This window comes from Cucurbita pepo, chromosome 6, assembly GCF_057944985.1.
Source record: "Cucurbita pepo subsp. pepo isolate OVF chromosome 6, ASM5794498v1, whole genome shotgun sequence".
NCBI classification, from domain to species: domain Eukaryota; kingdom Viridiplantae; phylum Streptophyta; class Magnoliopsida; order Cucurbitales; family Cucurbitaceae; genus Cucurbita; species Cucurbita pepo.
This window is the reverse complement of record NC_141803.1, coordinates 14,568,062-14,639,297: the sequence shown is the minus strand read 5'-3', so window position 1 is coordinate 14,639,297 and position 71,236 is coordinate 14,568,062. Positions and strand designations below refer to the sequence as shown.

Sequence of the window (71,236 nt, the reverse complement as noted above, 5' to 3'; positions counted from 1 at the left end):
GTCGTCAACCATAGTATGTGGTTTGAGTATTTAAAGAAATACTCAGTAATTGACCCCACTATTGGGGTTAAATGCAATGACGAGACCTATCATATCAGTCTATTTTCCTACGGCACTATCCTCACAGCAGCTTGGATGTGTACCATATACCCTACACACAGCCCATACGTGCGAGTATGGACTCACCAGTCAGTTCGCATACCGTTGGGCCTCTTTCCTTGTCGGACGAGCATGCTTGGTAGCTATTTGTGCCAGACACCCGTTAGAATTAGTAACTATCATGACAACATTATGTAAAACATAATGATAGTTCTCCTACCTATTGGTGTACGAGTCCGTACTATGGGGAAGGAATAGGGGTATCCCCAATGCATGAGCACATAACAATGCATAAGGTCCCAATATTTTTTCGTTTTCATTATTGTTTAATACAATCCCGCTAGCGTTTCGTACATATCATATCGTCTTTCATATCATTTCACATATCGTTTATCATATCATTTACCATATCTTTCATGCATACGTCAGGGTTGTATTTCATGCCACTTCGTCATTTTGCATGTCAATCATATCATATCATTCAAATTACATAAATATATCATATCATAACGCTTCATGCTTCCACACAACAATTTTCATCATATATATATATATATATATATATATATATATATATATATATATATATATATATATATATATATATATATATCATACCAAAATATAACGCATCACAATATAGCATATCATAAACATGTCAATTTATCACATACCTCATACCATAACATATTTCATATCATATCACAATATATATATATCTCCGTCATTCACATGTCGTATCATAATCATATCATATCGTAAACACTTCGTGGTCATATCATTCCCTAACTTATCATAGCATTAACATTTTTATACATATCACAGCCATATCGTTACATGAACGTATCTTAGTCATATCGTTACAGGAATGTATCTTAATGCTATCGTTCTATCAATCTATCATAATCTTATCCCTTTCTACCCATAACCTAACCGTATTCTTTTATCAATCGATCGTGATCATATCGTTTTTATCAATCTCTCATATCCATAGCACTTTGATACATAACTTAACCTTAACGTTTCATGACCATATCTTACTCCTATCGTTACATTATGTTTAATTCATCATTCTCGTATCTTATCTCAACATATCATTGAACACATCATACCGTAAGTATTATCATACAATTCACATATTATAACATATACATATCATATCATAAGCATATCAATCCATAAACAATTCACACATATCAATATATATGACACGTGCAGAACTACGGGGCACGTGTCAATATCAAATATAACCATGCGGATAGTAAGGCCACTTACTTGGATGGCCTTAGCCGAAGTTCTACCTAACTCCAAATTAGCTTGCTTTCATCCTTTGAATTCATTCCCATGGCACTTCACCCTATTAAAGATCACACACATGCTTGACGTCTTCAAACTAACTATTCCTAATACACAACAAATATGCATGTAAAACTATCCCGTTCATCATAAATATCGAACATGTAACACAAATCACAATAATTCACACATATCTTACCTAACCCTAAGATTCACCCGGAGAATCATTTACCTTGAAACGACCTCAATTCTACGTTCCACTTGCCGATACCTTGAAACGAGGACAATGAGAGGAAAACGTTCCACTTGCTGATACTACAAGGACAGAAATCGAAAATGTTTGAGTCGAGTTCTAACAACAACCTCAATAGAGTGTCGAATTGACTTAAGCTATGACAAATTCAGAGATCGCAGTTCTCCTTCAAACGCTCTACAACTAATAACTTCTCCTATAAATATTCCACTGTTAGTAACGAACACTCGACCATCACTAAATCGAGTAAAGACTAACTACAAGTCAAAATTATTAATTCACAACAAGGACAGTGAGAGAAAGTGAACGTTCCACTTACCGATACTGCAAGGACAAACATCAAAAATGTTTAAGTCGAGCGCTAGCAACAGCCTCAATAAAGTGGCAGACGAAACCGTGACGACGATCGAACCGACTTAAGCAACGAAAAATTTAGAGATCGACCATTGGACGACCGATATGAACAAAGATCTTGAAGTGGTTAACGTAATTTATTATTATATATTTGTATTCTATTATTCTATTATTTGATTGTTATTAGCATTAAAATTAGAGGAATGGTGGAGTGGTCAAAGGACACGGGGTTGACCACTATATATATATATATTTATTTATTTATTTATTTGTATTACCGATATTATAAAAAAAAATAGGATAATTTTTAATTGGTCCTATTTAGTTTGCGAGTCAAAAATAATAATAATTAAAGGTAAGATAATTATTTTTCCTTTTTACTTTTATTTACTAAAAATGTGCTTTCCTTTTTACCATTTCAAAACTTATTCATTAAACCTTTTAATTATTAACTAAATTTTAAAAATAAAAAATAATTTTTTTTTTTAAAACACGTAGATAAAAACAAAAATCACGAGTCTGTCTTTAAAAGTTTAATTTAAAAAAAAAAATTAAAAAATCAAATAATTATCATTTATTTCACAAAATAATAAAAAAAAAACTTTATTCGAGAATTTAAAAACAATCGAAAACCTAAAAATTTACTTTATTCGAGAATCATTCAAGCTCAACATGATCGATCTTATTAGTGGAATGATTCGAATTTCAAACAAGTGTTCTTGTCTTGAGATATTTGATCAACGAGAATCATTCAAGGTAGACATGATCGATCTTGCTTATGGAGTAATTCGAATCTCAAACAAGTGTTCTTGCCTTGAGATATTCGATCGACAAGGTAATTTGAATCTTACTACCCTTGTAGTGATTCCTTATCATTTGGTATCAGAGCTTTCTCTTGGGTTTTTTCCTTATCATTGGTTGACTAGTTATCTCCGAAGACTTCTATCCTACCTAATAAGCCAACGGGGATTGTTAGCCCCAACCTTGGAAACGAGAAGGTTAAGCTCGCTCTCCTTAATGAAAGAGTTGGTTGGTCAAGGATGGAAACAAGCGAGGAACGAGTGACTGGACCCCACATTGGGAGAGGGAGTCAACGGAACATCTCAGGCATTAGTGGAAAGAAAGATAACTCCAAAAAAAGGAACGTCAATTAATAAATAAAGGTTCCATAGCCGTCACCGCGACATCGTCATTTATTCAGGGTGCCTTACTTTTACCTGAAAAATAAGAGTAGCACGTGACTTAAGCATTTTAAGAAATACTCGATAAGTAACCCCTCTGTTGGGGTCGAAAAATGCAATCACATGGAATATGGTGGAACCTATCATTTCATAAAAATATCATGATATGGAAGTCCGAACAAAATTGGATATGTAGTACTTCACTACACACAAACCACACACAGGCACATGGATCCACCAAGTGAGCTCGTATACAAACCTTATGGGCATTGCTCATCGGGCTAGCGTACACTCACGCACTAGATACTTCAGAGGGAAAGAACCTGGATAAATCATGGCGAGTATAAATGTCGTAAGGTACGCACCCCTAATCATAAAAGAGAAGTATTCCAATACATGTGACATATATAAATCATGATCATGACACGTGCACGGGCCACGAGGCATGCACATCGTACATCATACAATTTGTCCAACCAAACTGTAACGACCTAGACCCACTGCTAGCAGATATTGTCATCTTTGGGCTTTTCCTTTCGGGCTTCCCTTCAAAGCTTTAAAACGCATTTGTTAGGGAGAGGTTTCCACACCCTTATAAAAGATGTTTCGTTCTCCTCCCCAACCGATGTGGGACATCACAATCCACCCCCCTTCAGGGCCTAACGTCCTCACTGGCACTCGTTCCTTTCTCATATCGATGTGGGAACCCCACCAAATCCACCTCCTTTTAGGGCCCAGCATTCTTACAGGCACACCGCCTCGTGTCTACCTCCATTCGGGGAACAACCTCCTCATTGACATATTGTCCGGTGTCTGGCTCTCCTCTTTGGGCTTTCCCTTTCAAGCTTCTCCTCAAGACTTAAAAACGCGTATGCTAGGGAGAGGTTTCCACACCCTTATAAAAGGTGTTTCGTTCTCCTATCCGACCAATGAGGAACATCACACAAACAATAGTGAAGTTATTTACCTAATTAGTTTAGGCCGAAATTACTAATTACTCTTGATAATAGTCTAAACTGTTTATGGCACCGTAACACTAATAATATTACGACGAATGGGTCTAAGCATGGACCCTTCCAATTGATTCCAAGGACTATTTTGATATCCATCCCACAGCTTAGCATCCATTGATTATGGTCTCTGGACATTTCCACGAGGAAGTCAGTGCTATAAACTGATGTGCCCAAGTCACTGCCATATTTAACTTCAACCTCACCAAATGAGCCTTCACAATTTCCTATACCCTCATCCAAACCATTTCTTCTCGGCCCGGTAATCCATATGCTTACTCGAACCATTTATCGGGCACAAAGTCACCCTTTGTCACACCTATCGCATAGAAGCATCACTTCACCGTGCAATCCACTTTTACATGCTCACAGCTACCCGATATTGTACTCTTTAGACTTTTTCTCAAAGTTTTTGAATCGCGTCTGCTTGGGAAAAGTTTCGACACCTTTATAAAGAATGTTTTGTTCTCCTCTTCAACCAATGTGGAATCTTACAATAAAATACAAGGGAAGCAGATGAACGTATAATCAAATTTTTCCCTATGACCCTGTTTTCCATAGCTCTTGATCTTCCTTTTTCCCATTAAAACTAACCGTACTTGTTGCAAAAGTTTTCGTGAGGGATTTGGTTGAGGTCGAGGGGTTAGAGATTTGGGGCACTGGGAGGCCGATTCACGGTCGTTACTTATATGGAGGAAAAAAAAAGATAGATTTCTCGTGCATATTTCAACAATGTTGTGGGTTTTGAAATTTGTAATGTCGTGGATTTTGTGATTTCTCTTCCGGTCTATTTTATATATGGGACCCGTTCTAAAAAGGGAGGAATTCTCAATCTAGACAGGCAGCGAGAGAGTGAAGAACATTTTTTTCTTAGGGATGGGCGATAAAGACCCACCCAATTTACTGTCACACCGCTTAATATAAATATATTTTTAACATATATTAATACGTATATATATATATATATATATATATATATATTAATATTTTGAGATTTTAATTATAATATTTAAATTAAAAACTATGATGGAAATTCTAAAAAACTGTGTCCCGAATTTAATCTCCATAGAAATAAATTAATAGTTTAGTGAAAATAAGAAATGAAATAGGTGGCAAGGATGGGGACGAGACGAACCGCCCCACCTCGTGGAAATCTCTACCTATCACCCTTTCTCGTTAAAATTATTTTAATGAGTTGATTGAATTAAATAAATAAATTATTTAAAATTAATTAATACTTTTAAAATTGTTGGAGGTAATTGAGACATTCAACTAAATATTATTTATTTATTTATATTAAATTTTAATAGCATTTATATAACATCAAACATTATTATTTAATAATAAGATACTTTATTTGTAGACATCTTATTTTAACCTATGGTTTGAATATCTATTAAGATTTGAATTTAAATAAAAATATATATTTTAAAAATTAAATTTTAAAGATGGTTGGGAGGGAGTCCACATTAGCTAATTTAGGAAATGAGTAACGAATACATCTTAGCCTTTTGAGAAAGGTCAAAGCAAAGTTACGAGAGTTTAAGCTCAAAGTGGACAATATCATACTATTGTGGAGAGTTGTGATTCCTAAGCTTTTGGTTAAAAGTGAATGTTCCTACAAATATATCATGTCGATTGCTCAACTGTACTTTGGCTATCTTACGTGGAGCTGAATTAGGTTTTTTCGGTGTTCTCGTTGAAAGACGCGAGCGTACTTCTTGCTTCTGGGGATATTGATCTGAAGCTCGAGTACAGTCCGTGCGCCGTTTTTGTACTTTGGCTATCTTACATGGAGCTGAATTAGGTTTTTTCTGTGTTTTCATTGAAAGACTCGAGCGTACTCCTTGTTTCTAGAGATATTGATCCAAAGCTCGAGTAAGGTCTGTGCGCCGTTTTCGTACTTTGGCTATCTTGCACGGAGCTAAATTAGGTTTTTTTTCAGTGTTCTCATTGAAAGACGCGAGCGTACTCCTTGATTCTGGGGATATTGATCAGAAGCTCGAGTACAGTCCATGCGTCGTTTTCGTACTTTGGCTATCTTATGTAGAGCTGAATTAGGTTTTTTTCGGTGTTCTGGTTGAAAGACTCGGGCGTACTCCTTGCTTCTGGGGATATTGATCTGAACCTCGAGTACGTTCTGTGCGCCGTTTTCATACTTTGGCTATCGTATGTGGAGCTGAATTAGGTTTTTTTGGTGTTATCGTTGAAAGATTGGGCGTACTCCTTGCTTCTGGGGATATTGATATGAAGCTCGAGTATGGTCCGTGCACTGTTTTCGTACTTTGGCTATCTTTACGTGGAGCTGAATTAGGTTTTTTCGGTGTTCTCGTTGAAAGACGCGGGCGTACTCCTTGCTTCTGGGGACATTGATCCGAAGCTCGAGTACGATCCGTGCGCCATTTTCGCACTTTGTCTATCTTACGTAGAGCTGAATTAGGGTTTTTCAGTGTTCTCATTGAAAGACGCGAGCGTACTCCTTACTTTTGGATACATTGATCCAAAGCTCGAGTACGGTCCATGCACCGTTTTTCTTCTCTACCATGACGAAACAATTGATTTAATATAGGCATCCCTCTTTCCTTTTTATTTATTACAATGGTTTTCTTTTATTTTTATTTTTTTACTTTCATAAAATTACCTTATAATAAATTAAGTTATTTTATTTAGGAAGGGTAGGTTCGAATCTTCTTTATTTCATTTATAATATATAATGTTGCGTTTAAAAAAAAAAAAAAACAAATAATAATAATAATAATAATTATAATGGTTGGAGCTTGTCACGTCACTTTCCACGATGTAGCGCGAAGGCGTTTTTGACTGCGTTTGGTCAGCTCGGTCAGCATCGTTCGGGCAGCTCCCTACCCTCACAAACAAAATACGTCTCTCTCTCTCTCTCTCTCTCTCCTCTTTCAAGTTTCAATCTCTTTCTCTCTCTTTCTGCATCCATTCCTCAAAAGTAGAGAGCAAAAAAAAAAACACTAATCCCACTCCAAAAACACTTTCAGAGAGAGAGAGAGAGAATCCAAAAGCGAACTATCTTCGATGAACAAAGCTGTGCCCGTGAAAGGGGAAAACAAATAATGTCTGAAATTTTCTGATTTTTTTTCTCTCTTCTGTGTTCAGCTCTCGCCAGATCGGCTTTGCGTGCTGCTTGTTTTTCACGATTCTGTGTTCGAGCTTAAATGTTGAAGTTCTTCATGGATTTTTGAACTGGTTTTCGAGTTCTTGAGTTTTCGCGGAGTTTTTTGGGGTTTAGATTTTGTTACCCAACTGGGGTTTTGGTGATTCTGTGGTTTTTGGGTTTGTTTGTGAGTTTTACCATTTGGATCTGATGTTGATGATCACTTAATCAAGATGGAGCACTACAAGGTTTTGGTCTCTTTGATCTTGCTGCTTCGTTCACTATGGCTTGTTTCTGCTAACATGGAAGGTTTGTTCTGCTTGGAATTGCTTTCTTCTTTGTTGAATTCGTTCTTTTTGTGTTAAATCACTTCTGAATGTGGAAATGCCTCTGTTCTTCTCTATCTCCTTTCAATAACTGGAATTGTTCTTGGAGGTTTAATAGTTCATTATTTTGTGTGTTTTTGTCTCCTTGTTGGCTTGGTTGTAAGATTAGGATGATATTCAAGCTGCCAATGGTGTTTGTTGGAGATTTATGCATAAGACTGAAATATGTAATCTAATATCTATTGTAGAAGTGGGAAGACACCTTAATGGGTTCTCCATTGAGGGGAATTCAAAGTTTATAGGCCTTAACAAGGATAATACAAAAGGGTCTGTTGATTGCTGGGTCAAGGGATGTAATTCGTGTTCTTTTGTACCTGTTTCGAATGTTTATGTTAAATGAAATCAGGGAACTTCCAATGACTCGTTTATAAATCTTGAACTATGGACTTGATGGTCGTTGTGGCAGCTAAGACCTTCTTAGCTGTGAGATCCCGCATCGGTTGGGGAGGAGAATGAAATACCCTTTGTAAGGGTGTGGAAACCTCCCCCTAGTAGACGCGTTTTAAAAACCTTTAGGGGAAGCCTGAAAGGGAAAGCTCAAAGACGACAATATTTGCTAGTGGTGAGTTTGGGCCATTACAAATGGTATCAGAGCTAGACATCGGGCGATGTACTAGGGAGAAGGCTGAGCCTCGAAGGGGGGTGGACATGATGTGGTGTGCTAGCAAGGACGCTGGACCTAGAACGGGGGTGGATTTGGTGGGGGTCTCACATTGATTGGAGAAAGGAATGAGTGCTAGCGAGGACGCTGGGCTCCGAAGGGGGGTGGACTGTGAGATCCCACATCGGTTGGGGAGGAAAACGAAACACCCTTTATAAGGGTGTGGAAACCTCTCCCTAGTAGATGCGTTTTAAAAACCTTGAAGGAAAGCCCCAAAGGGAAAGCCCAAAGAGGACAATATCTGCTAGCGGTAGGCCTGGACTATTAGATTAGCGTTTTCAAAAAACTTTAGTCTCTTGGAACTCTTTTTTCTTTGTGCAGGCATGTTATTCTTATCCCTTTGTTAATAAGTTCACTTTTATTTTTGAACAGGTGATGCTTTGCATAGCCTAAGAACCAGCTTGCAGGATCCTAACAATGTCTTGCAGAGTTGGGATCCCACTCTTGTCAATCCCTGTACATGGTTTCATGTTACTTGCAACAATGATAATAGTGTCATACGAGTGTAAGCTATTCGCTCATACATGGTCTCGTCTAGAGACGCGTATGATAAGTAATAATTCACAGGTCTACAAATAATCTCGCTCTTGTTTTACATTTTCTTCAGTGATCTTGGAAACGCAGCTTTATCGGGCACGCTTGTTCCACAGCTTGGCTTGCTAAAAAATTTGCAGTATCTGTAAGTACCATTCGGTCTCTTTCAAGCTGTCATGGTCTTGTAATATATTCCATCAGTACAATGGCAGCAATCATATCGAATTTTGTTGAGTGAAAATCTGTTTTAACTCATTATGCGTCGGGATGATATAATTTATTCCAAGACTATGAACCTTAGGCATGGGATCTTGATCATAATCTTCTGTTTCTGTTTCCGTGTATAGTTTCTTCCTAACGTGTCGTTTATAGTGGTCAACCAAAATCTCTTGTACATAATATCCTCAACGTCCTAGAAGGCTCGAATCCGACGTGTTGTTGATCGCACATAATAATACCGACGATAGTTTTTCCATTTTCATCATCAATCTTTTATTTGACTAAAAATCTTTGTTTCCCCCTTTCTTGATGACAGAGAGCTCTACAGTAACAACATAAGTGGAGTAATCCCAAGTGATCTGGGAAATCTGACTAGTTTGGTGAGCTTAGATCTTTATTTGAACAGATTTTCGGGTCCAATTCCCGACACGTTAGGCAAGCTGTCAAAACTACGATTCCTGTGAGTTGCAGTTCTAATTAGTCTATTCTTCTGTAAATCAGCTTCTGATTGAGTTGTTTTGTTTAGTTCTTACATTGTTTTTTCTTGGAATGTTTTAATATGCATAGCCGGCTGAACAACAACAGCTTATCAGGTCCTATTCCTATGTCATTGACTAATATCTCATCCCTTCAAGTGTTGTGAGTATTCCTCTCTCGCCTTCAAAAGTTCGCCAAATTGTATCGATATTGTACAAATTATGAGGATAGCGTTTCTTTTCTAGGGATCTATCGAATAACCATCTCTCGGGCGTGGTTCCAGATAACGGTTCCTTCTCCTTGTTCACCCCCATCAGGTTTTTCTTTGATGATTGTTACGAGTCCGTGATTTCTAACTTTGATTTGTACGACATAGCTGAACAACTTGGTTCGTTTATCCCCCGACAGTTTTGCCAACAACTTGGATCTTTGTGGCCCTGTTACCGGACGTCCTTGCCCGGGATCACCTCCGTTTTCTCCTCCTCCACCCTTTGTCCCGCCACCTCCTATATCTTCACCAGGTGACTTATTTTCGGGTTGATAGTGTATTCTTGCCATGAACTGCAGCATACATTCCTGGAATTTTGTTTTTGCTATATTACCTCCTTACTGGGTTTTTGTTGTCTTGCAGTTTCAGAGTTGATATTTGATAAAATTCTATATAGAAGTTTGAAATTTCTCACTTGTTTTTCCTTTGATATTCCATGATTTGTGCTCGAAGGGCTCGTGTCTTTAGAAGGAAGTAGCAACGACAAAAGGAAGGAAAACTGTGAATCCTAAAACGTAACAATTGTGTGGTTCGATTAAAACCGAACGGTTGGTTTGGTTCAGTTTGAATAGCTGTAGGAAGTAAACTGAACCAAACTGAGCCGGTTCATGTCCGTTCCTTTCACACCTACCGTAGAAGGTCTAGTTTTCCCCATTTTTTCTTGTTTTCTCTTCCGAGATACGTAACAACTTTCAAGAGACATTTTTTCGAACCAGAAGTTTAAAGCAACATTGAAGTGAACCATGTTCCAAATATCCTCTATACATAAAATCCTCGTGTCGAGTACTCCAAACAATAGAATATAATCCCTGTCCATTACAGCATTTAGCTAATGGGGAAAAATCCCTCCCTGCTACCTCCCGTTCTTCGTTTAAACGAGGATTCATGATTCCCCATCTCGTTTGGAGTAGGTCCCCTAGGGCTCGACTCCGTGGGTTAAATGGATATCTTTAGTTCCCAATATATTTCTTACGAGTGCCCTCACATCTCCTTGCACTTTGAACACACCTTGTCCTTATGGTTGGTTAACCAAACACAATCCCAAAGTTGGGTAACAATCAACATTTTTTTTTTGTTGGGAAAGAAATCTGATAACCTTCCAATATTGGAATGAAGGATTCTTTAATATGAAATCCAGCTAGTCGATGCTTCGAAAGTATCGGCCATGTGCGACAAACAAGCCCTCTTGGGAGAGAGGTTTCCACACCCTTATAAAGAATGTTTTGTTCCCCTCTCCAACCGATGTGGGATCTCACAATCCACCTCCCTTGGAGTCCCAACGTCCTCGTTGGTACACCGGTCGATGTCTGGCTCGGATACCATTTTTAATAGTCCAAGCCCACTGTTAGCGGATATTGTCCTCTTTGGACTTTCCCTTCTGGACTTCCCCTCAAGATTTTAAAACGCATATGTTAGGGAGAGATTTTCACACCCTTATAAGAAATGTTTTATTTCCCTCTCCCACCGATGTCGGATCTCACACCAATTCTATCAAAAACATTCTATTTACCGTGTTCGAAATTGACTATCAAACATGGCATGGTCATTTTTAGCCCAATTTCAAATTCTACCATTCAAACATGCTCAAATTCAAGAAATACATCAATTATAACCATGTTTTCTACTGTTTGCCTTGTTTTTGGGTTATGAATCAAGGGCTAAGCTTCTTGTGGTCGTCTCTTATGAAGTTTTTTGTTTATACCCTTGCCTTATTATCTTGTCTCTTCTATATTCTTTTGCTGTGAATAGAAATCGATTCTTAAGAAAAATAATAACCATAACGATACTTACCAGGTGGGAACAGTGCAACCGGAGCGATTGCTGGTGGCGTTGCTGCAGGCGCTGCATTACTTTTTGCAGCTCCAGCAATCGCATTTGCGTGGTGGCGTCGTAGGAAACCCCAAGAAGTTTTCTTCGACGTTCCTGGTCGGTGTTTTTTCCTTGAAAATTTTTTCGATGAACTTGGTTTGTCTGATTGATTCGTTCGTTATTATATCGCTATGCAGCCGAAGAGGATCCAGAAGTGCATCTGGGACAGCTTAAAAGATTTTCACTGAGAGAGCTACAAGTAGCTACTGATAGTTTTAGTAACAAGAACATACTTGGTCGGGGTGGATTTGGTAAGGTCTACAAAGGTCGATTGGCAGACGGTTCGTTAGTCGCCGTAAAAAGACTCAAGGAAGAACGTACGCCTGGTGGAGAGCTGCAGTTTCAAACAGAAGTAGAGATGATCAGCATGGCTGTACATCGGAACCTGCTACGACTACGTGGATTTTGCATGACGCCAACCGAACGACTTCTTGTTTATCCGTACATGGCCAATGGAAGTGTTGCGTCTTGCTTAAGAGGTACCTTCTTTTACGTTTGGATCGCCTATTCCGATCGTCGTAAATCTAAATAAGATTCATATATGTTGTTTTCTTATCGGTTTAGAACGACCACCATCCCAACCACCTCTTGATTGGAGAACGAGAAAGCGAATAGCATTGGGATCAGCAAGAGGGTTGTCTTATTTACACGATCACTGTGATCCAAAAATCATTCACCGTGACGTAAAAGCTGCAAATATTTTGCTAGATGAGGAGTTCGAAGCTGTCGTAGGTGACTTCGGGCTGGCCAAACTCATGGATTACAAAGATACTCATGTCACCACCGCGGTACGTGGTACAATTGGACATATAGCTCCCGAGTATCTTTCCACTGGTAAGTCCTCTGAGAAAACAGATGTTTTCGGGTACGGTATCATGCTTCTAGAGCTTATAACTGGTCAAAGAGCTTTCGATTTGGCTCGACTCGCCAATGACGATGATGTCATGCTACTCGATTGGGTAAGTGTTTATTAGTAATTACTTGGGGTGGGGGGATAGTGAAAGTGAAGGGAGTGTAAATATATATACATATGTTTTGGATGTATAATAGGTGAAAGGACTCCTGAAAGAGAAGAAGCTAGAAATGCTGGTTGACCCTGACCTTCAGAATAACTATGTCGAATCCGAGGTCGAACAGTTGATTCAAGTAGCGCTACTCTGCACACAAGGCTCCCCGATGGACCGACCGAAGATGTCGGAGGTGGTTCGAATGCTGGAAGGAGACGGGTTGGCAGAAAGATGGGATGAGTGGCAAAAGGTGGAGATTCTTCGACAAGAAATCGACCTATCGCCCCATCCGAATTCGGATTGGATTGTGGATTCAACTGAAAATCTACATGCAGTCGAGCTTTCTGGTCCGAGATGACCTCGCCCGAACGGGTCAGTAAAGAAAAGGAATGATTGGTGACTTAAATTTCTTTTTCTAAGTAACCATGCCTGCCCTGATTATTCTGTAACACTGCATATTGTGAAATTCATTTGTGCATCAGTCAGTCATCAGCCTTTGTCCATTTGCAAATTGTACCATTTTATAGGCCTCTCTTCCCTATGTCATGCTGTTTTTTAGTATCTATTTCCAATTTTGATATCAATTTTAAGGCTCCAACAAAATTATAAGGCTCGAGGCACGATAATCCTAGTTCTTGCGCTTACCGAGTCTGTTTTGCCACATGGTGTAAGTACAATCATGTTTCTAGGGCGCAAAAGATTGTAAAGATGGATTCAACAATCCCACAAACAAACGAGTATATGTGGACAGTTTGGGCGATGAAAAACTATGATGAAAGTGATAAAATCGTGTAAACGAGTATATCTAAAGAATCTACCTTAAGTTCTACGTCGGCTAATTTAGGGAATGATCATGAGTTTATAAGCAAGGAATACTATCTCCATTGGTTTGAGGCATTTTGGGGAAGTTCAAAGCAAAGCCACGAGAGTTTATGCTCGAAGTGGACAATATCATACCATTGTAGAGAGTCGTGTTCGTCTAACATGGTATCAGAGCCATGCCCTAAACTTAGTCATGTCAATAGAATCTTCAAATGTCGAACAATTGACTCCAAGAATCTTCAAATGTCGAACAAAGGACTCCAAAAGAAAAGGAGTCGAGCCTCGATTAAGGGGGGCGTACTTTGTTCGAGGGGAGGTGTTGGATGAAAGTCCCACATACGGCTAATTTAACAATCTCGATTAAGGGGGGACATACGTCGTTCGAGGGGAGGTGTTGGATGAAAGTCCCACATCGACTAATTTAACAACGGGCAATGTGAATTGAGGGTCGAGAATTGAATGGTTGCAATCCCAACTCTAAGGCTAAAAGTAAATAGGGTATCATTAATGAGGCTTTAAGTATTTGTTGAATTTATCAAAATAATTTGATGATTAATATCACCTCACCACATGAAAAAAGTTGAATAATTGAGCAATAACTCTAAATCTAACAATTTATTCAAATTCAATTTATAGTGTTACATAAATATAGTTTTACCAAATAATAAAATAACAATTAATATTATTGTATTATTGTTTTTTTTTTTTTAATTTCAAAATAAAATATAACAATAATATTCTTTAGTGATGTCTACCGAGAGAAACCTTTTTGTTCAACGTTCGTACTTTCAAAATTCTTCATTTATTTTTAAGGTATGTTGTGACTGTTGGATGAAAGTCCCACATCCGCTAATTTAGGGAATGATCATGGGTTTATAATTAAAGAATGTTATCACCATGGGTGTGAGACCTTTACCACTTGTCACAATCGCACTTTAATGGCAGCGGACTTGCAATTGTGTGACACTCACTTCTCAGCAACAAGTGGGTTAAGCTTATTCGTTCTCGTGTCGCCTACGACCAAGCAACGTATGCTCGAGTCTCTAGCCCCGTTCAAGAAGAAAGTTTTAGAAAATGGGGACAAAGAGAGCTTTGGAAGCAAGATTCGAGAAATTGAACGTTCAAGAAGAAAGTTTTAGAAAATGGGGACAAAGAGAGCTTTGGAAGCAAGATTCGAGAAATTGAAATTGGTGTTATATGGAAATGTAAGCAGAAGGCAACAACAACCACTGCTTACTGCATATAACTTAGCTATGAGAGATTATGCTCAAAGTGGATAAAATCATACCATTGTGAAGAGTCGTGTTCGACTAACAGTGGCTAGGATTCATTGAGGAAAATTCTTGGGGATCGGGTTCCTTAAAAAAAATTAAAATTCAATAATTACAGCGTAGTCTTCCACACTTAAAAACAAATGTTATATAACCGTATTTTTTTTATTAAAAAAACAAGGTCGTCACTGCATGCATGACATGTCTATTATGTGTAAAAAAATTCATTTAAATTCTTTTATAAACGATGTCATGTTCTTAAACGTTCGTAAATTTCATTTCAAATAAAAGTAAACGTCAATGAAATAGTAGAAACGAAATAACAATAAGTTCAAAGTGATAAAAATGCTATGATCTAACCTAACGGCTACAAAAACTTAACTCTGGATCTTCTTTGTTGCTTGACGGTTTTGGACGATACCAAAAGTCCAGAATACTTCTCCTCAAAGTTCTGAGAAAGTTTTTTAAAGGAAGCTCGACCGGAACTAGACTCCTCGTTGCCATGACGAAGTTGGTGATGGTTATTTACCTCCTCCCTTTCTCTAAAACTTTCTTCTCTCCACGAGTTCTCTTTCCCTCTTTCTTTCTTTTTCCGCAAAAATGACCAAAACACTCCTCGATGGCCAATTTTTCGAACTTTTCACTATTTTATTATATATTTTTTCTAAGTTCGTGGGATGTTCTAGATATTTCTTTCTTCTACACCATCTTCAAATTCTGTCGTGGCAGTTACTAATTCTAATGGGGTGTCCGGCATAAGGAGCTACCAGAGTAGGCTCACTCGACAAGAAAAGGGGCTCTGCGGTGTGCAAACTGACTGGTGAGCCCATACTTGCACATATGGGTTGTGTATAGAGTATATGGTACACATCCAAGTTACGCGTTAGGATAGTGCCGTAGGAAAATAGACTGATATGATAGGTCCCGTCATTGCATTCACATGTCCTTGCATTTGACCCCCAATAGTGGGGTCATTTAGTATTTCTTCAAACACTCAAGCCACGCGCTACCTCTATAGACACTCATGTACGGTCTGACGATGACATCGCAACTCGAAACCATGACACATGTATAGGTTAGTCATATTTATTTTCTTAGACTTAGGCTAGAATAGGATGTTTTTAATTTAAACGTTTATTTATTTTATTTAGTCTTTTGTTGTATCGTTTTTTAAAGGTGTTTTCAAAACACGCAAGTCCATGGCTATGTTTTAAGATGAAGATGACGTTTTATGAAAGTTTAAATGAAATATTTCCGCATTCAATGTTCATGATATGCATTCAGTGATGACCTTAAATTAAGTAGAAAATTTTGAGTCGTTACAAGAGGCCCTATTCAAAGACCCATGACCATTTTCATTCACGATAAGGGCACTAACATGAATTAGTCTCGATATACACTAGTCTATCTAACCAATATGGATCAAGCTTGATCGTACTAAAACTTGAACTTATCGATCGGGGTAGGGACACTATTATGCCTAAATCTATGTCCCTAGTAGCACAATAATTTACCCGTGTGAATAAGAACTAGTCTCCGTTCTGGTGATGCCGTTCACGACCATTAATAGACATGGTAAACTATCACAAGTTCTCTTGAATGTCGTGATGGTAAACTAAGTACTTAACCGCACCTTGAAGGTTTATAACTCAAATTATTACTTCTTAGACTTTTTGGACTAGCTCTTGAGGCTAATCATAATCGGGAAGCACTAAAGTTCAGTTCTTTGATCATAACTCATAATTCATGGGTGCACGGATTATTAGAAACATCTATAATTAGCGATCACTGGATCTACTTAGAATTACTAGTGTTTCATTCTACTTCAATTATTTGTTTCGGTGTGCTTCGATCGACCTACGGAAACTTCGAGAGTATTGATGTAATTTAACTTTAAAAGTAATCAAACAATAGAATAGCTTCAATCGAACTACGAACACTTATAACAAATACAAGAATCGAAAAGAACAATAGGATCTATCTCAAAGAAAGAACATATTAGCCATGATAGTGATGAAGAGAAGCAAGGGGAAGATATCAATTTTGAGTGCCATATTGGGCGTTGTTGTTGCTTTGGGTAAGACATCAATGGAAAATTTCATGCCATTGTTGCAATGGTTACCATCGGTGCACACAAAATAGCGACGACGAGGAGGATTGTGTAGGGTTAAAATAATGGTGGAATCAAACACTATTCCTTGTTCTATGCATCCATCATAATCCTTTTGTGATTCGGCTTCGGCGTATGTGTGTGTCTCGTTGGCTCGTGGTATGAATTCTACATAATAAAACAAATATACATTTCTAGTTAAGATAAACCGACAAATAGTAATGATGTTCGAGATGTTTAAGAGTTCTGTTTCTCGTTTCGTTTATGTTGATATTACCTATAATCTGACTAAATTGGATTATCCAATTGAGATCGTAATAGTTAAGTTGGATTTGGTTTTATCGGTTTGGACAGGGTTGAATTTTTGAAAAATTGAAAATTAGGGTCCAGGCTGATTTTTTTTTTTGTCGGGTCAACTTGATCAACCCAAAAATAGGGTAACAGCCCAACCCAATCCTACCCTACTTTTGATTTGGGTAGGGTTGAGTTTTTAAAAAATTGAAATTTGGGTCCGTTGTAGGTTGACATTTTTTTAGTTTGGGTCAACTTGACCAACCCAAAACAATCTTACCCTATTACGTACCGCCATCGGGTAGGGTTGAGTTTTTGAAAATTTTAAAATTTGGGTCAGTAAGTAGGTTCACAACCCGAAAACAGGGGGACAACTCAACCCAATCGTACTTTACTTCTGATTTGGGTAGGGTTGAGTTTTTTATTCGGATAAGTTCACAGGTTGACATTTTTTTGGTCGGGTCAACTTGACCAACCCAAACTCAATCTTACCCTATTACGTACCGCCATCAACTCAATCAACCCAACTCAACTTGACCCATCCACCCATCCACCATTAGCATATATTTGTCCGTTTTCGCCTATTACTTTTCACACCCTTATAAGGAATGTTTCGTTCTCCTCTCTAACCAATGTAGGATCTCACAATCCACCTCCCTTGGGAGCCCAGGACTATCTCACAATCCACCTCCCTTGGGAGCCCAGAGTCCTTGTTGTCACACCGTCAGGTGTCTGCCTCTTATATCATTTGTAACAGCCCAAACCCACCACTAACAAATATTGTCCGCTAAGGAATGTTTCATTCTTCTCTCTAACCGACGTGGGATCTCACAATTTGATGCTTTAACCAATGTTAGTGATCCATTGCTACTTATGAATATTTGATATTTGAGTTTTATAGATTTAAATAATTAAGGAAAAATAACAACCCAATCCGAAAATAGAAGGGGTTGGATTGGGTTAGAACTCTATGCAGGTTGTTCAGAGTCACCAACCTAACCAACACAAATTGGATTGATTCAAAAGATTTTTAACCCATGTACATCCCTATCTAAAAAATATATATTACATCAAAATTTTAGAGATTATAGAGCAAGAACTAAGAAATGATGATCAAATATGTTTTGTTTACTTTTCCAATAAAAAAGTAAGAACAATCAACAAAAAAAAAAACGAAGAAACAAAAATAGGTATCAATAGTTATTACTTAGCCTGTCACCGACAAAGAACGTGGTATTACGAGCCCATTCAGAGAAGAAGGTGCGCGTCGGAGGCAAGTTCCAACCAAAATCACCTCCAACCTCGTGGTCAACAGCAACAATGACGAGTAAGAGAGTTCCAATAAACAAGAGGCAAGCAATCGAACCAACCGAACCCGTAATTCTACTCATTTGAATGAATTATATTTCGAATTGAGAAGAAAAACAAAAGAAAAGGAGGGTTTTATAGAAGTTACAAAATTTGAATTTGAAACTAAGTTGAATATTGAATTAGATAGCCGTCACAAAACGCCAATGTAATTAACACGTGATTAACAAATCATTAATTACTCTCTACGGCCACCTTTTGACCACAACCAAACCGATTAATGCTGACGAGGTCTAATCAAAATTAAAATACTTGAAAATATTAATAGCCTCCTTATCATGTTTTTTAAGGATGTTTTTGGAATTGTAAGAAACTACTTAAATGTAATATTGTATGTAGAATAAAACATGTTTACTTGCTCTTAGTGAAATACCCGAGCCCCACCGAAAAATTATCTAATATAGACTTCATGCATATTTTATGTCACGGGCATTGAGATACTTTCTCAGTATGATTAGTACAGATGCATACATCATGATGATACACACTCCTTTCCCTTTGTGGCTTCCAACAACGTGAATGTGCGCTAGACCGTAGTTAGACTCCGGTGTATGCATACGAGCCCATCTAGTGAGTTTATGTATACGTGTGTGGTTTGTGTACTTCATGCATATTTTATGTCACAGGCATTGAGATACTTTCTCAGTATGATTAGTACAGATGCATACATCATGATGATACACACTCCTTTCCCTTTGTGGCTTCCAACAACGTGAATGTGCGCTAGACCGTAGTTAGACTCCGGTGTATGCATAAGAGCTCATCTAGTGAGTTTATGTATACGTGTGTGGTTTGTGTATTTAGATACAATAACAAATTTGTCTTGTGAAAGAATGCCTGGCATAAAACTCATACCTCCTGAAGATCAAGAACCATCAGCTGATGAATGATCAAATCCTGGATTTGGTTTCTGTGATGTAAACAAATTTGGGTATGAGAAGTATGGGTCGTCGTCCATAGATGGCAGCCTCTGGGGCTGATGGGGGATTGTTATGTGTTCGGATGGTGAATCACCGGGAGAGGAGTCGAAACCCGATTTCTGTGACTCGAACCGGTGGTGGTCGGAAATATCTGAACCGGGGCTTTCTTTGTGATGTTCTTGGAAAGAATCTTGTGAATAATATGGCATAGAGCTAGAATGATAATGCCCTATAGAATCTTGTTGGTTTAGGTGGAATGTTTGTTCATGATCTGGTGGACTTGTAGTAGCTCCATGGAACGGATTCTCGCAACAAATTTCAGGGTCCTGATCGTTCGTTTTCATTGTGAGCGTGTCGATTCTAACCTTTGTTAAACTAGCTGCTGAGCGAGCTGCAGCTGCAGCACGCTCAGCGGTTTCAACAGCAGCCTGAGCAGCTGCCAACACGTCCTGCAAATCCAAACTCACATCACTCTTTGTCCTTGAACCAGAGGGTGGGGGTGAAATTATCTCCTGTTCATACTTCAAACCATATTTCTCATCAGGTGTCCTTGAAACCGAGGGTGGTGGTGAATTTATCTCGGGTTCGAACTGTGGTTTGAAACTAAACTTCTCCTCACGGGTCCTTGACGGGGGAGCTATAAAAGGCAAAAACTGTTTATCTTCACCAACCGAAATATTCATTTGATCCTTGCTGGGTGAAACAGATCGTACCGGTGTCACCTCCCCACGTCTCAAGTGTAAATCTTCTGGTGGGGTTTCAGGAATACAAGAATACTTCGATGAATCACGAGTAGTTTCAGGCGGTGGCGACGTTGACGGAGGAGGGATCATCGATGAAGCAGAACCAGGATCTATAGTAGAATGTGGAGAAACTGATATCTTTGGAACTTCAGGGAAGTCTAACATGTCCAATTCAGAATCAGAATCAGGTTGTGGTGCATTGTATGCTTCGTTGTGTTTCTCTTGAGGAAGGGGTAATTTTGATGCGCTGACAAACTGTGCCGATCCATTCTGCAAAGAAAGAGCAGAAACTAAGGCATAAAGAGTCACCACAAGTTGAAACAAACAAAAAGAAGCAACACTTACAAGCAAATCTTCTGGTGATTTGTTAAACTCGGCTTCAGTTCCAGCAGGATCCCAATCTACGTCGTGTTCTTCGGCGATTTCCTTTAAGAGCTTCAGTTTCTTCTCGGGTGAAGGAGCACGAACAGAAAGCAGTTCTATCAGCTGCAATCAAAATTAAGAGGAAATATATAATTCTATAGACTGCAGCAAAGCGCTTTCCTTCTATCCCTCCACCCGATAGTTATATGCAGTAAGCTGTTGTTATTGTCTTTTGCTTACATTCTCATATAACACCAATTTCAATTTCTCAACTCTTGCTTTCAAAACTCTCTTTTGAAATCTCCCTGCCCCCGTTTTCTAAAACTTTCTTCTTGAATAGGGGCCAAAGGCTCGAGCATACGTTGCTTGGCCGTAGGCGACGCAAGAACGAATAGGCTTAACTCACTTGCGGCTGAGAAGTGAGTGCCGCACAATCGCAAGTCCGCTGCCATCAAAGTGCGATTGTGACTAATCAAACGTAAACAAGAAATTTTACGAACCTGACGATTAACGCCACAGTTAGTCATGAGCTCTGTTGCAGCTGATACAAATTCCTTCCCATATTTAACAGCAAAAAGCAACTGAACCTGGAGAAGCTCTGTAAGATCAGCACACCTTGGAGCAGCAAAACACACGCTCGAGATTGCTTCTTTCAAGTCTAGAGGACATTCCCTGAAAATTTTGACAGTTCACGATGACATTCAAGACAAAAATAAAGTACAATGGGGCATACGTTTCGATAAAATAACCATAAGAAACAAAGTGAAATTGGAATGAAAAGGCATAGAAAGACATAGCATTTATGAATACAGATACCAAAATCACATTGAACTTGATGAAATAAAAATGAGACAATATGGAATATCGAGTAAGACTTAAAATTTACAGTTCAGATTGTTGAGGATTGTTGGGAGGAGTCCCACATCGGGTAATTAAGGGGTTGATCATGGGTTTAAAGTAAGGAATACATCTCCATTGGTACGAGGCCTTTTGGAGAACCAAAAGCAAAGTCATGAGAGTTTATGCTCAAAGTGGACAATATCATACCATTGTGGAGGTTCGTGATTCCTAACATGTTATCAGAGTCATGCTCTTAACTTAGTCATGTCAATAGAATCCTCAAATGTCGAACAAAAAGTTGTGAGTCTCGAAGGTGTAGTCAAAAGTGACTCAAGTGTCAAACAAAAGGTATACTTTGTTCGAGAGATCCAGAGAAGGAGTCAAGCCAATTAAGGGGAGGTTGTTCGAGGGCTCCATGGGTCTCAAGGGAGGCTCTATGATGTACTTTGTTCGAGGGGAGGATTGTTGGGAGAGGAGTCCCACATCGGCTAATTAAGGGATTGATCATGGGTTTATACGTAAAGAATACATTTCCACTGGTACAAGGCCTTCTGGGAAACCAAAAGCAAAGCCATAAGAGTTTATGCTCAAAGTGGACAGTATCATACTGTTGTGGAGGTTCGTGATTCCTAACAAAGATACGACTTTGGAGATGTATTTTTGCGTTTAAAGTAACTTAGGACAAATCTATTATCCGAATGACCACAAGGGTTTTCACCAGGAAAGGAGAGCTTGATGGTTAACCAAGAAGTTTTGTGAATTGGGAAACGCAAACTAATCAGTTTCTTGTGGGTTTAGCAATCACCCTCAAAGAACTAAATTTCCACTTTGCAAGGCTTGGTGTTTTAAATCATCCACAGGCGAAGAAATTGGATGATCGGGTTGGACAACTAGCTCGTTAACAATGAATACTATTCTAAGACTTAACTTCCATCATTGTAGGATGGATCTCCATTAGTCCAAACTCATATGGAAGAATATTCTTTACGTAATTCACTTAAGTTCTTCATATGCAAATATCTGTTCAAACTTTAATGTGAAGGACACCATATTTCTAATCTGCATTTGTATCAATCAAAAGAGCAGTAGAGCACATATAGGGATAATACTCATAGTTATACAAAGACGACAATAACCCGAGAAAAAGGGCCACAAGCCATTTTCAATTAGACAAGAAACACAGTTGAGAAAAATTCACTTCGTTCAACAACCATAAAGGACTGTAGGTACAACATCGGTGAGAAGGATTTTTTTCCTCTTTTCTTTTTTACATTAAGTACATGTTTCTTAATGATGCATCTGCTCAGTCACAAATTATAAACGAAATCCTCAACCAAATATTTTAAAATTTATTTATAAATGAAAAACATTAACAACTATACTCATTTAGTCATTTTTTCAGCACAACAAATGTGAGGATGGGGATTTTGTAACGGTCCAAGCCCACTACCAGCAGATATTATCCTCTTTGGACTTTCCCTTCCGGGCTTCCTCTCAAGGTTTTTAAAACGCGTCTGCTAGGGAGAGGTTTCCACACCCTTATAAAGAATCTTTCGTTCTTCTCCCCAACCGATGTGGGATCTCACAATCCATAGGGAGAGGTTTCCACACCATTATAAGAATCCTTCGTTCTTCTCCCCAACCGATGTGGGATCTCACAATCCACCCCCCTTCAGAGCTCAGAGTCCTCGCTGGCACACCGCTCGGAATTTGACTCTGATACCATTTGTAACAACCCAAGCCCACCACTAGCAGATATTGTCCTCTTTGGGCTTTCCCTCAAGGTTTTTAAAACACGTTTACTAGGGAGAGGTTTCCACACCCATATAAAGAATGCTCCGTTCTCCTCCTCAACCGATGTGGGATCTCACAGATTTGAACCTTGAACCTCAAAGGAAGGAGTGTGTTCCTTAACCCCTAAGCTACATTCATTTAGTCATCTTTATTTAAAATAAAAGGAAGAAGAAGAAGAAGAATAAATAGGCAGTAAACAACCATAGCATTTCCTATTCGTATCATTTTCCCATTATAATCTTTTTATAAGTACCCTAACTTTTATAATTATGATCCAACTTTTCTTACTTCCTATTGCAAAAGTTTTACGTAAATCCTATGGATAGAACTTCCTCATCTTTTGTAATTTCACATTATCAATGAAACTAAAGAGAGAAAAGGGTTTCATTGATTAAAGTTCACATATATTAGATATAGTGGAAAGCTTTTAAAGGTCGAGCTATCTGCTTCAAACCGAATTCTACAGGTTGAAGGGCAAGAATCCATGAAAGCACTGTAACATAGTTCACTCAGTTTCATTTAGAATCCATGAAAGCACTGAAAATTTACCTTTGTGTTTCAATAATTGGAAGACGAACAACAATAAGCTCACAAAACAATTCGAGAATTTCCTGAGCAGCCATCATATTCTCTTCTCTGATTATATGCTCTACCTGAATGCAGGAGCAGATCTAATTAAGACAACAAAAATATCTATTCAATTATGATTTACCATATGTAGCATATTTGACCGTTTATTATAGGCAAATATCTTGTATCCATTTATTAGTCTTTCCATTTATTGCTCTTTCCATATTATTTGTAATTTATTTGATTCGGTAAATGATTATAAACAGAGAACTTTCACCACCATTTAGGTGTGGTGGTTTCAGCAAATATTCTCATGATATCAGAACCCCGTTCTGTTTAACAATCCTAATCCTTTTTTTTTTCTATGACTTCTGAATCCTCTTCTCATCTTCTTCCTTTCAACACTCTAATCCATATGATTACCATCAAACTTTCTTCCTCCAATTATCTTTGGAAAAGCCAACTTGTCCCTCTTCTTGAGAGTCAAGACATGCTAGACTAGATTACGTTGATGGAACTATGGTTTCACCACCTCGCTTTCAACCAGAAACCACTATACCCGATATTAAACAATTCCCCTTTTGCCTTATTCTCCCCCTTTAGATATTAAATTAACCTAAAGCATTTCAGAAAGTAACACATACCCGAATGCGAGCAGTCGCTTCTTGACCTGTCTCAAGAAGCTTAGCTATGTCTCGGCGCATCTGCTTAAGCTGAATCTCCCTCCGGTTCCTCAGCAGCTTTATCCGTGGAATTGTCAATTTAAGCAGCGTTTTACTGCATACAGACGGGAAAATTAAACAAACAACCAAAGAAGGCGATCGTCTCTATCAAAAACAGACATTCTGAAATCTCAAACGAATCAATCAAAGCAGTGACCGAGACAATTCAAAGAACAGAAAAGAGAATCAAGATAAACAGTAGGGATACCATTGGGCAGCCTTGAAGCCCTTGTAGAAGAAGGAGGCGAGCATGGACATGGAGATGAAGATCGGATGAAGATCAAAACAAAGACGCTTTCCGGCACCGATTTACAGGATACGAAGAAATCGAATGGAAGAATCAACAAGTGTGGAAGCTATGATCGAGTTGAAAATTCGAGAAGAAATGGCGAGACTAAGATGAAGAAACCGAACCTGATCAATGTAATCAAGATGGAAAGAAATGGAGAGAAACCAAGGGGCCCAACCAGAGAGATGAACTGATACGACGCCGTATGCTCTTGCTTTGGGACACCAAACGCATCGTTCCGTTCCAAACGTTTCCTTGTGCTAGAAGAAATTTTCATGGTTATTTATTTAATTAAATCAAATTAATTCGAATTTATTTTTAATTTTAAAATACAAATATTAATTTTACTTTTATATAATTTCATAATTTTTTTTAATACTATTTATTCTCTAATAATTTTTTAATTATTTGGAAACTAATTTAAGTTTTAATCATTAGAAGTCTAAGATATTTGATTCATACTCGTTTAGATCTTTCATATGCTATCGGAATGGTGAGTAGGTACACGGAGAAGCTTACTATGATACACCATCAAGCGGCCAGACACATTCTTCGCTATGTGAAAGGAACCACAAGCAACAACCTAAAGTATCAAGAGGATGAGGACCTGAAGAGCTAGTCGGTTTTACTGATAGTTGTTTAATTAAAGACATTGACGATAGATACGAGAGGAATGGTGTTTTGTCTCAACAAAAATTTAATCACTTGGCAATCTCAGAAGAAGCGAACTGTGGCACTATCCTTCCTGTGATGCCGAGTTCATGACAGCAACTGTAACACTGTGTCAAGCATTTTGGCTGAGAAACTTGTTCAGTGAAGTGTCCGAAAGTGAGTTAAAGACGGTAATCCTCTACATTGAGTTAAAGACGGTAATCCTCTACATTGACGGCAAATTTTTGATTCGATTGATGAAGAATCCGGTATTTCATGGATGAAGCAAACACATGACTCTCGATTCCACTTCATTCATGAGTGTGTCTAGAAGTGATAGATTGTTGTGGAAGTCATATGCACTGGAGAGCAATGTGCAGATATTCTCACCAAGGTCTAAACAAGAGTTATATTTGAAAAGACGTGGGAGTTACTCGAAATGAAGGATCTCGAGCAAAGTCAAGCTTACGAGTTAATTGTTTTGAGAGATTACTCATTTGACAATTTGACACAATTTGTCGAAGGGCTCGTCATTGATTAGCATCATTCATCCTAAATTTGGACTACTACTCCTGGGATAGACTTAAATCGTCTTCCTCTGTGCTTGGTAATATTACTCGATATCAGTGTCAAAGGCTTTTTAAGATACTGACGGTTGTAAGATTAGACAAGTCCGGTCTCACTGTTTCTCTCCTCTCCTCTTTTCGTTTCATTGCTTGTTTCAGTTCATACAAGTTCCTATTGAGCTTGTGTGATGTCCCACATTGGTTGGGAAGGAGAACAAACCGTCATTTATAAGGGTGTGGAAACCTTCCCCTAGCATACGCGTTTTAAAGCGTTAAGGGGAAGCCCGAAAGGGAAAGCCCAAAGAGGACAATATCTGCTAGCGGTGGATCTGGACCGTTACAAATGGTATCAGAGCCAGACACCGGACGATGTGCCAGCCTTCTCGTTGTTCCCCGAAGGGGGGTAGACACGAGGCGGTGTGCCAGTAAGGACGCTGGACCCCAAAGGGGGGTGGATTTGGGGGCGGACCCACATTGATTAGAGGAAAGACAGAGTGTCAGCGAGGACGCTGGGCCCCGAAGGGGGGTGGATTGTGATGTCCTACATTGGTTGGGGAGGAGAACAACCACCATTTATAAGAGTGTGGAAACCTTCCCCTAGCAGACGCGTTTTAAAGCCTTGAGGGAAATCCCGAAAGGGAAAGCCCAAAGAGGACAATATCTACTAGCGGTGGACCTGGGTCGTTACAATTTCCAACCATACTTTCTTCTGTTTTTTGGTAGCTTTTGTGAAACTAACTCATTTTTGTTTGCTCATAACGCTGCTCTGACTCATATCAATAGAGTTCATACCTTCTAAAACTTCTTTGGCAGCTAAAATCTTCATTCCTTTCATGCTCATTTGTCCAAGTCTATTGTGTCATAAACTTGAACGGGAAGCACTCTCAGCAACAACAACCATGTTTATATACCCTACAATGGTGTATAAAGTTCTGGGTTTTATGACACGTGCTACCACTATAGCACCGTTCACAATCTTCCATGCACTAAGTTAAAACTCTGTTGCATAACTTATGTTATCCAATTGACTAATAGATATTAGATTCTTCTTGAGACTAAGAATATATCTGACATCCTTCACTGTCCACTGATTTCCTATTGGAGTTTGTATGCAGACATCTCTATTTTTCTTCAATCTCCCAGACTTTTCTTGTCTGCGAATACTTTAGTTAAGAACTAGTATCTCGGATTTGATCAACCTTCGATTTCTTAGATCCCTGAAAACTGTTGATCACAACAATAATAGTATCGTAAGACTTGGGTAAAAATGACATCTAAAACAATACTTTAATTTCATCTTCAAAATTCAATTGATTTATAATCATATTGAATTCATTTACATGATCCACAACATATCTACTTTCAGACATCTATAAATTGAACAATCTACATATCAAATATACCTTGTTCATAGCCGACGATTTTTCGTACATATTTAACAGCACCTTCAACAGATATGACGTTGTCTTCTTCTTGATAATATTGAACACCATATTTTTGTAGAGCGCCAATTGGATCAACCCAAGAGAGTAACATGTGGATATTCAACAAAAGTTAAATTTGCAGACATGCGGGAGTCTGATGCAAGCAGAGCATGGGTTGGGTATTGAGGGACTATCATGAAGAATCAGTAATGACGTTGACCTATGTCCCTGCTCGTTCAGAGTCTAGTGCAAGGAGAGCATGGTTGGGTATTGAGGGACTATCATGAAGAATCAGTAATGACGTTGACCTATGTCACTGCTCGTTCAGAGTTCGACGCAAGGAGCGCATGGTTGGGTATTGAGGGACTATCATGAAGAATCAGTAATGACGTTGACCTATGTCGCGGCTCGTTCAGAGTCCGATGCAAGGAGAGCATAGTTGGGTATTGAGTGACTATCATGAAGAATCAGTAATGACGTTAACCTATGTCACTGCTCGTTTAGAGTCCAATGCAAGGAGAGCATAGTTGGGTATTGAGGGACTATCATGAAGAATCAGTAATGACGTTGACCTATGTCCCTACTCGTTTAGAGTCTGGTGCAAGGAGAGCATGGTTGGGTATTGAGGGACTATCATGAAGAATTAGTAATGACGTTGACCTATGTCACTGCTCGTTTAGAGTCCAATGCAAGGAGAGCATAGTTGGGTATTGAGGGACTATCATGAAGAATCAGTAATGATGTTGACCTATGTCCCTACTCGTTCAGAGTCTGGTGCAAGGAGAGCATGGTTGAATATTGAGGGACTATCATGAAGAATCAGTAATGACGTTGACCTATGTCCCTACTCGTTCAGAGTCAGGTGCAAGGAGAGCATGGTTGTGTATTGAGGGACTATCATGAAGAATCAGTAATGACGTTGACCTATGTCACTGCTCATTCAGAGTTCGACGCAAGGAGCGCATGGTTGGGTATTGAGGGACTATCATGAAGAATCAGTAATGATGTTGACCTATGTCACTGCTCGTTCAGAGTTCGACGCAAGGAGAGCATGGTTGGGTATTGAGGGACTATCATGAAGAATCAGTAATGACGTTGACCTATGTCACTGCTCGTTCAGAGTTCGACGCAAGGAGCGCATGATTGGGTATTGAGGGACTATCATGAAGAATCAGTAATGACGTTGACCTATGTCGCGGCTCGTTCAGAGTCCGATGCAAGGAGAGCATAGTTGGGTATTGAGTGACTATCATGAAGAATCAGTAATGACGTTAACCTATGTCACTGCTCGTTTAGAGTCCAATGCAAGGAGAGCATAGTTGGGTATTGAGGGACTATCATGAAGAATCAGTAATGACGTTAACCTATGTCGCTGCTCGTTTAGAGTCCAATGCAAGGAGAGCATAGTTGGGTATTGAGGGACTATCATGAAGAATCAGTAATGACGTTAACCTATGTCGCTGCTCGTTTCGAGTCCAATGCAAGGAGAGCATGGTTGGGTATTGATGGACTATCATGAAGAATCAGTAATGACGTTGACCTATGTCGCTGTCGTTCAGAGTCCAATGCAAGGAGAGGATGGCTAGGTATTGAGGGACTATCATGAAGAATCAGTAATGACGTTAACCTATGTCGCTGCTCGTTTAGAGTCCAATGCAAGGAGAGCATAGTTGGGTATTGAGGGACTATCATGAAGAATCAGTAATGACGTTAACCTATGTCGCTGCTCGTTTAGAGTCCAATGCAAGGAGAGCATGGTTGGGTATTGATGGACTATCATGAAGAATCAGTAATGACGTTGACCTATGTCGCTGCTCGTTCAGAGTCCAATGCAAGGAGAGGATGGCTAGGTATTGAGGGACTATCATGAAGAATCAGTAATGACGTTAACCTATGTCGCTGCTCGTTTAGAGTCCAATGCAAGGAGAGCATAGTTGGGTATTGAGGGACTATCATGAAGAATCAGTAATGACGTTAACCTATGTCGCTGCTCGTTTAGAGTCCAATGCAAGGAGAGCATGGTTGGGTATTGATGGACTATCATGAAGAATCAGTAATGACGTTGACCTATGTCGCTGTCGTTCAGAGTCCAATGCAAGGAGAGGATGGCTAGGTATTGAGGGACTATCATGAAGAATCAGTAATGACATTAACCTATGTCGCTGCTCGTTTAGAGTCCAATGCAAGGAGAGCATAGTTGGGTATTGAGGGACTATCATGAAGAATCAGTAATGACGTTAACCTATGTCGCTGCTCGTTTAGAGTCCAATGCAAGGAGAGCATGGTTGGGTATTGATGGACTATCATGAAGAATCAGTAATGACGTTGACCTATGTCGCTGCTCGTTCAGAGTCCAATGCAAGGAGAGGATGGCTAGGTATTGAGGGACTATCATGAAGAATCAGTAATGACGTTAACCTATGTCGCTGCTCGTTTAGAGTCCAATGCAAGGAGAGCATAGTTGGGTATTGAGGGACTATCATGAAGAATCAGTAATGACGTTAACCTATGTCGCTGCTCGTTTAGAGTCCAATGCAAGGAGAGCATGGTTGGGTATTGATGGACTATCATGAAGAATCAGTAATGACGTTGACCTATGTCGCTGCTTGTTCAGAGTCCAATGCAAGGAGAGGATGGCTAGGTATTGAGGGACTATCATGCAGAATCAGTAATGACGTTAACCTATGTCGCTGCTCGTTTAGAATCTGATGCAAGGAGAGTCTAGTTGGGTATTGAGGGACTATCACGACAATACCGTTCGGGTAGGACTGTAATTCAATTACTGGAATTTCACCATTCTCCTACTGAAAACGACAGTGATTGAGTCGAGGTCGCAATTGATTACTACCATTGATTCCACTCTTTTCATTGAATCTAATTATCCAGAGGTTATTCAACTTCCAAACTCGGTTGTCGAAAACCACACTCCAGTGATGCGAAGGGAGATGACTTGGACTTATTCTATTGGTTGGTTGACGAACGTCTCTAATTGGCTTCCTCAACTTATTAGTAATACCGATACTACCCTCGTTAATTATTCATTTAAAAACTCTCCCACATGTTGATTAAAGAATTAAATCCACTTGATGCCCAAAGTTTACATTATACAATAAGCCTTATGCTAAAGCAAACAAAAGCAAGCTTTCCTTTTCTAAATTAAATTTATTAAATTATCAAACAAATTAAAAATACATTGCTTTTAATAAAAGTGAATGACCAAAATTAAATATATTTTCTTTAAATTAAAACAATTAAAAATTAAAAAAATTAAAAAAATTAAAAAAAGTGGGACCCACCGCTATCATGCGCCTCCATGGACAAACAAAGCCATTCGTCTCTATTACCCCTTTCTGGCTTTAATATAATTTGCGGCAAAAATCCGTTTCAACTTTTTTTTTTTTTTTTTCCTTTCTCTAACTTGGCGATTGATTAATGATGCTTCAGCCATGGCGCCGTCGATTTAAACTTCAGTGATCTCTTTCGCTTTCAACTCTGTCGGGTCCTGTACGTTCTATTCTTTCCTGATTTGATCTGATTATGTTGTTCTTTTTTGGTAAATTGCTGAAGTGGAATTAGAATGTTGGAATTTTTTTTGTTTTTGAAGTCAATTTGTTAGTTGATTCGAGCTTGCTGTGACTGGTATACTTGTTTCCAGTTTGGAAATGAAGATGAAGTGTATCTAAGATTCCGAATTTTGATTTTAGTTCTTTTTTTTTTTTTTTTCTCTACATAATTGCTTTGCGAACTACAAGTGCATCTCAGGAAGTGCGATTGGGCGTTTCCGGTTTGTTTTTGTGATGGATCTTTCGAGTTACTACTGCCTGTTTTATTCGATCTTCCATCACTCCTTTGAAGTCAGAAGCTCTCTGAAATTTTGAATTGCTTGCTTTTTAGATGGTTATATCACGTCTACACGTGGTGGGTTATGGTGGTTTTTGTTTTAGTGGCGTTTATGAGATTTATTGTTTTACTTTAGTTGATATTTAATGATTTTTATGAGTGGTATTCTTCGATGCAACTTGGAGGGAAGGTCGATTGAGGCATCCTTCTGGTGTGCATGGACGGGTTACTGAATTATGATGTAATGACTTAAATTTTAGTTGCATCAGTGATTCAATTTTATGATGGACTTAAATGTATGCGTCTTATTGTCACAGTTTTTGGCTTCCAAAATTCTGTCAATTACCATAGAATCTTTGCATTCCAAATGCGTGAAGGCCCTTGTCAGCTCTATGGATTCTTATTTAAGCTTTAAATTATTACGCTCTACAATTTTTTTTTTTCAATCTTAGCTTACATTGTGGATTAAAAACCAAGAAATAGTTGTGTTTGAGTGAATGTTTGCTTGGTGTTATTCCCCCTCTGTTTTCCTTAATTTTACCGTTGCTTTATGCATGGTAACTTTGACTATCTCTGTGAGATCCCACATCGGTTGGAGAGGGTACAAAGCATTCTTTATAAAAGTGTGGAAACCTCTCCCAAGTAGATGCGTTTTAAAACCTTGAGGAAAACCTGGAAGGAAAAGTTCAAAGAGGACAATATCTGTTAGCGGTGGGCTTGTGCTATTACAAATGGTATCAGAGCCAAACACTGGGTGGTGTGCTGACGAGGAAGGGGTGGATTGTGAGATCTCACCTCAGTTGGAAAGGGTAACAGAGCATTCTTTATAAGAGTGTGGAAACCTCTCCCAAGCAGACGCGTTTTAAAACCTTGAGGGGAAGCTCGGAAGGGAAAGCCCAAAGAGGATAATATCGGTTAGCCGTGGGCTTGAGCTGTTACACTCTCTTTCTTCTCTCTAAGATTTTGCTTCACTGATATTGAGTTTTATTATGTGCAGTATCATCTGTAAATGAATACGTTATATATTTGTGAGAACTGTTGTAGCTCGGTTTTGTTTTCTGATACTTTTATGTAGACTGTTCTGATTATCAATCAATTGTGGTGGACAGGTGTGTTTGATTGCTTGAGGGGTGGAAGCCTTCCAAGAAATAAATTTTGAGCACCCCAGATGAGGTATAACTAATGTTATTGGCAGTAGAAGGAGGAGGGTTCTTTTCTGCTTCAGCTTCTGGGTATAGCAAGGGTTTGACCCTTCTCCTTTTGGGTCAAAAGGACGAAGATAAACCCATGAGAGTTTCTCCGTGGAATCATTACCAGTTGGTGGACCAAGAATCCGAATCTGACCTCCAGCTGGCTTCCACAAAGAACCGCATTTCCCGCGGCTGTGCCTCCTTTGTTTGCTTTGGTCGCACTTCCGCAGGGCTCGACAGTTCCCCTTCTCCTCTTAAAGTAGGCCCAACCTTACCACATGATTCCTTGCCTGGGTCTAAAAGTATCGATAAGGTCAAAGATGAAACTCCAAATGTGGAAGATGGTAGCATTTTAAGAAATATAGCCCTTAAAAGTAGCTTGAAAAGGCCAAGTAATGTTGTTTCAATTTCTCATCAGAATGCTGATGTAAGTGAAACAATGAGTAAAAAGGATGGTGATATACGTTGTCTTACTGATAGAAGGAAAGTTCAGTGGACCGATGCTTGTGGGAGTGAACTTGTAGAGATCAGGGAATTTGAGCCCAGGTATTGATGTTTACTTGCATTGTTTTTTCTAAAGCACAAAACTTATTTATGTCTGTTGATTTCCTTCACCATGTTCTTTCTCTGAACTATGGATATTGCTAGCAGCATCTATTTAGAGCCTCAACTTTAACTTTATCCTTCATCATCCTCTACGTCACCTTGTTTATGCTGTTTTATGCTAATTACCTTTTATTTAAGTAAAAAAACGAACTTCACTTAGAAAAAATGAAGGAAGACACGGACATCTAAAAGACCAAGTCCACAAAAGGAAACCCGGCTAAAGAAAGGAGCTTAAATCAAGTAGGAAAAGGCCTAGAGCATAACTACAAAACAACCTCATCACCAATGCCCAAAGAGAAACATAGTACTTTAAAGGGACCACACATCACTAGATTCCTACTCCTCTAAAGGTCCTATTATTTCTCTCACTCCAGAAGCCTCACAACACAGCACGGACCTCCACCTGCCACAAAAACTTCCACTTTTCTCTCAAAATTGCTGATGGAGAAGGAACTCCTTGATCATCTCCTTAAGAACTTTGTGTGTATCAAACTAAAAGTCAAACACCTCAAAAAAGAGGATTCAAGCAATTCGAGTAAAGTTGCAGCTCCAAAGAATATAATCAAGGTCTTCCTTCACCCTCCAACAAAGAATGTAACAAAACAAACCAATCAAAGTTGGAATTTTTCTCGAAAACTAGTCTGAAGTGTTAAGTATTCCATGGATGATCCGTCAAACAAAGAATTGAACTTTCTTTGGATCTTTCATCTTCCAAAGAGAAGAGAAAAACAGGCTCGCTAACAGGGGAGGTATTCAATAAGCATTGGAAGAAGAACGAACTGCAAGAAAAACCCTTAGTGGGGTTGGACTGGCAAAACAAATTCCCCTTCTAACCCCGGTCTAAGAACAAGCTCCCCAATCAAAGATAAGAAAGCCAAGACGTCCATTATTTTCCTATTGACTCTGCAGTTTTATGCCAATTACCTTGTTTACTTTGGAGCTGATTTTTGTTTTCATGCTGGCATATCTCTATATCTTCTTCGACATTTCTTTATTTAATGTTTGCTGATTTGCTTGCTACCATGGTATCATGTTTTAGGTATCTTTTACCACTTCAGATGTTTTTTTTTTTTTGTTTTCTTTTTAATAAGAAAACACATGACAAACCTAACAAAGGTGTTCCTGAAAAGAACAATCAATAAAGATTGTGTTCTCTCATGGTTGTGAGAAAAATAAAGGAATATCTCATAAAATCTTTGACTCACTTGTAACTCCTGGAGGCATTGAGGCCAGCGATGAATTCTGTGACGAAATGAAAGGTTTTCTTGTCTTGGAGTGAATGATGAATCATGTGATCATTTTGTTTTGGATAGGAAACAATTTCATCGATTAAATGAAATGAACAAAAAGGAGCTCATCCAATAGAGATTACACATGGATATAAGAGTGTTTTTTACTATTATTGCTAAAAGGTAAAACAATTTTACACCAATACAGAGCCAAGAAAAGAGATGAATCAAGCATTCCATCAAAGCTCTATCCTTGTTTTGAAAGATACTTGAGTTCCTTTCATTCCAAATGGGCCAAACTGTAGAACGAACAAAACAAAATGTTGCCAAATAATCTTTCTGTGTTGCTTGAAAGGGTGATCTATGAGTAATAAGCACAACCAATGCAACACTCCTCTAGGAGGCACCACATTCCAACCAAAGCCTTCAATAGACAAGCCCAAATCTCAGAAGTGAAAGGACAGTGAATAAATATGATTCTGTGATTCCCCATCAGATTTGCATTAACAGCACCAGTTGGGAGAGTTAGCAAACTATGGAAATCTTCTCTGAAGCCAGTCATATATGTTGAAGCATCTATGACTTAATTCCTAGCGATGGAACTTTATCAATTTTTGGTATTTCTCCTTCCAATATTCTTGTATAGACCACAAGCTTGTGTGGGAGTTCCCGCTGATCGAAGGGCAAGCAAGGACTTTGATGAGAAAGAGCCATCTTTTTCATGTTTCCATAACCATCTATCTTGTTCTGTGGAGGGTTGGTATGTGGGACTTGCGGGAAAAAATGATCCACTCTTGGATTTCAGTATCTTTGAGGTTTCTCCTTAAACTTAACACCCATGACAACTTCTCTGTTGTAAAATTCAGCCACAGTAGCGAATTTTAAATTGCATTAGTTGTATAATAGGAGAAACCTGGAGCAAAGCAGATCGTTTCCAACTCATAAATCATGCCTAAAAAGCGTAGAACCACCAATTCCAACCTTGCAAGTAATATATTTTTTTTATCAATAAGCTCTTGATTCTGTATAATGAATTTCTAGGGGCTTTTATGAGAGACTTTAGTCGGAGCATTTGATTTAAGATTGAAATGTGAAGTGCCAAACTTTAGACTAACTTCCATAAGGCATTCTTTTCCTAATCTCCAAGACCATTTGGCTAGAGGAGCTTTATTTTGCTGTTTGATATCAGTTATACTCAAGCCCCTCTGAAAATTGCTTCTCACTTTGGCCCATTTGATGAGGTGCAACAGCTTTCTCCCTCTATTTCAAGACCATAGGAAATCCCTGAAGGATTTTTTGATGCTTGCAGCTTCTTTTTTTGGAATCTGGAATATGGATAAGTACTAGATTGGGGTGTTTGTGAGGGTGGCATTGATTAGAGTGAGCCTATCTCCCTTCGTTAAATGATTACTCTGCCAAGATTGGAGTTGTCTGCTGATTTTATCCATGATAGGCTGCCAAAAGGAAAAGGACGATGGGTTACCTATAGTGGGAAACCCAAGTATGTAGACGGCCACGAGCTAACCTTGCAGCCAAATCGGTTAGCTAAGAGGGAAATCCAGCTTTCATCACAATTAATACCCAAAAAATCAGATTTTTGCCTATTGATATTCAGTCCTGATGTTTTTTTCAAAAATATGGATAAAAGAGATTTTCCACCTCTAATTCTTCTTGGGAGGAGAAAAGAATTGTATCATTCACAAATAATAAATGATTAATAGACTTACTATCTCCAACATGAAAGCCTTTGATGATGCCCCTCTTTCATGTATAATCCAGAAAACGGCTAAGGCTATCCATCACTAAATTGAAGAGAAAAGGCGACAAGGGATCACCTTGTTGAATACCCTGGGTGGCTCTAGTTTTGCCTCTCGATTTACCATTAATAATGATTGAGTAGTTGGCCGATGAGATACAACCATAAATCCACCGCCTTCATGTGTTTATGAAGTCTTTAACCACCAAAATCCTGTCAAGGTATTGCCAATCCACTTTGTCAAAAGCCTTTTGAGTATTGAGTTTGATAACCACTCCCATGTTTTTCTAATCATGCGATCATGCTCCACGTAGGTGACTTTGAGCAATCTTCTCACTTCAGACTTCTTTAATACGTTGATCTTTCACTGAAATGTTTGGAAGTCCTTGATTTGTGTATTTCCTAAATGTAACTACTGCTGGAAACTTTGTCCGTCAAAGTAAGTCAATCATTATAATGCACGGACCTGATATTTACAATTAGAAACTTTGAATGGCCCTGGAAAAAATACAGCCCTGGCTTGCACAACTCAACCCTTCAAAGTTATTTGAAAAGGGGTGAAGCACTTTAAGCACAACTTTCTAGAAATGTTCTACAACTTATCTCAAATAGAAAACATTGTTCCAGTGAACGAAGCACTAAGTTTTTAAAGTGTGTCTGTACTGAACTTGTCAGCCTAGCCGCAGGTGTGTACGAATCATCTAGAGGTAGACTCAAGGTATGAGGTGGTAGGTGCTTCCTAATATCATTGACTCGCCAGTTTTCCTTTGTTATTGGAGGAAAGCTTTTGGACCTCATCCTTCTTGCCAAACTAGGTGGCTGGTTATAATTTATTACATTTTAGGTTAGGCTTAATGCACTTACGCATGGGCCGCCGGGGGGGTTGTATATATATCTAAGGCATGTTCAAGGCTTCTGAAATTATAAAAAAAAAAAAAAGTTTTTGGTGGTAAAAACATGTGTCTGGATGATTTCGTATCCATGGTTCATAGGTGGGCAATGATAGTAACCAAATTTTGCATCTTTAATTGGTTATTGTCACATTTTCCTTTATCTTTAAATTTGATAAGTTGAGAAATCTTTTCAACCTAATCAAAGTCTTAAGTCTGCTGAGGCCACAAAATGCATATATTTAATTCTATGACTGCTGGTGGTACAAGCATAAGCATACTTAAATGTGGGCCTTATAGCAGAGATGTAGAATTGTGGAATTGGTAACCTCCCTATGGTCTACCATGGAATGACATCTTGGATATAACTTATAGGCCACTCCTGGCTGGAATCCTGTTGAGAAAAATTAAGAAAATCAACAGAGGAAATCACAACATTTCAAGATTCCATGAGTTGACTCTTGTTCAACGAGTTCTCTTTATCATCGCATAGGTATCATATTCACTTAAAAATGAGTAAGAACAAGTGTAGTGAGCTACAATCTTGAGTACAAAGTATTAGGTCAATTCTAAGAGGGCCAGCTTTTCTCCTACTGTTCCCTAATCAAATTTCTGTTTGTCTCACTCATAGCGTCTCCTCATAACATATACGTTCAACCCATACAACTTCCTGACCAACTCTCCATGCATTCCTATTTCTACTCTTCTAACATTTGCATTTAATATGGGGTGGGGGATAACGGATTTCAATCTATGTTTTCCTTTTATTCTACATCCCAAAGCCCACTTGCAAAATGGTGGATAGAATCTCCATGAACATATGGAAGCTGCTATCCAAGTAACATGCACAACCCAGTCACTCTTTCAAAAGATCCTGGAGGCTTTGGAATTGCATTAACGAAGGAAAGAAGGAGGCTAATCTTATGGAACATTTTGATTTCAATCCTATTTTGGTTCTTAAACTTTTATGCTTGTTCATTTTCACCTATAAACTCATTTTGTTTTAGTTCCTGAACTTTGAAAAATAGTCATTTAATCCTTTAGATAATTTTTTATATAAATTATTTACCCTATGTTAGACTTGGGTTCGTCTTTTGTTCATTTATTAAGTAATATCTGCATGAACGACGGGTAGAAACCACATATATGCCAAGTGTTGAGTTTCTAAACAAATTCAAAATTTTGTTAAATGAACAACAAAAAAATTAATAACTACTGAAGTAGTTTTTATGCCTACTTTAGGAACTAAAAAGTAGACATCTGAGTTGAGGGATCAAAATAGAACTGGCAGACTATTTTGGGATAAGAAACAACTGATAGAACTCTAGTTCTTACCAAAATGGTATCTGCCAACTTACAATTTACAAGCCTAATAGAAAACTAAATACCAACAACAATACTAAGGGCCCAACAAAACCCAGGCCCAAATACAGCCAACACCCAACATAAGTCCAGTAAAAATTAACACCCCAAAATATAAAAGCTTGTAGATAATATGGATGTACGCAGTTAACAAAGAAATACTAATTAGTTCCTTTTCGACTTCTCCTGATGTAAGTAAAATTAACTGGAGGCCTAACACAAATTTCTGCCCTTTGGTAGATTCCTAGATAATGTTTTTATGATGACATTGGGTTGGTCTAAATATTTTGTCTTTCCATTCACATAGTGCATCTTAATTTATCTTATGACAGACTGGATGGACTTTTCGTAATCCATTTGTTTGGGAGTACCTCCCCTTTTGTATGTTTTATTTTATCAATGAAATATTTGTTTCTTCTGTGTGTATGTATAGTGAGTCTAAACTGAAGAGGATGACAATTTGAATACTAAACTGTCTTAAACCACATCACTTTTATAGAGATTATATACTGGTTCTGGGTGATCTAGATTCTGATTACTTCTGGTTTGCATGAAGCTCTAGCTTTAGGACACTGATAGGGAGGAAGAGTTGAGGGTAGGGGCGAGAGATGTTGAGGATTATTGGGAGTAAGTCCCACATTGGTTAATTTAGTGGAAGATCATGGGTGTATAAGTGAGGAATACTATCTCCATTGGTACGAGACCTTTTGGGGAAGCCCAAAGCAAAGCCACGAGAGATTATGCTCAAAGTGGACAATATCATATCATTGTGGAGAGTCGTGATTCCTAACATGGTATCAGAGTCATGCCCTAAACTTAGTCATGACAATAGTATCCTCAAATATCGAACAAAGATTGTGAGCCTCGTAGGTGTAGTCAAAAAGTGACTAAAGTGTCGAACAAAGGGTGTACTTTGTTTGAGGGCTCCCGAGAAAGGAGTCGAGCCTCGATTAAGGAGAGGCTGTTCGAGAGCTCTATAAGCCTCAGGGGAGAGGCTTATAGTGTACTTTGTTCGAGGGGAGGATTGTTGAGGATTATTGGGAGTGAGTCCCACATTGGTTAATTTAGTGGAAGATCATGGGTTTATAAGTGAGAAATACTATCTCCATTGGTATGAGGCCTTTTGGGGAAACTCAAAGCAAAGCCACGAGAGCTTATGCTCAAAGTGGACAATATCATATACCATTGTGGAGATTCGTGATTTCTAACGAGAGATTGCATGGGGTTGGAAGATTACATAAATAGAAGAAGTTAGATAGTGATGTAAGAATGTGCAATATGTCAGCAAGCTTTCATGGTTTACACGGACTCTTAGTCTGTGATACTTTTAGATAGCTAGCTACAAGTGTAGCATAGGGAGGGGTGATGGAAGGATAGGAAGTTGCTAAAGGGTCAGGTTTACAACTAAAAAGCTTAAGTTGATAGGTTACGGTAAATTTAATTTTATATTCATGCTTCTTTTCAGAAATATGTATATATACACACACATCAATTTTGAAGTTTATAAAAACCATACTGATGGACACCAATTAACCAAATAGATCAACTTAACTTATATATTAGTTTCCTCTATTTTTCTTCATACGGTTTGCATATAAGGTCATGGAGTTGTCCAATTGATGGGTTGTATTAGGAATTCGGCAATTAGAAGTAAATCTTTGTATACTTTTCTAGTCTTTGCATTTATCTCTAACAATGTTCTGAAACCTATACTTCTTGTTTTCTTGTTTTGCTAATGGTTCCATGTAATGAATGTTTGAGAATGATTTAATTATGATTAAAAGTGTGTTTATGATGTTTTAATCAATTACAACGCATATTTTCTTTCATCATTTACTTCTATTTACTCTTAATTCTCATTAACTCTGCCCATGTGCTGTCTTTTCTCCGCAAATAGTTCTCTCACTAATCTCTTAGCACACACTCTCGTTATCATCATAATACATCCATCTTTTACGAGTTAAAGAGACACTTTCCAATATGATTTATTAGTAAATACTCTTTTAGTTCTACACACATTTCACTGAGAAGTATCCTTTATAAAAACTAATGCATGTTTCCAATGGTATAGAAGTCATCGACGCTGCATTGCTCCTTGTTAAAAACCACGACCCTTCATAATAGTATGATATTGTCCACTTTGAGCATTAGCTTTCATGACTTTGCTTTTAGTTTACTAAAAGGCCTCATGTCAATGGAGATGTATGCCTTACTTGTAAACCCATGATCAACCCCTTAATTAGCCGATGTGGGTCTCTCCTTTCCCAATGATCCTCAACAATCCTCACTCATAAACGCGCCTTAAAAAACTCCCGGTGTATAAAGGAAGGTTCGGGTCCCCCAGGCGTCGTAGGGGTCCCTCACTCAGGTATCAGGACGAGAAAGGATATAACGGTGCATTGAAAGATTTCTAATCTCTAGTGAACCTCTCAATAGGATTCGAACCCATATTCAGTTCTTACCATCTATCAGAGAAAAAAGAACGAATGGATCTTGTAGGATTCCCGAGAAATTCTTCGATTTCTTCCCAAGATTAATTCATTAGTTTCATTTATTAAAGTTGAGGAGTTAAATCATTCCAGTACTCAAAGTTAAAAAACTTGGAATTTTAACTTTGAAGTGATTTTGCTCGTTCACATTTACATTTACGCATGTTCATGGTGAACACATTTGATGAATTCTCTCAGTTGTACTGTGATATCCCTCTTTTGTTTGATTGCCATTGTCTGAAAAGTTCTTGCTGCTGAATGATGTCCTATTACATCTCAAGTTTTGAAGTTAGAACGTAGTTTTCTTTCTCGAATCGGTTGAGTCTGTTTGAAGTAAATTTTCTCAGGGTTGAAGATTTATTTGCACATTGAAACTATGCTTCTCTCATTTCGTATTTGTCCTGTTTTTGTTTCATCTCTCTTCTCCCTGGAATGTGTTCTTGTGATTCAGTCCTTCATTCTAATTGTTACCTGGTTCAATTACCAGTGAAGCAGATCTTTCGGACGACGAGTTCGATAGTGAAAACAAGCGAAGCTGTTCTTGTGCAATTATGTAGCTTGTCTCATGTCCAAAATTCTTTAGGATGCTTCAAGAAACAGGGCAACTTTCTAAAACAAAGGAACATACTTGTCTGTCTCCTTTGCTCAACATTCTTTGTCGATACTCGTAATCCAGATAAGTCACGACCATGACGACAACTTCATTCAATGGTGTTACATCTCCCACTCGATCGATCGCCCACCGTTCATCAACCATTCCAGTTTTCAGTTTTGTTCCTACGTGTGCTCTCTGTTTATTATTATTGTCATTTGTAAGACTTCATCCATTGTACACTATCTTCAGTATATTCCTTCTGTTGTCGTTTGCTGTATAATGAATATTCATTTGTTGTCCCAAGTTCCCCAAATGGTACCATCCTGATGGAATTATATAGTACTCTACTCTCTTGTGCTCTCTTCAAGATCAAATGTTTTCAATTTCTTGATATTTCAGATAGGATGCTAGAAGTTTAAAAGTGAAGTTTAAATCCCTTTTTTTGCATAAATTCAGGTAGGTGGGACGGACATCAACCTAAAACGGTGAAGTTCTTCCTTTGGGAAATAGCGCATAAAGCTATCGGCACGAGTGAAAATCTTTGAAAAAGAATGCCTTACATCAATCTCTCTCCAATCTGGTGTCCACTATGCAAGAAAGAAAACGAAGGACAAAGTCACTTGTTTACGCAATGCACATACACTCAAAATTTTTGGACAACGATTCTTAGGGAGGTAAATGATTTTTTGGATATGGCCTTAACGTACCACCCTTTCAAAAACATTCAAGAACACAAAAGCCCTATTATGGAAAAACTTCAACATGGGTTTCTTTTGGAATTTGTCGAAAGAAATAAATCATAGAATATTTGCAGGAACGACACAAATCTATACAAAACTTTTCGATAATGTTGTTTACCAAGCTATATCTTGGTATAAACTGTCTAATATTTTTACTTCCTACAGTTATACTTCCCTCATGCAAATTGGGAAGGTCTTTCGGTCTTTCGTAAACATCATGGATTGTACATCCCTCTTATAAATTTCACTTATCAATGAAATTGTCTTCTATATAAAAAAAAATAATAAATAAATTCCGGTAGGTGATTTTTAAGAACACCGTCAAAAATGCTATTCTAAATTTCTAATATAAAAGATTAGGAATTTGGAGTTGATGGCTAAAATTCCCGTGTATATTTTAAAAATATAGCTGATCACATTGATTTTTTTTTAAATATAGAGTGCTTCACTCGTTCATTTTTTTCCCTTTATTTTATATTAGTTCATTTATTCTTAACCATATTAGTTCATTTATTAGAGAAAATATACTACTAACCAAATTCATAAAATATATCAAATATATTATTAACAAAATTCTGAAAATAGGAAAAATTATACGATAAACCAAAAATATTATTAACAATAAGGAAATTTTTTATCGGATTAAAGTTATATAAAATATATTAGAAACTATATTCTAATATGTTTTTAATCCTTAAATTCTTGAGGAGAGTGTTTCAATTTTTTTTTTTTTTTTTTTTTTTTTTTTTTGAAAGTTGAACATTGTTTTTAAAAACATTATTTATTTCTTTATTTGGACCGAATGGGCGCTGCATGGGTCAAAGTAGCCAACCAGCTGGACCACGTGATATGCGCCCCTTCCCTAGGCATGGTTGTGCTTGTGTGTGGTTCCGTGCATAGTGTCATAGTGTCGTTTTGTGGGACACTTGTTTTAACCCAGTGAATAAGTTAGTCGTACATAAGCTGGACTTTGCAGATAATCTTGGCATATAATTGAGCCTTAGGTCACGTTTGAAAGAAATGTATTAGAAAACGTGAGTGAGGAAATGCGTTGACAATAATTTAAAAGAAATCAATGTTATAAGCAAAAAGCGAATAAATAATGACAATAGCTTTGATTAATATAACCCGGGTAGGAAGAATTGACAACTAGTCACATTCCCTATAGTACATTTCGGAGCATTTTAACCCTGGCGGGTGTAGACATGATTTTGGTGATCGGTCATATACCCTTGTATGAACACAATTAGAATAGTAAAATGAAAGCAAGTAAAGCGGGTTTGCAACGGTCTTGCGGCTATAGACAACACGTCCTGGACAAACATGACTGAGACATATGATACGAGGAAATACATCTTGGACAAACATGACTGTGACACATGGGACACTCTCCAGGTGCGTGGTTCGTGCGTACGACACGTGGTGAGCTCCTATTTCGTTTGTTCGACCTCAGTTCGATTATGTTTTTTTCTCCGATTTCGATATTGACCCTATTATAACTTGAAGTTAGTAGCACGACCCAAGTGATGACCCACGTGCATTTCCTAGTCACCACACGTGCAGGACGTGTCCTCCCACTTGTTGTGGCTCATCTCAACTTGCTTAACGGCTCAACGACTTGAGTTAAGGCTTATTCAGCTCGGTAAAAGGGTTTTCAGACTCGTTTCTCACATTTTCGACCCTCCCGAAGTTGTTTTTTTATCCTATTAAGGGTATTTGAGGTCACTAAGACTACTATTTACTCAAATTAAATATTTCTTTAGCTAAAAGTTGGAAATATTCAATACGTTTAAGTAAACTAACTTCCATGATATACCCTATTGTTGTGGCACGAGTCCGTACGTGGTAAATTTGATGTTGAAGGACAGTTTCAGACCAGCTTAAAAACATTTAGGGACTCCGGTTAAGGCCGAACAAATGAGTGGCTCTATTGTTAGGTGGTTGGAAGAATTGTATGATGTATGATGACACATGTCCTGTGACCCTTGCATACGTCATAATTAGGAATGTTATGTTATGCTGTGTATGTTATGTGATGACCTATGATGCTATGTTATGCATACATGACTCATACGTATACTACGTCATGAATGAAGGGAATAACGAAATTACTCTTATTATATGCTATGATTTTAAGTCATCGGGACCTCATATATTTATGTATGTCATGTACATTGGGATACTTCTCCTTTATGTTATGTTAGTATGAACGGGTACCTTTCGATATTCATGTTTGTCATGATATCATGTGGGTCTTTCCTTCTATGGTGTCCAGTGACGTGTCAACGTGTTTAGTCCAACGAGCTAGGCCCAGGGGTACGTATATAAGTCTGCCTGGTGGGTCCATGTGCGCGTGCATGGGCCATGTGTGGGGAAATACCACACATCCAACCGTGTCTTCGAGCTCAAAGTCATGCTATGTTGTTTTAAAAAAAGATACGTCCCATCATGTATGTGTGCGATTGCATCACCTAACTTCCAACAGTGGAGTTACGTCCTGAGTATTTCCCCTTATATTTCAGGTAAAGGTTAAAACGACTCTGCACGGATGACAGTGATTTCGTTTATGTTACTCTGATGCCAATTGACCAGAATAAAGGATTTCCTTTATGTTATGTTAGTATGGACGCGTACCTTTCGATATTCATATTCGTTATGATATCATGTGGGTATTTCCTTCTATGGTGTCCGGTGACGTGTCAACATGTTTAGTCTAACGAGCTAGGTTTAGGGGTACGTATATAAGTCTGCCTGGTGGGTTCATGTGTGGGGAAATATTGCACATCCAACCGTGTCTAGATTGAAAAGAGCTCAAAGTCATGCTATGTTGTTTTAAAAAAGATAGGTTCCATCATATATGTGTGCGATTGCATCACCTGACTCCCAACAGTGGGATTACATACCGAGTATTTCCCCTTATATTTCAGGTAAAGGTTAAAACGACTCTGCACGGATGACGGTGATTTAGTTTAAACACTTTATTAATGACGTCTCTAAGAATTTCAAGAGATTAGACAACTTATACCAATGTTAAACTCTCATGGGTTTTCTTTTAGTTTTCCCGAACGCGCTAATACCAATGGAGATAGTGTTTATGAATATAATGACAAAAGATTCCCGAACGGTTTTGTAACGAACTTCAAACCGTAACGGTTAAAATGAACAATTTTAAGTTGGAAATATAAATGAAACTAATTTCATAAGTCATAAGATATTTTCAATAATTTAATAATTGGGTCGCATTAATGTGACGATTATAACAATAAAGTTTAGCAATAACAGTCAAAGAAGTTAAACACATTTTTAATCGTGCGGTGGAGAATCGTCGCTATGATCATACAGCAAACAGAACCGTTGATGAAGGAGCACATGTTCCCATTAATATTGCGCTTTCAAATCTCCAAGAAAAGTTCGTGAATCTATGTTCTTTTGTTCTTGTGTTGATTCATAGCTGAATCCAAAAAAAAAAAAAAAAAAAAAAAAGATTGAGAAATCATGGGGGCTGAGAAGATCGACAATGGCTTGGTGGATGTGGAAGAATCTGTAGGAAATGGAGATGGCAACACCGAGTCGTATCAGTTATCGACTCTTTCCGTCGACCATTATCTTCCTCTTCCCGCCATGATCCCTCGCATAATGTTCGTATTGGTTCGGTTCCTTTTTTTTTTTTTTTTTTCCACATACGGATTGTTTATGGCGTCTATTTCTGTTGTGTTTTCGATGAACTGGAAGCAAGATGAACAGTGCTTCTTGTTTTTTGTTTTTTGTTTTGAATTTGATGATGTCATCTCCTAGCTTCTCGAAGCAAGACGAACAGTGCTTCTCGGAGAAAGACGAACAGTGCTTCTTGTTTTTTGTTTTTGTTTTTTTTTCTGTTTGGTTTCAGTTTGTTTGAATGTTTTTGTTCTGAATCGGTTTCTTGATTTTCTTGCAGCGAGCTGTGTAAGGATCTGTTCAAGCAGTGGTCGGAGCTGGATGATTCTCGGTTCTCTGTTGAAACGGTCTCCGGTGGGATCACGAATCAGCGTGAGTGTTCGCTTACACAATGGATTTCTTCGTTCAATTAGATTACGGCAAGGCTGTGTTCGAGGTTGTGGCTATTGTTTCTTCGTTGCTTGTGGATTTCTATTATGTGAATGGATTTTTTTTTGTGGACTTTTGCAGTGCTTAAGGTTACAGTGGAGGAGGAAAATGGTAGTAACATTTCCATCACCGTCAGACTATATGGACCTAACACGGATTATGTTATTAATCGTGATCGGGAACTTCAGGTGACTTGCATCGCTTCTTGATCGATTATTTAGTGTGGAAATATCCTTTTATTGTGTACGTTTCGTGTAGTGTTTGGTTTTAGTCGTTGTTCTTAACGTCGGCAACTCGTTTTCCTTTGCTGTCATGGTGTTTCATCTTTTAGCATAGTCAACCCTAAAGCAATCTAGCCACGCACTCTGTGAATCGAAAGCTAACCGTTCTAAGGTGATATATAGGTCTTGTTCTTAATGTGATATGGAAACTCTAGCTAGTTGAATCTAAGAACCCTCGTAAGCGCCTGGATTTGCAACCCCTAGTTCACAAATGCTAAAACTCCCCCATTAATTTGATTTCACCACAAGGAAAAGTAAAACTCGGATTACCTTATTGATGAAATATTTCAAGGCAAGAACACTTGTTTGAGATTCGAATCACTCCACAAGCAAGATTTGATCATGTCAAGCTTGAATGATTCTAAACATGCAATCTAAACTTGCAAAGAAAATGAGTCATTGACTAAAGGAAAGTATAAATGCTCTTTTTGCTACATTTTCCAAGTCTCCTTTACAAATATAACATACATGGCTTTATATAGCCTCATAATGAAAACCCTTAACCTTGCATGAAATATTTCAAGAGTTGTAACCTTCATACTTTATGACCATAATTAGCCACTATTTAATCAACGTACGTAATAAGTAAACTAAAATTCAGCTATGTTTGAAAATATTCTCATGCTGTACATTTGGTGTTCGTTCATGTGTACATGACAATCAAAAACTGTAGCTTTGACAGAAGAAATCTATTGTGCTCAAACCTGATCTATATTGGTTCAGAATTCATATATATATATCTAACTTTTTTTTACCATTGGCAATTGAATACTGAACCAACATTTACGAAGTGGTTATTATTATTATTGTTTTGTGAATCATCTGATCAGCAAAATTGATTTTGGTGTTCTGGGTGATCTATATACAGCTCTTAAGGTAGGTCGTATTCTGTTCGTTTTTGTTTTATGCGTGCATACAAGTATTGAAGACTTCTTCTCTGTAACCAATTCAGATTTGCTAAAGAGAGTGCCAGTTGTTTTTCTCTCTGTAATTGAGTCTAAGTTATCTTCTTTGTGTGGGAAATCCTGTTCCTGACAGAGAGAGGCGCGAATTGCCTGGGGTTGGATCTTGTGACTTTCAAGATTTTGATACTTGATTGGCCTTGTTGCTTAGAGGGTGTAGTAGGCCTGGATCTCTTAAATTATGATCTTCTTTCTCTCATTCATAATTTCCTTGTCTTTTGTTCCATTTTACTTTCTTAATGATTTTTCCTACGACTATTATGATCTTACTTCCCTTACTTGCATGGTCTTGAACCAAGAGGATTCAAGAAAGTTTGTGTGGATTTCATGAAATCTAGTGTGCAATCTATATAATACAACCATGTATTTTTTATTCTTATCTTGAATTTGATTGTCCAAATAATGCAACTAGTTTTTTTATTTTTCACTTGGCTTCACTCCGTAATCTCATGAAATCTTGTATTAGGCAATCAAATATCTTTCAGCTGCAGGATTTGGTGCCAAGCTTCTTGGAGTTTTTAAAAATGGCATGGTGCAGTCATTTATTCATGCACGTACGCTAGAACCATCAGGTAAGAAGGCATTGAGAATCTGTCTGATGTAGACCTTATTTACACACAATACAGTTCAAACATTCAATATAGAAGATTGTTGCATCATTATGTAGCATTTCATCGAAGAGTGGCCACGTTGAAAGCTTTGTAGTTAAGATCTATTAGAGACAGGAAATGAAATATTAATTCAATACTAATATGTACATTTTAATAGTTAGATCTTGGTCTAAAATTTGTTTTTCACGTCCAGCAATATGTCGGTTGGGTTTTGAACATTTCACTTGAGAATCTTAATTTTTTCAGTAGTAATAATTCAAATAGCCCTTGATTGGTTTAGAACCAGTTTATTCTTTAAGTACTTCATGCTCACAGCACCCCGCGCCTCCTCCCCCCCCCCCCCCCCCCCCAACCCCCACCTCTCCTTTTTCCCTTCAACCCCGGTTTTTCTTTATCAGTTTCTGCATTTAAGTTAGGTGTTCATCCTTTGATCTTGGATTTTATTAGCTACTGGATCTTCAACCGATTCATCAGTTTCTGCATCCAAGTTTAAACAGTTTTATCTGATTTCGGCTTCCAAGTTGAGCATCAGGTCTTAGTTTCTTTTTTAAGTTCTGTTTCTGGTTTACCCTTGTTTTGAGTGAAGGATTTAAGGAGCTATTGTGTAAACAATAAGTATTTATGCTGGTTAGAGAATGACAGCTTCTTTGTTGAAGACATGGTCAACAAGCTGGTAATCCCCGGGGATGAATTTGGTACAACTCGCTTATGAATAAGATCTTCTCTAGGTTGGAGCACTGAGTGTGCAGTTTAGCGATCATCAGGAGCTTGGAAGAAAGCTTAGTCAAGTCTTTGTGGAAATTTCTAAAAAAGGTTGGCTCATTTTATGGGGTATGTTAAAAGACTTCCTAAAGAAGTATGAAGAATAATTTCAGAAATCACAGAATCTGCCTAAGCTGCCCATGGTTAAGGAGTCTGTCAACTCCAGTCTCCAGAAGTTATGTGGAGATGGTGAACGGAAATCTGAGGCCCAATGTCCAATTGAAAAATCTTAATAGTTTTAAAATCTTCTCAACCAATTTGGCTAATAAATGATCATGAAGTGGTGAACATGAGTTTTACTGAATTATTTGTTATTTCTTGAGGTCACTGTTTTGATCAAGCCTTTTATGGTCGATAAAGCATTGCTCAACATGGATGAAGGAAGATTTCTAAAAGATTAAGGATCAAATGGAAGATTGAAACTCTTAGGAAATTTCATTTGATGATTGAAAAGTGTTCAAGAGAAGAACAATTTCACTCAGATCTTGTTGAAGAGCATGGAGGTTGGATATCAATTAAAAATTTACCTTTATCAGTTGGAAGAAAGGCACTTTTGAAGCGGTAGCATAACACGTTGGAGGTCTTGTTATATCTCTGAAGCTTATATGAAAGTAGGAATTTTGATCCTTCCTTTGATCCTCTATTTTTTAATAGGAAGTTGACTGAGAGTGACTTTTCGAATTCCTTGGATTTTTAAGGGTTAAGTCAGCAAGTAAAGGTGAAAAGGCCCTACATATGAAAGAATTGATGAGATTCCAGCCATATTAAATTTGGAAGGTTAGAGATTATACATCAATGACTTATGATTGGTTGATGTGTTTAAATGACCAAGGGCTGCTTGATGACCAGTCATTACTTATAAGGAGATTCCTTCATCTACAGTACGTCTACGATTAATGATCTGCCAATTGAAGAATGTGGTATTAATGTAACGTCTGTTGATGTAAATGCAATAATTAAAGAAAAGTCTCTTCACGATCCTTCAGTGGCTTTCAACCCCTTATTCCTGATTCTTGAGGAAGTAAGAAACAGTTTTAGTGAGGCATATGCACTCTATTATACACGGTAAAAGGTAACTGATCCCTCAGTCCCTACTTCAATGATGAATGATTTTAATGCAGATTTTTACATTTTTACATTTGCCTTATACCAAAAAGGATGGACGCATGAGAAGTCAGGGATTATATACCTATTAGCCTCATCTCTTACCTTTACAAGATCATTGCTAGAGTCCTTTTGGAACAACTCAAAAAAGTCCTCTCCACCATTACTAATTACCGATCAGCTTTTGTGGTGGGTAGACAAATTGTTGATGCCTGATTGATTGCCAATGAAGTGGCGGAGGTATGTTTCAAGAAGAAGAAAAAGGGCATTGTGGTTTAAATTGATATTGAAAATGCTTTTAACAAAATGGATTGAAATCTTCTTGATTTAATCCTCAATACCAAGGGTTTTGGTACAACAGGGAGGAAGTGGATCAAAGGGTGTATATCATCTCCAAACTTCTCCATGTGGGACTTTGTTTGCACCTAACAATCTTACCTTCAAACCAAGTGTCACCCTTGAGCATCCCTTCATCCATCCACTCTCAATTACCTACAAGAGTTTGTTCTTATCAAGGCCTAGAGCAAAGCTAGATAGAGCACTGACTACAAATCACATTGTTTGATAATACTTGGTGTCGATCACTATCACATTCTTAATCTCCTCTCTTCGAATAAAGCTTCTCCTTCTATCAATCAACCAGACCTGATAGGACTCTCCCATCCAAGTCCATCTAATTTGATAAAGTTCTACTTGCTTAATACATCACAAGCACTTCTTGTCCAATCTAGGGATTCATCTACAATGGCTCACTAATTTTGTTCGAAATCACTAAGGATCTCACCAACACAGCTAGGTTGATTCCAATTAATAAGGAAAAAGACCTCCATATATCTTCACAATGGGATGATGTTGTCCACGGTGGACATAAATCCTCATGACTTTACGTTTGGAACTACCTTAAAAGTCACATACTAATAAATATAATTGTCGTCAGTCACATCATAGACTTGCCCCTTCCCTAGCCAATGTTGGAGTTTGTTTGCACCTAACACAAGGAATGTAACAACCATCTCTTTCAAGGTAAGAAAAATACTTTTTTTTTAAGGAAAATACTTTTTGTTAAGTCACCGCTATACCCACAATCTTAAACTAATAGGATGCATTATATTTAATTATATCAATATTTCAACACTCGTTAATTGTGGGCATGAAAATTTGTGAAAGACCAAGCAAATGGAATCAATATTAATTCAGGAGGAAATGATATTACAAGGGTTACAGGAGTTCGAATACAAGGCCTTTTACTCTAATACCAATTTGATAAAGACAAAAAAGACCCTTCCACATATCTCTACAATGGTATGATATTGTCCATTTTGAGCATAAGCTCTCGTAACTTTGCTTTTAGAACCATCCAAAAGGCCTCGTACCAATGGAGATAATAATCCTCACTTCTATTCCATGGATCAACCCTCTATGTTCTCGTGTTTCCTCCCTTCACCCAAAATTTTCTTGCCTCCAGCCTACTATTCTATCCAGTGTTCGATTAATCTAGTTTTTTTAAGATTTTGTTCGTGGTTATTTTGTGTTTTTATATTATTAAGTTGATCCCACATTATGGAGGTTTGAAGCCGTTGTATATGTGATAATTGTTTTTGCATTTGGTATGAAGTTGATATGTTCTATATGTTGAAATGTGAAGTACAACTAGGTAACTCCCTTCTCCCTCAGATATTTGATGGGGTTGACGACACTTTAGTTGAACTATAGCAGCTTCCAAAGCAAGCTTGTTTCTTTAAACAAGATATGATGAGGTTGACACCTCCCGTCTCTCCAAATTCAACTCTGTCAAATGGTTAGCAAGTTGTCGGTTTTGTGTGGCATCATTTTGGAGGACGAAAGTTGATCAATGTGCCTGCTGGGGTTGTTAAACATGGATGGAATTGTTTGAATTTCTTTAGTCTTTTGAGGCTTGCCATTATTTGGATAATTTCCCTTTTAAGATCCAATTTCTCTTTATGAGATAAATGAACCGTCCAACAGGTGAAGTTATGTTGATGCTGCTACATCTACACAATAGTATTATACTGTCTGCTTTGGGCTTAAACCCTCGCGACGTCACTTTTGGAACCACCCAAAGGGCTTCATATTAATGGAGATAATTGTCCTTACATCGAGCTCTCCTTTCCTTGGTCAATATGAGAATTTGTTTTCTCTAAACACTCCTTCCCTCAAACAAAGTTTCACACTTTGAGCATCCCTTCAATGTCTACTACTAACAACTAGAGCTTACTCTTCACCTCGAGGCAGTAACTAGATCATCCCAAGGCAACATCCAAATAGCACAAGCACCGAGTCAGTTTGTTTTGACGTCAATTTCTAGTCTCCATCTCATTCAAGGCTTCAAAAATTCTAAGCTGCGAGTTTGGCTCTCTATTGAAAGTCTTTTTGAATCCTCAATCAGCACCATGTTAAGTCTGTTTTAACGTTAGTTTCAAGTCTCCGCATTCAAGGCTCCCTAGCTTCTAAGCTGTAAGTTTGGCCCTTTGTTGGGAGTCTTCTCCTTCTCTTAGCAGTTCCTTTTGCATTATTTATGAAGTTTATCTGTTGGAGGGATCCTTTTGTCTGCTGCTTTGCATTGCCCAAGACGCTCTCATAATTTCCTACGGTGTTCTTTATTTTATCTTTTATTTGTTTTCTCTTTACCAGACATACTTCCTATATACCTTTTAGAGCTCGTATCCTTGAGCATTAGTCTCTTTTTATTTGTTCAATTAAAACTTTCGTTTGTTGTTTTTTAAAACTAGCTCTTGATTGGGCTGAAGGACATTGTTTGGAGTTGGGAGAATGATAGCCTGTCTTAGGAGATGTGTGGTTTCATCAGACTTGAAGTAATGTTGTGTAGGATAGTTTAAGATGCATTATTTGCGTTTACAATGAATATTGATTTGCATTGGAGGTTGATTAGACCAGACCAATTGGCTTAGTTCATTATAACCTGGACTAAACCGAGCTATATCCTGATTTAGTGTGAACATCAATTTGGGATCTTTTAACCCTTAATTTGTCATCCATCTTTTTTACTTTCAATAGAGTTGCTTGTATGTTTATCTTGGAACTGCTTCCCCCTTCAATCTCTCACGTTTTCATGTGTCATGTCCTATTTTTTTTTTTTTTTTTTTCTCTATGGGAGAATCTTTTGAATCCTATGATCAATAACAAATATTCTGTTAATTTTGCTTGGTTTTGCAGATTTAAGAAAGCCAGAGCTAGCTGCAGAAATTGCTAAACAGCTTAATAAATTCCACAAAGTGTATATTCCAGGTTCTACAGAACCTCAGTTATGGAACGATATTTTAAAATGTTACGGGAAAGGTTATTTTTCTTCAACCAATAACAAGCATCTTCTGGTCAGAGGACCCCTCATGCAGTTGAATATTCTATTTTCTTTTGAACTGGTTTTCACGTTTCTCATTGTTGACTTTCAGCCTCTGCACTGCAATTTGATGATACCGAGAAGCAATGTATATTCGATTCAATTTCTTTTACGGAAATTCACAATGAAATACTTGAGATTAAGGTATTCTCTTGCATAGAGCCATTTTATTGATTCTTTGTAATAGCTTTTGACTATTTTTTGAGTGACCATCTGCTTTGGAAAAGAGTCTGTTTATTGATGCAACTTGATTGAACAGGAACTAACAAACCTCCTTAATGCACCCGTTGTGTTTTCTCACAATGACCTGCTTTCTGGGAACCTAATGCTAAATGAGGAAGAAGGTAACCACCTATAATACTACATTCCACTTCTTCCCTTGATTCCTTCAAATTCTCCATTACCATACAATGCTTTCTTCTCTCATATAACAATATATATGTACTCCCCCTGCTCTCTCATGTACTCTCGTCTATATATCCTTCTCCATTTTCCATATTATTATTATTCCCTTATGATATGAATTATGAAGATGTGCTTTCATATTGCAAATATTAAGGATACTAAATAAGATCTTTTATACTTTCCAAATAGTTGTGCAAGGGACATTAGCATGTCTTTGACTGTTGAGAATGAACAACTTATGAGATGTCGGAGTAAGATATAATGGTAGTAATGTGGACGTTAGGACTTCGAATGTGGATCTTCTTCTGGTTAGCAATTTGATTCCCTCACTAGGCTGAGAGGGAACTTGACGACCAAGGATTGGCTGTGAACTTTAGTTGACTTCTCTGCTTTCCCCCAATATGATTCTCATCATATTGACCTCATATTGCTCATCTTACTCATCTTACTAACATGCAGAACGACTCTACTTCATTGATTTCGAGTATGGATCATACAATTACAGAGGCTTCGACATTGGTAATCACTTCAATGAATATGCAGGCTACGACTGTGACTACAGCTGGTAGGTTCTTAATCTTCTTTTCATCTGTAAATTTTCCGTCTAAAATATAGGAAAATTGGAGTTTGACTATAGTTTTATCAATTGCTGAGCAGTTATCCGTCCAAGGAGGAACAGTATCATTTCTTCAGGCATTATTTACAACCTGAAGAACCAGACGAGGTGCGTTGACAGAAATACTCATTTCATTTTAGCTCAAAGATTCATGCATTCTGTTGATGTATGTTTAAAAAGTCTAGAATCTGGTAGACTTTTTCATCAACCCATGATGACCCCTGCCATGAACGCTTTCCTTATCTTACTTTGAGCCTCAACACCATACGCTGTAGGATTGAGGTTTTATGCTCATCCTCACGAATCTTCTTCTCTTTAATTCTTTTTCATGCATTTTATGTTGAGGATTGTTGGGAGAGAAGTCCCACATTGGCTAATTAAGAGTAAGGAATACATCTCTATTGGTATGAGGCTTTTTCGGGAAGCCAAAAGCAAAGCCATGAGAGCTTATGCTCAAAGTGGACAATATCATACTATTGTGGAGGTCCATGGTTTCTAACATGGTATCGGAGCCATGCCTTTAACTTAACCATGTCAATAGAATCCTCAAATGCCGAACAAAGAAGTTGTGAGCCTCAAAAGTGTAGTCAAAAGTGACTTAAGTGTCGAACAAAGGGTGTATTTTGTTTGAGGGCTCCAGAGAAGGAGTCAAGCCTCGATTAAGGAAAGGCTGTTCGAGAGTTCCATAGGCCTCAGGGGAGACTCTATGGCTGTACTTTGTATGAGGGAAGGATTGTTGAGGATTGTTGGGAGAAAAGTCCCACATCGACTAAATAAGAGTAAGGAATACATTTTCATTGGTATGAGGCTTTTTGGGGAAACCAAAAGCAAACCCGTGAGACCTTATACTCAAAGTAGACAATATCATACCATTGTAGAAAGTCGTGGTTTCTAACGTTATGGGCTTCCAATTCTTTGCTTAAACTGAATTGGTACTCTACCCTAGGCAGCAATCTTTTTTCCTTTTCGTTCTCTTATGTAAATGTACGAGTACCAGAAGATATTAGTACTCTGACGCTTCGAGGATCTGCAGAGACATTGTACTTTTTAGCAATCATTTTCTATACTAATTTGAACTACTGTATTTTCGTGAAAGGTTTCCCAAGAAGATCTTGAAGCTCTCTACGTGGAGTCAAACACATTCATGCTGGCTTCACACTTGTATTGGGCTTTATGGGCGCTTATACAGGTATCTTACTTCATCCATTGACCTTCCATACTATTTGACCCAAATGTTCTATGTTCTATGTTCTATGTTCATTCACTTTATTATACTTTTTAGGCAAGGATGTCTCCAATTGATTTCGATTACCTTCGTTATTTCTTCCTCCGTTACAACGAGTATAAAAAGAATAAAGAAACATATTGCTCTTTGGCGAGATCTTTCCTTGCTCGATGAGGATCGGGTCGTGGACCTGCAGAGATAATACAATGGGGGGTGTGGTAGTATCAACAATCAGTTTGTATCAACTCCATAAACATAGAGGCAGGTTTGATTTCTCATTCTTTACTTGATCTGTTGTAAAGTGGTATTTTTACTCTGATAATTCGTCATAAACTTCAAATAATCTATTACGTCAGTTCTTATTTTTAGAAGGATTTGTTAGGAATCATGGATCTCCACAATGGTATGATATTGTCCACTTTGAACATAAGTTCTCGTGGCTAGTTCTCATAGCTTTGCTTTGGGCTTCTCCAAAGTACCTCATACCAATGGAGATGTATTCTTTACTTATAAACTCATGTCGAACAAAGTACATTATAGAGCCTCCATTGAGGCCTATGGAGCCCTCGAACAAATTTCACCCTTTGTTCGACACTTGAGTCACTTTTGACTACACCTTCGAGACTCACAACTTCTTTGTTTGGCATTTGAGAATTCTATAGACATAAATTAAGGGTATGACTATGATACCACGTTAGGAATCACAGATTTCCACAATGGTATCCACTTTGAGCATAAGTTCTCATGACTTTGTTTTGGGCTTTTCCAAAAGGCCTCGTACCAATGAAGATGTATTCCTTACTTATAAATCCATGATCATTATGTAAATTAGTTAATGTGGGTCTCCCTCCCAATAATCCTCAACAGATTTCCCGTTATGACAGATTTTAAACGAATTTTCTCTATTTAATATTTTTGGCATAGAACATAGTTTGGATGAGAGACAAAAGTGAAAACAATGTTTTTGTCTCCCAATTGGTAAATAGCAAATCAATTAGTTCATTGTTATTAATTACAATTATGCTTTAAAGTTATGATATATAAATGAGCTAATTAAAATTAATCCAAATAAACGTTCAATAAGTAATGAGTTATAATTAATGAAAAACATTTTTGTAAGTTAACTCATCCTAATTAATTAATTAATGATTATGTCTAAGATATTGTTAGCTAATTAATTAATAATGTAAATAAGTAATTTATTTATTTAATAACTTTTATTTGTAAAAATGAAATAAAAATGTATTTAAATAAGTTATTATAAATTTATAATAATATGTATTTATCATGATAGGTAGGTCAAACTAGTGCGAGCGGTCTATGATTTATTTTAGGGTTTAGTAATATAAAAATACATAGTAAAGGTTTAGTAATATAAAAATACATAGTGACTTTACTACTGAGGACGGAAAATGTAAATATGCAAGCACACCATACATGCAAACTTTCCTTGTATAACTTTTATCTATTGGCCATATCGTCAAGTTGTGATCATATCGTTAAGAAACATTAGAGCCCATATCGCCATCCTAGCCGAAAACATAATTGTGATCATATCATCTCGAAATGTTCGTGGCCATATCACAACTCTCTCATGGCCATAATCACCAAATTTTCTAAATTTCATATACATAACAGGTGATAAAAAATCATTTTGACTATTCATGAACTTTCTCTTTTCCTCCCTAACTAACTTCACTATATTATGACTAGCTTCCTATAACCGTACCGTGACATGAATCACGTACATGCATCATAAAGTATCACAATTATTCTAGAATTTCTTGGGTTTAACTTCTATCATGCTCATCACATCTCATAAAGAATTTCATATAATTATGACCGTATTGTCATTCTAACAGCAGAGTTATTCAAATGTATGTTGATGAGTGTAACATATCTAAACAAAATATACGTGAGTGGCGTTATCGCAAAATAGAGAGCAACAAGAAAATCAATAATAATGAGGAAAATTCTGCTAGGAGAACTTAAATCGATAAGTTGTTGAATTTTGTGGTGAATTTTAGCTCCCTCTTTCGAGGGTCATGCATAATGATTACTTCCATAATTGTTTTGTAATTTCTATCAACAAGACTCTAAAAGAAATTATTAACCCTTCCATTACCTTCGAATATCATTTCAACGGAGCTCTAAGTATGAAAGGGGATTTTCTTACTCTCAACAATTATGTATGTAAAGTGACTAACTAAACACCAAATACCACCACTGGAGTTCATCCTCAGCCAAGGTTCTTGGGATCTGAGTGATCGAAAAATACCTCCTTCTGCCAAGGACCAAGAACGCTCAAGAAACAAAGAGTTAGGTAAGTTTATCAACTTTCTTCCCTTAAATCCGAGATCTCTCTCAAGAATCAAAACTTAAGATGATGAAATATTTTCTAGGAAGGATTCTCCATAGGATAGGCGAAGAAGTTTGACTGAGATTCCGAAAGAGAAAAGCCAAGAATCGTCCAAGAAGTGACATTCTTCTGATGCTAATATCTCATTATGTGTTGAAGTAAAATTCAAGAAAAAAAATATCAGAATGTAGGTTGTAATACGATCTAAAACTTTGATGAAGAAATCATCTCGGTTTGAGTTCAAAATCGAGAGATATGAAAATGAGACAAATGACTAAAAACTAATTGAAAAATTGTGTTGTTTCTGTTACGAGGAGAGAGAAGATGACGGCGTCCCACGTGTCAACCGGCGAGAGGCTCCACGTGCACCATTAGCCACCGAACACATGTCAGACCTTGATTGGAGCGACCCGCAACACGTGACATTTGCAGCCTACGTCCGACCCACAACCCGCGTGCCTACCCAATTCTGACCCACAACCCGTTGGCCCAACCAACCCGTGGTCCAACTCAAGCAAACCGAACCAACTGACCCACGAACCAAACCAACCTGAATCAGAAAACCTAACTCATGACTGTAGAAAGTACTTGCGCGTGATGCCTGCGACTAGAACTTCCCCCGGCGTGTGGCAAATGCATGTAAGTTTGATTTTGTCCTATTTGACTCTTGTTTGCCCGATTTTTATCCTAATTCCAATTCTAACCTATTTTATGTGAATTAGGACCTAATTGAGGAAAATCAATATTTTTGAACACCCGAGTAGAAATGCTAAGCAAAAGGGCACGCGTCAATCATGTAAGCCACCGTACGAATTTTTAGGAAGAAATACTTGTAGGAATCGCTTGGATGCACACATGCATGCTAGTACGTTTACTTTAGACTGTAGATTTTTAATGAAATGATTTTAGGTAATATGAGTATGGATGACTAATGTAAAATGCTATGAGAATGTAATCGTGTTTTATGCTTCCGTTAAATACATATGTACGTGTTTAATTCATGCTGAAAGGAAGATGGGAATATGTGAAATCTTTGCTCTGGGTGTTGATGGATGTTGTCGTCGATGAGCATGTATGTTTAATTTTGCATGAATTATGTATTTTGATTCTAGATAATGTAATGTGTGCACATTCAGTTTTCATGGTCCGATATAATGTTAAGGCTAGGGGACTAGTCGCTAAGTTTTGACCTAACCTTTCCCCTAGGAGCCTAACAGACCACCACGGCATACAAACCACCTTAGGAGTGTCCTTAGGCCGCTAGATGTGTGAACAATGTCTATAGCTTCGTGGGAGAATAAGGGTTTCTGATCAAAACCCGACTGAACCTAGTCGTTTCACATGGGGAACGTGAGATCCACGTCATACAGCCCATTAGTTACATAGGATAAGGGAGGGGTTGTGCCCCCCAATGAGGGGGACTATTATGAACTTAGGAGGTTACAACTCACCCCTTAAGTAAGATGCCATATAGTCTTAGAGAGCCATACATGAGGTAGTGCCTCGTAGAGGGACACCGATCATTCACAGCTCGACATATGGAACTCTCAAGGTTTAAATGAAAGGACGGAGAACCAGAATAGCCCCAAGGGGTTAAGACTAGAACCAAACGTTCTAGAGCCAATGAGAAGTTCGTGAGAATCTGTTAAGCCTAGTACGCGATGAGAGCCTACAAGTAGGTGACTTACTGAAAATAACTTTTATACTCATTCTTGCTATATTTTCCTTTTCAGGTGCATGAGGTGACGGGTCAAGAGAGGGCGTGTTTGATAGATGTGGATTGTCACATAGGAAAACATGTCCCGGAGAGTCAGTCCAATCTTCTTTTTATGTACACAAACTTTCATGTTTTTCAATGTCAAAATTGGTCACGAGTTAATTTCATACAGGTACTGCATGGCAGTCGTTAGTTCGTGTCGTGAGATGTTTGGTCAAGTCCTATTGTTAAGGATATTTGATACTAAATTATAGTTTACCATATATATTATATTTGATATTTTATTAAATGCAAATATCTAGATATTTGTCTTATTATCATAGGTATCTTTCTGTGTATTGTTATTTCCATTTATTACTATTTTCATATACTTCTAATTTATTTGATTATAAATAGAGAACTTTCACGCACCATCTACGTGTGGTGGATTAAGCAAACATTCTCATGGTATTAGAGCCCTTTTCGGCTTTTCAATGGCTTTTGAATATTCTACTGTTTTTCTCCACCACCACTGTTAGCTTTGACGTCGCAGGGGCAGTCGCCATGGTTGTCGCTAGCGGACCCGATTGATTACTTTTCGGCTCCACTCTTTTGACCTCCAAATCACCCTTCGCCATACTTTGTACATACAACCTCACATTTTCTAACCCAATCGATTTTTCCTTAACCAATATACCCTCTTTCATTTTCTTCCCAATCTACTCTTCAACGTTCACAAAAACCCTAACCTCATGATCCTCATCAACATTCTCATCGAAAATATACAGAATCTCGAGAAGGCTATCGACCTTCTATAGAGATTTACCTTCGAAATCTGAGTGCTGCACTGGCCTCTTTGCCAACCAAGTCGCCGCCTCCCTTCTCGCCAAAATTGGCTTCTTCACCTATTGTGGCGACTCTTCCAGCTTCAACATTGTCTTTGTCCCTTGCTCTAGGTTCCCCCTTCTACTTCTTGGGTAAGAAATATTATCACTGGAGCCAAGGCAGCATCATCGCTGAGCGATAATCCCTTTTCATGGGTTAGACATATTCTCGCCCAAGTCAAGGCAGCATCGCCGCTAAGCGTCAATCCCTCTACAGTTTTCGATGGGCAAGAGTGTTTCTTTACGTCTCCTTCGAACCAGGTTGTTGATATCTTCACGAAAAGTGTTTTTTACCTCTCTTTGAATTTTTCAAATCCAAGCTTCACGTTTGTTCAAATCCGATGCTCAGCTTGTGAGACCTTTACCACAACGATGCTGTCCATAGATCAAATTATTTTGTGGATTGGATTTTACTTGACTGTCTACGGCTCCATTGCGTGTGCTCGGGTAGAAGTTTTGTATAAATACATCACCATGCTATTAAGTATTTTGATTCAAGTTCTTTTCTTTCTAAGAAGTGGAATAGAATAACCCAGTTGAAGCGTAATGATCATACATCTGTAACGCATTGTATGTCCCATAATAGGTCCGATTCTTCTACCCTTTCTCGGGAGTCGATGACTATTCATAGCTATTACCTTGACACCAAAGAAGAGTTCGACCCAATGCTTTATTTCTGTCCTAGTTGATCCCGATTCAACATACAAATATCTAGATATTTGCCTGATCAACATAAATATGTATTGTTCTTTCTATTTATTACTATTTTCATATCGTTCTAATTTATTTGATTATAAATAGAGAACTTTCCCACACTATTTATGTAGGGTGGATTAAACAAACATTCTCACCTATAACGAGCGAAACCCTCCTTTTGTGTTACTGAGATATGCGCCAAGGATCAAGTCTTTGCAACCGTAGTTCGCCCAAGAGCAGAGTGACTTGCCAGCGCCACTATCAAATTAGCGTTCATCATCATTCGCCATCATTGGATTCGATCTTTCATCATTCCATTTTTCTCTCAAATCCCAGCACGGCAATTTCCGCTTTCGATTCTCTCTCAAAATTATCAATGAACAAAAGTTTGTTCCCTACAATCCTCTTCACTCATTGAGCGGAGAAAGCTATGAAGAAGATCTCTAAAGTGCCGGCCATGGACAGCCAAGCTTGTCTTCTTTTCCCCATCCATATCCATCACTCCAAATGCTTCTCATCATCCCCTTTTCCCCAAATTCCAAACCCTAATTTTCTCCCCCAAATCGATGGGCTGCGCGCAAGCGAAGCATTCGATGAATTCACCCAATGGGGGAATTCAGAGCCTGAAATTGGAAAATGGGTATGTTGGGACTGGGGATTTTAAGGCTCATCGGAGGCCAGCGGCGCAGAGGAGATTTGTCAACAGGGAGGCGTCTGAAGCAGTGAACCCCCACGGTGGTGATGGCGGCGGCGGTAATGGCGGATTAGGTTTGGAGAAGAGTGAGGTGGTGGTGGATGGATGGCCCAAATGGCTTACTAGCAATATTCCTAAGCATGTGTTGGCTGGCTTGGTTCCCAAGAGTGTGGAGGCCTATGACAAGCTTGATAAGGTTGTCTTTCTTTTTTAGCTCAAAATCTAGTGTCTGTTTAATTGTCTTCCTTGAAATTGGATTCTCTGTTTAATTGCAATGATTTTGTAAGTTTTGAGGATATGATTATGTTGACCCTGTAGGTTATGAGTGTTTGGCATTTGGGATTTACGAGGTTCTTGGAAGTTTAGAACTGCAAATGTGATGTCTTCTATGATTTAGGGATGTTTAGATTGCATGTTTAGAAGCATTTAAGCTGACATGATCGATCTTGCTTGTGGAGTGATTCGAATCTCAATCAAGTGGAGTGATTCGAATCTCAATCAAGTGTTCTTGCCTTGAGATATTTGATCAACGAGGTAATTGAAATTTTACTTTCTCTTGGAGTGATTCCTTATCTGTGAAATCCCACATTGGTTGGAGTGGAGAACGAAACATTCCTTATAAGGGTGTGGAAACCTCTCCTTAGTAGACGCGTTTTAACAACCTTGAGGGGAACCCCGAAAAGGAAAGCCCAAAGAGGACGATATCCGCTAGCGGTGGGCTTGGGCTGTTACAAAGGGTATTAGAGCCAGTCACCAGACAGTGCGAGGCACGGGTCGGAGTAGGGCTAGACCCTCTCTATAGTAGACACGTTTTAAAATCTTGAGGGGAAGCCCAAAAGGGAAAACCCAAAGAGGACAATATCTACTAGCGGTAGGTTTAGGTTGTTCTATTATCATTAAGGCTAAGTGTTGTTACCTTTCCTTAGCCAAAGGCTAAGTTTCTGTACCATTCTATGTAGTTTAGGTTGCTTTTTTAGAATCATTCAAGCTTGACATGATCAATCTTGCTGGTAGAGTGATTTGAATCTCAATCAAGTTGTGATGTCTCACATTGGTTGGGGAGGAGAACAAACCACCATTTATAAGAGTGTGGAAACCTTCTTTTAGCAAACGCGTTTTAAAGCCTTGAGGGGAAGCCTGAAAGGGAAAGCCCAAAGAGGACAATATCTGCTAGCAGTGGATCTGGGCCATTACAAATGGTATCAGAGCCAGACACTGGACGATGTGCCAGCCTTCTCGTTGTTCCCCAAAGGGGGGCAGACACGAGGCGGTGTGCCAGTAAGGACGCTGGGCCCTAAAGGGGGGTGGATTTGGGGGCGGTCCCACATCGATTGGAGGAAGGAAAGAGTGCCAGGGAAGACGCTGGGCCTCGAAGGGGGTGGATTGTGATGCCCCACATTGGTTGGGGAGGAGAACAAACCACCATTTATAAAGGTGTGGAAACCTTCCCCTAGCAGACGCGTTTTAAAGCCTTGAGGGGAAGCCCGAAAGGGAAAGCCCAAAGAGGACAATATCTGCTAGCAGTGGATCTGGGCCGTTACACAAGTGTTCTTGCCTTGAGATATTCGATTATCAAGGTAGTCCGAATCTTACTTCCCTTGTAGTGATTCCTTATCATTTTGTAGCAGAGCTTTCCCTCGGGTTGATTCCTTATCAATTCTCTCACGTTAATACCTCTAAATGGTATCAATTGCAACAAAATTATATGTTTCGAAGATCTCTGTAATTTATTGATGAATATCTATGATAGTTTTGAAACGTTTATGTAATAGGTAGGCCAAGGAAGTTACAGCAATGTGTACAAAGCTCGAGATAGGGAAAGTGGAAAGATTGTTGCCCTTAAGAAGGTCCGTTTTGATACAACAGAGCCTGAGAGTGTGAAGTTCATGGCAAGAGAAATTATGATATTACTGAAATTGGATCACCCCAACATTGTCAAACTTGAAGGATTAGCCACCTCAAGAATGCAGTTCAGTCTTTATCTTGTTTTCGAGTTTATGCAGACTGATTTGGCCCGGGTTATTTCTCGCCCCGGAGCACGGCTTACGGAGCCTCAGGTTAGTTCTCTTCAGTACATTACAATGACAGTTCGGGCGTTTCGGATGCAAATTTTCCGCCGTTTATTAGTTCTGTTGTATTAACTCTTTGTGCAGGTCAAATGCTATATGCATCAGCTACTCTCTGGTCTGAAGCATTGCCACGATAAGGGGATACTACACCGTGATATCAAAGGATCGAACCTGTTAATCGACAAAAACGGGATGCTGAAGATTGGTGACTTTGGGCTTGCTAATTTTTTCGGTCCAAAGAGACATCTTACAAATCGTGTTGTGACACTTTGGTATTGTTAAATTACCCTTGAATTCAACTGCTTAAGTTGATAGGTTCGGGGATACTTGTTGAGGATTGTTCGGAGAGGAGTCCCATGTCGGCTAAGTAAGGGGTTGATCATGGGTTTATACGTAAGGAATACATCTCCATTGGTACGAGGCCTTTTGGGGAATCCAAAAGTAAAGCCATAAGAGCTTATATGCTCAAAGTGGACTATCATATTATTGTGGAGAGTCGTGATTCCGAACATGGTATCAGAGCTATGCCCTTAATTTAGCCATGTTAATAGAATCTTCAAATGTCGAACAAAGAAGTTGTGAGCTTCGAAGGTGTAGTCAAAAGTGACTCGAGTGTCATACAAAGGGTGTATTTTGTTCGAGAGCTCCAGAGAGAGGAGTCGAGCCTCGATTAAGGGGAGGGAGGCTGCTTGAGGGCTACTTAGGCCTCAGGGGAGGCTCTATGGTGTACTTTGTTCGAGGGGAAGATTGTTGAGGATTGTCGGGAGAGTGTCTCACATTGGCTAATTGAGGGGTTAATCATGAGTTTACAAGTAAGGAATACATCTCCATTGGTATGAGGCCTTTTGGGGCCAAAAGCAAAGCCACGAGAGCTTATGCTCAAAGTGGACAATATCATATCATTGTGGAGAGTCGTGATTCCAAACATGGTATCCGAGCCCTGCCCTTAATTTAGCTATGTTGATAGAATCTTCAAATGTCGAACAAAGAAGTTGTGAGATTCGAAGGTGTAGTCAAAAGTGACTCAAGTGTCGAACAAAGGGTGTATTTTGTTCGAGAGCTCCAGAGAAAGGAGTCGAGCCTCAATTAAGGGGTGGGAGGCTGTTCGAGGGCTATATAGGCCTTAGGGGAGGCTCTATGGTGTACTTTATTCGAGGGGAAGATTGTTGAGGGTTGTCGGGAGAGAGTCCCACATTGGCTAATTAAGAGATTGATCGTAAGGAATAACATCTCCATTGGTACGAGACCTTTTGGGGAAACCAAAAGTAAACCCACGAGAGTTTATGCTCAAGCTCAAAGTGGACAATATCATATCATCGTGGGGAGTCGTGATTCCTTACAACACTCATTCTTTTTCATGTCTATTCTTAACACATCCCTCATGTGCGTTCTTAGATATCAATTTGGTTCATGAGTATCAACTTCGATCAATACTATGTTCGATACTCGATAGATTATGGTCTGTTTAGATTTTTCTTTATATTCTTAACAGGTATCGAGCTCCGGAGCTATTGTTAGGTTCTACAGATTATGGAGTCGGCATTGATCTATGGAGTGCTGGATGCCTCTTGGCCGAAATGTTTACGGGAAGGCCGATTCTGCCCGGTCGAACAGAGGTGAAGTTCATTATAATTCAAGCCATGTTGAACTATGTATTATGACAAAACTATTCTATTGTTGAATCAGGTTGAACAACTCCACAAAATTTTCAAGGTATGTGGAACACCATCTGAGGAATATTGGAGAAAACTCAAGCTATCACCGAGTTTCAAGCCGCCGCAGTCGTATCGACCTAGTCTCCGAGAATCGTTTAAGCATCTGCCGTCCTCGTCTTTAGGCCTCCTAAGCACTCTACTTGCTTTAGAGCCTTCATATCGCAGTTCTGCGTCGTTAGCTCTCGAGAATGAAGTATAAAGTCCAACTTAGAATCTAAGCTTCTTTAGGTAGCAAAGTTGTATAACAATGTACCTGAACTATATGCTTTTGCAGTTCTTTTACACAAGCCCATTGGCATGTGACGTTTCGGGTCTTCCTGTTATCCATAGTGAGCCCGATGAACCGAATCAAACGAATCAGCCGAAGTAAGTTGTCTGTCGTTGGAAATAAGTGAAAAATCTTGTAGTTTTTCGGTTTTTTGAGACGTTTTTATTTACGTAGATCAATTTACAGGTGCAAGAATTCTAAAGTGACAAGGCGTTCTTCTACACACCAAGGGCGTCGGAGGAAAGATTTAGCTGCTGAAAAACCACAAGAGTCGAACATTCGCAAACAGGTATGCTCTGCTTATGTGAGTTTGACCCGCCTTTGACTCCGTTCCTTACGAACTTTTCAGCATATCCCCAAAATTATATAGCTACGATTGAGTTAGGTCGATAAGAAATAAAAAAATGGAAACTACTTCATGCTACAAAGCATGTGAGATCCCACATCGGTTGGAACGAAACATTCTTTATAAGGGTGTGGAAACCTCTCCCTAGCAGACTGCGTTTTAAAAACCTTAAGGGAAAGCCCGAAAGGGAAAGCCCAAAGAGGATGTCATGGCAACCACCTTGATTGTATGTAATGACGTTGTTGTTATTTTAGCTTTCACAGCAAATGGTCGATGCTGACGAACAAACCGAAGATCGAGGGAGTACTACAACGAGCACCTCCTCAAGTGCTAACACGGGAGGAGGGCGAAAAGGGAGTACTACGACGAGCACCTCCTCGAGCGTTAACAGGGGAGGATCAGGAAAGGGGAGCTCTAACTTCTTGCCATCTCCAACCTCATCCAATAAGAAACCGTCACGAACCGAAGGCCATCTTGAGGCTACCAACAACCTCAATTTGCCTCCGTTACCCAAGTCGAGAAGATACTCAACGTTTAACATCGAAGACCGTGATACACATATCTCTGGTCGGATTCGGAGGTCGGTATCAACCAGAGATTTCAGGAACTTGGCGCGAAAAGAGCATTTGAAATTATATGCTGTTGATGATTAGGCTTATGTGTAAGATCATATACTCCTTTTAGCTGATTTTTCTGTTCTATGAATTAATATTAATGGAAACTGAAATAATTGGCTGAGCTTAAATAGAGAGCAAAGCCTTGATATTATTGTTGTTTGATCCTTGATGTTATATATATCTATACATATATAGATATATATATCTATATATGTATATGTATGTATATATATATATATATATATATATATATATATATATATATATATATATGTGTGTGTGTATGTGTGGCGGTTGACGGTAACGTTAGGGAGTCCAAATACGTCGGCGGGAGCTTCGGGAAGAGTTATCTTTTCTGTTTACCAGCCTGCCCACCTTTGGATTAGGGTTTCGAGATTAGAGGTTCGATTTTAAGTACTTTTTTTACTGTTTTATATACTCGTTTTATTCGACATTCCATTCTTAATCATCAACCTTGATCATTCCCCACGAAATTTTTGAAAAATATTGACCGTTACTCAGTTTTTTTTAGCACGTGCTTCTCGCGGGTCCAAACTCAAAATTTACACTCGATAGTTTCTTTCTTCGTTAGCTCACATATGACCTTAATAGGCTTCGATCTCTTCATCAAAGATGTTCATAAAGGTTAAATTTGAGATGAAAAGGACTGGAGAGAAGGAATTTGGAGTTACCTCAATTCATTTACTATAGCCATTCACTAAACTATAAGTAAGCAACACGATGTATTGTTTTTTGATGTGTTTGGTCTTGCATGATAGACTGGGTTCTTCACTATCTGTACGACACTATGATTATTCGTGAACGTGATTATTTATGTGGTTATATGGGGGACGATTAAGGGTTCGCCAACTAGTCCTTAATTGTAAACCTGACTCAATTTTGGACTATACTCTTTTGGGATTATTATGGAGTTTTTCAATTAATTTCCTCTTAGCGAACCTGTCGAGAGTGGAAGCGGTCTGCAGTAGTACCTAAACAGTTGGTAGGATTATAGTGTACATGAACCTTATGAGAACTTATGACTGACGCTGGGGTTGCACCTTGAGAGCTTACAATATAGAACTATGACGATGAAAATTCAGGAGACCTAAAGAACCTTAGAGAAATGTCAAACTCGTGAGAAAGAGTAAGACACTAAAGGAACCAAATAAGTTTCGTAATACTCGAGAACAAACTAAGAGCTATAAGCAAGTTACTTACTAAATATATTTTATATACTCAACCCTACTACTTTGATTTTCTTTTCAGATAGAGCATGATGTAATGTTCGAGACGGAGTTGCACATGGGCTGTTGGCTTTGGGGAGTCACGAGTCTAGATTTCCTTTCATACTTGTCTTTTAAATCATGCATTTCACATATTTTAAATAATTTGAACTTGTAATACTGTATTCCGGTAGTCTTTCTGTCTTTTGTAATACTGAAATTTTTATTAATATTTTAATCAAATTTCTAACGTGCATGCTAGTTTAGTTGTTTTAAATTTACGAATTTTTTTATTATTCCACATCAGTAAGTAATGGTCAATGGTTCGAGTTCCTGGAAAAGCGGGGCGTTATAGATTGGTATTAAAACACTAAGTTGATAGGTTCTCTAGACTTTCTAGATCGAGAGTCATAGAGTCTATGGACTGATGATGAGTTAGTCGTAATGTTTTACCCAATGAGACAATGATACATAAACGATATATTTCTCTTTCCAATGTTCCTTAGGCATCACTTCCTTAATCAAAGTCAATATATGTTGGCCTCGTCTAAACTTGGAATTTGAACATCCCTATATGTACGTGTACGTTGAGAGGGTAAGTACGATTAAAACACTCCTAGAGTTTTAGATGGCGAAGTACCCACTTTGGATGAGGCAAGAGGCAATTCATGCAAAATCTAAACTTATTTGGCCACATACGTAGCCAATTCATTGATCTTCAATCGTCTACGACTCTATCCAACAAGCCTCTACACTAGGCCAAGTCATTAGACTCAACCTTACCTCTACTTGGGGCCAAGGTCTGCCACATGCAACGCCGTATCTTATATTCTCATCTTGGTTCTTAATTATTACAACCAACATATTTTGATGTCATCCCAAGTCTTGGGATGCCTTCAGCTATCGAAGCTCATTTGATCATGCCCATCGAGAACAAACCCATGTGTTGTTCATATCATCGAGACATTCTGAACATCCATCCATCTAGTTTGATCGAGGCATTCGACCCTTCAGTGTTCATGTCATATCATTTACAGACTCCATATAAGATAATGGGTGCGTATACCAAATTTTGACACATGGGCGTGGCGCAATGTCAGCACACCCGTGGCATTCGACACTAACCTTGAAAGACCCAACACTCACCTTGATTGTGATACATGTATGTGCAATAGAGAGCTCATCTTGTCTATTTGTTGCCTCCATCTTTCTTATATCTCATCTTAGTTTCAATACCCACTTTATATGGTCAGTTGGATCATGCACCCTTGTCTATTGAGGCCCTCATGTGGCTTGAAGAGGGTCGGATGGGTGTCTCCTTATATGTCGATATGTGAGAGTTACAACCTATTCTCCATTGAGAGGTAACACTACGAAAAGTCCACCCACGATAAATAACACTTGCCGACACTATCAAAGGTGTCACCCCACCGCATCGGACATTAATGCTAATAAAAAAAAAGTACATAAATTAAATTGTTGAGAGTGGGATTTGAACCCACGCCCTTTCACGCCCTTTCGGACCAGAACCTTAATCTGGCGCCTTAGACCAACTCGGCCATCTCAACTTTGATGTTGCCAATGACCCATATGTTTAAATATTAAGAGAGAATTGATTCAACTCGTATTTTAAAACTTTCATAAGAGATGTTATTCTTTTGTTTTCAATTATGTTGTTTTTATGATTATGTTTGAAATGAACTTATGAATATTTACGTCCATGATAGTAGTTATGACATGCATGTAATGGTAACTTTTTTTCAAAATAAAAAGTGGAGTCGTTACAAATTTGAAAACAATAAATGGAATTTCAATTCTGTAGACCCTATTCTTCAATTATCAATGGACGAGGGTGACGTATTATTTGATTTGATAATTATTATAAATTGTATAAAAAGTAAATTTTGTAGGCTCTGTTACGTTTTGACAGAAAAATAATTAAGCCAAACCAGAAACATAAACCATTGGAGTTTCAAGTGATGATATTATTGAATACTGAACTTGGTATTATAGCTTTGCAAATGGAGAAATAGAAACTAACCCACCACAGATCTTGCAAAATAGTTAAGCTAAATACTTAAAAATACTCTATCCAAAAGGAACGATCTAGTTCAAGTTAGAAAAACTGTGCACACAAGTTATTTACCCAACTTCTGAAATGCTTCTAATTTGAGAGGCTTTGTCATATTTTTGGAACGTCCATGTAGAACTGAAGTTTAATAGTTGAAGTATTATGACACATTAGCTTTGTTTCTTCTATTTGAGAGTGACCAATCTCTTTGAGTATCCTCCTTATCCAAACAGCTTGACATGCACAGGCACTAGCAACAACAAACTCAGCTTATGTAGTTGATAAGGTGACTATAAGCTGCTTACGAGAAGACCAAACTACTTCTCCTCCACTCATCATAAACACAGTCTAAAGTACTCTTGCTATCTTCTATGCTCCGACATAGTTACTATTAGTAAATTCAATTAAGTGTCTACCGTACCTTTCAAGTACCTTAAAACCCTTTTAGCTACTACATGTGTTGGACATGCCATAAAACGACTAATCAAACTTACAACAAACATGAGATCAGAACGAGTAGTTGTGAGATACATCAGACTTCCCACTATTGTTTATACAAAGTTACATCTACTTTTGCACCATTTTCATCGTTCTGGCACAATAGGATTACAAATATAATTGTAATTCTCTATGCCAAATCGATTTAGAACTTTAGCAGCATACTTTATTTAACATATAAAAATACCATCAAATCGTTGTATTACCTCTATTCCAAGAAAAAAATCTCATCTTACCTAAGTTAGTCATATCAAACTCTTTCTTGATGAAATGTTAAACTCCTCCAATAATTCTTCATCGTCTCCAGCAAATAAAAGATCATCAACATAAATGCTTACAATAAAAATTTACCTCCCTTCCTCTTGATGAAGAGTGTCGGCTACTGCTTTTGAATCTTTCCTTGATTAAGTAGGATTCATTAAACCAGGTTCTAGGTACTTGTTTTAGTCCGTAGAGAGTCTTTTGGAGTTTGTACACCATCTTCTTACTT

The 71,236-nt window shown here is 38.2% G+C and overlaps 5 protein-coding genes and 1 non-coding gene across 8 annotated transcripts; 4 read left to right on the top strand and 2 right to left on the bottom strand.

The window, feature by feature from the left end:
* The first annotated feature begins 7,105 nt into the window (after window positions 1-7,105).
* On the top strand, window positions 7,106-13,241 carry LOC111797063 (somatic embryogenesis receptor kinase 2). The gene is made up of 11 exons (XM_023679948.2): window positions 7,106-7,626; window positions 8,737-8,869; window positions 8,972-9,043; window positions 9,434-9,577; window positions 9,685-9,756; window positions 9,840-9,911; window positions 10,003-10,115; window positions 11,657-11,788; window positions 11,869-12,210; window positions 12,296-12,690; window positions 12,782-13,241. Exons 1-11 carry the CDS (start codon window positions 7,551-7,553, stop codon window positions 13,094-13,096), a joined length of 1,866 nt encoding a protein of 621 aa, XP_023535716.1. The 5' UTR covers window positions 7,106-7,550; the 3' UTR covers window positions 13,097-13,241.
* A 5,676-nt stretch (window positions 13,242-18,917) lies between these two features.
* LOC111797723 (Regulator of Vps4 activity in the MVB pathway protein) lies at window positions 18,918-25,069 on the bottom strand. The gene is made up of 6 exons (XM_023680832.2): window positions 24,761-25,069; window positions 24,475-24,607; window positions 23,810-23,913; window positions 21,127-21,298; window positions 20,609-20,749; window positions 18,918-20,533 (listed from the first exon to the last, which is right to left on the bottom strand). Exons 1-6 carry the CDS (start codon window positions 24,808-24,810, stop codon window positions 19,466-19,468), a joined length of 1,668 nt encoding a protein of 555 aa, XP_023536600.2. The 5' UTR covers window positions 24,811-25,069; the 3' UTR covers window positions 18,918-19,465.
* A 5,778-nt stretch (window positions 25,070-30,847) lies between these two features.
* On the top strand, window positions 30,848-41,806 carry LOC111797337 (Low affinity potassium transport system protein). Of its 2 annotated transcripts, none has more exons than XM_023680316.2 (3): window positions 30,848-30,986; window positions 32,432-33,058; window positions 41,332-41,806. In XM_023680316.2, the coding sequence occupies exons 2-3, from the start codon at window positions 32,505-32,507 to the stop codon at window positions 41,399-41,401; spliced, it is 624 nt and encodes a 207-aa protein (XP_023536084.1). In that variant the 5' UTR covers window positions 30,848-30,986; window positions 32,432-32,504; the 3' UTR covers window positions 41,402-41,806. The 2 variants fall into 2 exon arrangements, with proteins under 2 accessions (XP_023536084.1, XP_023536085.1); XM_023680317.2 differs by lacking the exon at window positions 30,848-30,986 and adding an exon at window positions 31,059-31,563.
* A 3,826-nt stretch (window positions 41,807-45,632) lies between these two features.
* Window positions 45,633-55,962, top strand: LOC111797734 (putative ethanolamine kinase). Its single transcript, XM_023680844.2, has 11 exons — window positions 45,633-45,817; window positions 46,114-46,205; window positions 46,344-46,450; window positions 47,972-48,077; window positions 53,178-53,300; window positions 53,414-53,505; window positions 53,621-53,705; window positions 54,226-54,331; window positions 54,424-54,490; window positions 55,479-55,571; window positions 55,665-55,962. Exons 1-11 carry the CDS (start codon window positions 45,675-45,677, stop codon window positions 55,779-55,781), a joined length of 1,131 nt encoding a protein of 376 aa, XP_023536612.2. The 5' UTR covers window positions 45,633-45,674; the 3' UTR covers window positions 55,782-55,962.
* Window positions 55,963-61,462: 5,500 nt separating this feature from the next.
* Window positions 61,463-67,102, top strand: LOC111797114 (cyclin-dependent kinase A-1). Of its 2 annotated transcripts, none has more exons than XM_023680014.2 (8): window positions 61,463-62,132; window positions 63,709-63,993; window positions 64,090-64,277; window positions 65,498-65,621; window positions 65,692-65,913; window positions 65,995-66,086; window positions 66,163-66,277; window positions 66,589-67,102. In XM_023680014.2, the coding sequence occupies exons 1-8, from the start codon at window positions 61,809-61,811 to the stop codon at window positions 66,985-66,987; spliced, it is 1,749 nt and encodes a 582-aa protein (XP_023535782.2). In that variant the 5' UTR covers window positions 61,463-61,808; the 3' UTR covers window positions 66,988-67,102. The 2 variants fall into 2 exon arrangements, with proteins under 2 accessions (XP_023535782.2, XP_023535783.2); XM_023680015.2 differs by having other exon boundaries at window positions 61,464-62,132; window positions 66,175-66,277.
* A 2,552-nt stretch (window positions 67,103-69,654) lies between these two features.
* TRNAL-AAG (transfer RNA leucine (anticodon AAG)) lies at window positions 69,655-69,745 on the bottom strand. The gene has a single exon. It is a non-coding gene; the product is annotated as a tRNA-Leu (tRNA).
* Between the last annotated feature and the right edge of the window lie 1,491 nt (window positions 69,746-71,236).

Bases quoted from the DNA above. Each gene is read 5' to 3' on its own strand.
- LOC111797734 (XM_023680844.2), top strand. From the start codon at position 45,675: ATGGGGGCTGAGAAGATCGACAATGGCTTGGTGGATGTGGAAGAATCT. The intron at 45,818-46,113 runs GTTCGTATTGGT...ATTTTCTTGCAG, and splicing joins GCCATGATCCCTCGCATAAT to CGAGCTGTGTAAGGATCTGT. The intron at 54,491-55,478 runs GTGCGTTGACAG...TTTTCGTGAAAG, and splicing joins AACCTGAAGAACCAGACGAG to GTTTCCCAAGAAGATCTTGA.
- LOC111797723 (XM_023680832.2), bottom strand. From the start codon at position 24,810: ATGTCCATGCTCGCCTCCTTCTTCTACAAGGGCTTCAAGGCTGCCCAA. The intron at 24,608-24,760 runs GTATCCCTACTG...GTCTGTATGCAG, and splicing joins GGCTTCAAGGCTGCCCAATG to TAAAACGCTGCTTAAATTGA. The intron at 23,914-24,474 runs GTATGTGTTACT...TCCTGCATTCAG, and splicing joins AAGCGACTGCTCGCATTCGG to GTAGAGCATATAATCAGAGA.
- LOC111797063 (XM_023679948.2), top strand. From the start codon at position 7,551: ATGGAGCACTACAAGGTTTTGGTCTCTTTGATCTTGCTGCTTCGTTCA. The intron at 11,789-11,868 runs GTCGGTGTTTTT...ATCGCTATGCAG, and splicing joins AGTTTTCTTCGACGTTCCTG to CCGAAGAGGATCCAGAAGTG. The intron at 12,211-12,295 runs GTACCTTCTTTT...TTATCGGTTTAG, and splicing joins TGTTGCGTCTTGCTTAAGAG to AACGACCACCATCCCAACCA.
- LOC111797337 (XM_023680316.2), top strand. From the start codon at position 32,505: ATGTTATTGGCAGTAGAAGGAGGAGGGTTCTTTTCTGCTTCAGCTTCT. The intron at 33,059-41,331 runs GTATTGATGTTT...TTCAATTACCAG, and splicing joins ATCAGGGAATTTGAGCCCAG to TGAAGCAGATCTTTCGGACG.
- LOC111797114 (XM_023680014.2), top strand. From the start codon at position 61,809: ATGGGCTGCGCGCAAGCGAAGCATTCGATGAATTCACCCAATGGGGGA. The intron at 63,994-64,089 runs GTTAGTTCTCTT...CTCTTTGTGCAG, and splicing joins CACGGCTTACGGAGCCTCAG to GTCAAATGCTATATGCATCA. The intron at 66,087-66,162 runs GTAAGTTGTCTG...TTATTTACGTAG, and splicing joins AATCAAACGAATCAGCCGAA to ATCAATTTACAGGTGCAAGA.